The sequence below is a fragment of the Poecile atricapillus genome, chromosome 3 (genome assembly GCF_030490865.1).
Source record: "Poecile atricapillus isolate bPoeAtr1 chromosome 3, bPoeAtr1.hap1, whole genome shotgun sequence".
In the NCBI taxonomy this organism is placed as follows: Eukaryota; Metazoa; Chordata; class Aves; order Passeriformes; family Paridae; genus Poecile; species Poecile atricapillus.
Window position 1 is genome coordinate 63,310,222 of NC_081251.1, and position 72,089 is coordinate 63,382,310.

Sequence of the window (72,089 nt, forward strand, 5' to 3'; positions counted from 1 at the left end):
CCAAATGGAGAGTGTCCAGCTGCTCAGAGGGGAATGATTTCCAAGTACAGGGTGCCCAAAAGACTGACAAAGGCTCTCATTTGTAATACAGCCAGGATTACTGGCAGATTTGGAGGACTCCTTTGTGGGTCTTATAATTTGCAGACAAGGATCAAGGATCTCACCCCAAAGAATAATATATCCAATAATAAACCCAGAAGTAATAAAAAATTATTTGAGTCATCAAGCTGTAAGTAATCATGCAAGGGGGAGAAAGAGATGCTAAGTGTAATTTTAACATTTTTACAGTATATTACTCACATTGGCTTTAGTTCCATCATCCATTCTTCACCAAAGGTTTACTTTTTTTTGTTTTTAGTTGGGATGGAAATTACTTCATTGAAAAACATCTAAAACATTTTCAGTGCATCTATGGAATAGACACATTTTCTCAGATCACAGACTGACCTGCAGAGTTAAAAGGAGTAACACTAAAAATACAATTATATTGGTCAGCAGCTCCAAATACCTAGAGGGAGCATAGCTGACTTAGGCAGTACTATTTTTAAATAGCCACTTTACACAGGAGAACAGCAGTTCAAACATAAAGACGATGGGGTCATAGCAATGCAAAGAGTGAACAATTAAAATCTCTCAGAACTCTTTGAGGAGGAGTTTGTGTGGGTAAGAAATGAGCATATATCGACCAAGAAGCCAAGGATCTGTATCCAAAGGAGTGGTGCTTGCAGGAGGAGCAAAGGGTGCCCAAAGTCGGGTGAACTGACAGTATCCCCACACTCTAGGTGCAGGACTCCCATTAATAGTTAACAGCAACAATACACAGGGAACAAGGTGAGAACAACTCCTTATACAAGAGTTCAAGAAAGCAATTAAATCTGAATTCCCAAAGAACAATTTTGGCAAGCTTACAATTAGTTCTGATGTGAATATCCTCCTTCCCCTGTGTGTTTACAGTTACAGACACACAGCAGAGGCAATAACTGCAGCCCTGGTTCCGAAACAGTTTATCTATCATGACTGAGGTATTTATATCTCCCTTGCACACCTGTACACAGTGTTCTGTAAATGGTTTCGCAAATATCATATTCCATATGTTTTATTATACATACGTACTGTATTTAATACAGAGATCCATTACCCTGAGGATAAAGTGGCTTCCGTCATCTGGATATGTTTATTTTTGAAAGCTTTTAGCACTTCCATGGCTGCATGACAAGTTTAGACTATTAGAGTATATCCTAAATGTAAACTGAGATTTGAAATCAAAGTACAACTTCATTTATTCAGTATTTTCTGCTCATTCATTTTTTTCTTGAAAATGTCCACCAACTATTTAATGATCCACAGTGCACTGTAATGTCATAAATGAACTTGTCTTGTGGTTATAATAAATAACATTTCTTAAGATCACATGCAGTCTCTCAGTATTCTTCAGTTGTGTGGTCAAAATGGGACTATAAAATTTCAGTAGTCCGTGTCTAACAAAGTGCTGTTATTATTTACACCATTTTGTGGGTCAGCTTGCTGATTACTGCAGATGTATTTATGTTCATCTGTATGTTTACATATGCATAAATATACATTTAAAAATATATATGTTGGTATATACCAAAAAACACCTTCAGTCTGTAAAGGACCACCCATAAAACTTCTTGTAATTTAAATGCCTGACTACAATTTGGATTTTTTGTTTTTCTTTAGTACTGTATTCATGAGTTTGTAATCTCTGTTGTTTATAAAGCCACAGAACAAGTCACAACTCACTGACAATTCAGTTTCCTTCCTTTTACAAGAAGAGAGTTATGTGAGCTCATTTTGCCAGCAATAAAACAAAAGTGTTTCATCTCATTTTCTACTCAAAATACTGACTTCTTTACTGAACGGTTTTGGTCAAAAGCTCTTCTGCTTTCAAACTTAAAAAGGCCTCTAAACCTATAATCTGCTGAGTAGACAAGTAGGCCTGTTTTTAGAGTAGTACCATGACAGACAAGTCCACATTTTCAAGGAATAAATGTCTGTTTTCTTTAGATGCTGCAGGGGCTGCATGCAACTGGATTGCAGAAGGGATGATGTTTTTCTCCCCAACTCACGTGGCTTTCTCCATAGATTACATAATCACATAGTCAAAAAATTTTTTATAAAAGATAGGGTGCAAATAAGGATAACAGGACCTAAACCCAGTATTAAATAGCATTTAAAATTATTGTGATAACATCCATGCTTCATAACTATCAAAAAGAAAACTAGGACTCTTTGAATTGATGTAGAGCACAAAAGCAAATGATAGATTATTTTCATGCATAAAATGAAAATGATGCTTTCATTAACTAATTCCCTACATACTTACATTGGGTTACAGAAAACAGTTTGAAGTTCAAAATTGTCTTTTTTTAATAAGTACAGTGGAGAAGAAAAAGGCAGATTACATTTCATTTAGGCACACTGTAATTAGGAATGTGTGAATATAATTTTTATTAGTAGTAAAACTAGTGCAGATATATTAAATGGTGGTACATGTATTACTTTATATTTTTCTGCCATATAAGAAACTATTTACCATAAAATAACATAATAAGCTTCAACTTCAGTAAGTATTGTGCATTTAATTTTGATTGAACAACAAAAAGGCTGCCAAAAAAACTCAATATGGGAGATTTTTCTGCCACTTTACTAGGTTTCAAAAAACCCCTCAATATTCAGAATAAGAATTAATATTCAGAACTTCAATCTGTTTTCTGTGAGTTTAAAAAGCTTAAAAACAATTTATCAGTTTTCTGCAGTGATTCACTTAGCCTTGCCCAAGTTCAGCTGGTAATGAAATATTGCAATGACAGAGAAGTTAAAGGGAGTGTAGTTATGAACAATTTGGTAAATATGAGTGGAAAACCCCCAAAACTTCTATCATTACTGATTATATCTATATATCTACATATTTATGTACATATGTGTGTATGTATTTATCTATTTATATATATATATATATATTTTATTTTTTTTTTTGCTTTCAGGGTTCTTACTTGAATTTCCAACAGCAATGTTTGTTGTTAGTACCATCCATTTAAAGAGATGTTTCTAAATAACTATACCATATGGGAATCAAACTGTGAGATACAGCTGGAAAACAATACTGGAAACTTCATTTTAGAAAATAGAAGGAGCTGATGATTTTATATCAACTTACATCTTTACAAAACTGTAAGTCTGCTTTCTTGGAAAATTCTAACTTCTCATCTGCCCATCATATGCTGAATTACTTCACCTTTTCTACTCAAATTTTATCTCTTAGTAGCATTTTCTGACTGAGATATGGGAAGATCTTCCCAAGTCAGGCTGCAGCTGTAACTTTGATATGAGCTGCAGATCACTTTTCTCCAGGAATGCCAAAAGAAGGAGAGAAGGCAGGGATAGGAGGGCCTGTATATCCACTTGTCCAACGCACAGTGGGAAGGAGAACCACAGTTCTGTGGTTACTTTATTTTTGTTGTAGATAGAAAGGAAATGCAGCTTTAAGCCGTGGTACAAAAAACAGAAGGCAAGCAGCCATGCCCCTAATTAGGGGCAATATCTGCTGGAAGAGGTTATGTACACTTTTTTTCTTTGCTTTGCTGTTTGAAACAGGAGGGCGCTCTAGTGAACAAGGAGTGCAAGTGTGGGACTGAGGCAGATTATCCTAAATTTCATCAGTCTTTGAAACCAGGAGTTGGCTGTAGGCTACTTGAATTTTGCAGTCTGTGGAGATTTGTATCAATACCGTGAGAAGTTAAAGCTTAGAAAGCTTCCTGAAGTTAAAGAAACATGTTTCCTTGCATTCAAGGAATATGATACAAGCTCTTACTATGCTAACACCAAGGTTCAGTTCCATTTTCTTCACCAGAAAAATACCAACAAAATAACTAAGGCTTTTCTAAGGGTGGAGGAAGGGAAAATCCATTCACAATACAGTCTTGTAAAAGGTGAAGAGGTCACTCAAGACAGAGATCAAGATGATGTTATTTATAACTAAAAAGATCATCCATAGACAAGAGAAGTATTGAAACAACTGAGCCTGGAGCATTTGCAGGGTACCCTAGAAGTGTGTGAAAGTCATGCTGTTTTCTTAAATAGAAGAGAAAGTATTAGAAAACTGGTAATGTATCTCCATGTATATCAAAGGCCACTGCTTTTAAAAGGTCGTCTCATACAAACCTAAAATTCTTCGGAGGCATTTCCTCTAGACCGTAACCTAAGCTAATAACACAAAGTATTCCTACAAATCTAAGTCGTGTTTCTGTCATTAGCGTGACACATTAGGTGTCCCAGGGCTACTCTGAGCAATAATTGTTCTGTCACTTTGTAACACAGCAGACAAAACAGGGGCATACATAGCCTAGGAACAGTCAATAGTGAACATTTGCTTGACTTATTACACATATAACAAGATGCTTAAACATTCAGTTGTCTGTTTTCCTGTGCAAAGTGCAATTCTACATTGGAGAGAGAAACCATCTTTTGCTTCCGTTTGAACATCCATTAAGATTGCTGTCCACTTCAGGGCTCATAGTTGAAATTGCTGTTCAGAAAAGTGAATGGTCAGAGAAAAAAAAAAGTGATTTTTTAAAAGCATTTATGATATTGGACCTGCTTCTGGGTTGAGAAAAGGAAAATAATAGGTTCTTTTGGTATTTAAAAACAATTAATATTCAGCTCTCACTTGATCTGGCACTGAATTTGTCTTGGATTGCTTGGAAAATTTGCTTCTTCATAATCTTTTTGTTATGGGCCTGTAAAGCAATCCTAATGATCTGGACAAGCCCTGAAGCATCTCTAAGGTTTTATGGAAAAATTAATTGAGGTTTCACTGCCCTTGGAATTTACTACAAGTGGAAGTTAATAGCTCAGGCAAATTCTCTCCCATATGCTAATAAACTACCGTGGCACAGTGGTGCTTCTGTCTTGGCTTCTCCTCAGTTATTATTTCTGTATCATCTCAATTAGCTTCTACAGGTTCTTATTAATGTAATTCCCACCTAATCCCCTTTCCCTTTTTCCCTTTCCTGTGTCAGCAGCATTTCAATACATAATCTTTTGCTTGGTACACTTGTTTTTTCTATGTATTTCAGCACATTCTCTAATAGCCACTTCCCATTCTATTCTACTCAAACACTAAATCCATAATTTGCTAGAGAGCCTTCCCAGAACTTCCACAGCTGGCTTGCTCACTCTCACTTGCTCTCTCTCTCCTCTCTCCCCCTCCATTTCTATGTCACACAGAAAAGATGTTCTAGTATTTCCAGTTTTAAATAATCAAGAACTATCTATTAGGAGTTAGGAACCTCTGGTATGATATCACGTTTGCCACTGTTTTGCTGTGTGATCTCTTTATTTGCCTTGTCTGCCAGGTCTGCAGCTTGGGACAAGACAGGTTGGAGCCATTGTGTCCTCTTGTGTCATCAGCAGCTGAGTTCTGCTGAGCTAATTCATGACAGGAGAAAAGCTATAAAAACATGAAGACTCATGCAAGCCTGAGCTGTTTTCGTGGTCCTGTGCAAGAACCAAATACAAATATACTCAGACTTTATAAATATAAACAATATTTCTCACCCCACCTACTTGCAACAGTAGCAAAACATAATTTGCTTCTCCTATTAGAATTTCATCAGTAGTTTAGAAATAATATGAGCATACATATTCTCCCACATTGCTCTCACTGCACTTCTAGCCTGCCCAATTCCTGCGTGCAGGCAGATGAAGCATTGCTCGGGTTGGGACACATGCAGAAGTTCAGGAGGCAGACCCTTCTAAAGTTCTTCAGGACAAAGAAACAGTATTGTAAAGAGGAATTGGGTGTTTTATCCTCTCTTCCCTCCTTCCCCTGGAGTATGTCATCTAATTTAGGTAAACCTCAAACCAGTGTAAACAGAAAATTCCATTTTATTGTCAGAAACAGTGGTAAATTATGGTTAACATGTTTGTTAAATTAAACAAACCTTTGTGGCACTACTGAAGTCTAAAATGCCTGAAGGTTGGTTCCAATACTGTTAGTATAGCGTAAACTGAAACATGTTTTCTACAGAAATAAGCCGCTTCTCCTAAAGAGAAAATCCTCTACATTTTCCTAAAAGAAACAAGCTTATTTTTCTGTGTCTTGTGCAGTATGTCTTTAAGAAACTTCTCAGTATTGAGGCTATAACATTTTATTTCCACAGGGAAGTTAACTGCTCCTTTAAAGTAAGTATTTTGAGAGAAGGAGAAACAAGAGCAATAATTTTCTACTTGATCCTGCATTTTCTACCAAATAAAATATTTACTCCTGTGAATAGTCCTAGGAATTTTAGATTTCACTTCCATATGAATTTTTGTTTACTTTCATCATTTTTCTTTTTTTCTTTTTTAATAAAAAAACCATTTCAGTCTGACCACTGGCATCACTGACCGGTATATTTACTGCCAGGTCTTTGTAAAATAGTCAATAAACAGAAGTTTGGTACCTGATACAATTGAAATGGCTAATAAAAGTTAATAAAAGTTACAAAAATTAGTTGCTTATTAAATTTGGTTTAGATTTTGGCTATAACATAATAATAATAGTGTGACTTTCTCATAATAATAATATTTACCACAGGGAGTGGATTCTGATATTTATGTTCCAGCTGGTCACCCTAGAATTTGGTTCAGTGTGCTTATTCATCAATAACTGTTTTATATTTCTTGACGCTGTCATAACAATACATGTTAGACCCAGCTTACTCTCTCAAGTTTTGCTCTGACCTTCCCACATATCTTTCTTTTTCCTTTTTTTTTTTTTACCTACATTTTACTTCACACAAAAGCAAAAAAGGCAATAGCAATTATTGTCTGAAATTAGTACCTAAAAAGGCAACAGTAATTACAAAAAAAGGCAGCATTTTGAAAAATGACAACTATAAATGCTTAAATTTTGGCTCAGGTTTTCTGTATGAATACAGGCTGTGTGATTTCTTCCAGTTAAAGCTTTGTTTTAGTATCTTCTTCTACAATATGTGGTGAAGAAATTATTGCACATTTCTTTTTAGACAGCTTCTGACACACTTTCACTATGCCTTTACATTTTCCTGAATAGTCAAAAGACAATGATCATGGTCTCATCTTTAAAACAAGCACTGCATCAAATACAATAAATAATAACCCTTTCCAATTGCGAGGTAAGCTTTTGGAAACTAACACCTGAACATGAGTTCAGTATGTAGGTCTAGGAGGCTAATAATTTCAAAATGCTGTTCGGATTTTGAAATAATTTAGTGCTTCCTTCCTCCTTCCTAAAATCAATCTAGGATTCCACTTTCAATGTAATTCCAAATAACTTTTAAATATTTCTTTAAAAAGTATCTTAAGCTATCTAAAAATATGCTGAATGTTAAGAAAAAATCTTGAAAATTTCAAGCATCTTATTAAATTTAACTCAGAAACAGTGACACAATTAATAAACATTAGCAAATTCAAAAGCTTTGGTAACACCTAGAGATAAAATAGGCTAGGAAATAGCCATTTAAAATATTTGATGGGCTAGTCATTTTTGAGAACAATGATTATAGAAACAATCCTGGGATGAAACACTGTGGGAAAGATTTGTGGTTTTCTGTAATTAGAAAAGAAATGCTCCCAGTTCTAGTGTGCTGAGCTAAAAGGGAAAAAAAAGAAGAAGAAGAAGGAAAAAAGATCTCAGTATTAAATAACAGAGAAATAATGGTGACCAATGAGACAGAGAGTGTATCATCATTAAACTCAAGCTATGGTCATAATAAGATTTCCTTGCAAAGATACTTTTGAAAAAAAAAAAATCGTACAACATACAGATTTCCTGCCACAAAAAAAAGAAAAAAAAAAAAAAGAAAACCAAACCAAGAAAAAAACCACAAAAAGAGAATTCTTTCTTTCTCATGATAAAGGCAAAATACACTGTCTTTTGAATGACAACATTTGAAATCTTCAAATGCTCTAAGTACTGCCTACTGTAGGAGTTTAAATGAAATGCCTAAGGCAAATCAATATTCTCCTGCCTTATTCTGTTATACTTAGGTCTTTTGTGATTTGGCAAAGTTTAATATTGCTGTATCTGAGCCAGTGATGAAATCTGAAAATTTATATGGCTAAGACGCTCCTACAAATGTGATTACCTGCACTTAAAAATAAAACCAAAAATACTAACTGATAATAATTCAAAAACATTTTGTTGTCAGGCTTTAACAGAGAAATCCACATTCCCTTATTTATTATGAAAAAGACCTTATGAAACTTAGAAAGGAAAGCTCTCCTGCTTGTAAACATCTATTCCAAATTTAACCACAGGTACGTCCACCTTCGTATTTCTGTCAATACATGCATTATTGATTGCATTCATTACTAAGCAACATCTCATATCTTCAGTACAAAATAGATTCCTTTAAATTTTCATGAAACACAAATATTTCAGCTGCTGCTTTGGATAAAAATACAACTAGATCATTTTAAACATCCCTGTGTCTGGTTTAGCAACTTGATTCATAGTTTTGGGTTCTTTTGTCTTTTGAAAATAGCAGAAAGGAGAAAGATTACTTTAATAGGGGCTGTAAAGAGAATCAGCTGCTAAGTATGGAAGTTTAATTCCTTTCTGCTCTTCAGTCTGCTTCTGTGTATATCTGCTGCTGTGCACTTGGAGAAGGCTGCTGACATCTCCAGGGCTAAAGGGGTTGCCAGATAGCAATGTTGTTCCTGGAGCAGGTTGTCACAGAGCAACAGGCTGAGACAATTATGGTGAGTAAAAGTAAAAACAGTGAATTAACAGATGCAGACTGTTGCTCTGTTTGGGTGGGGGATTTCCCAGTGATATTTGACAATCAGATGACCAGTTACAGCAGATAATAGGGAAATGGAGCATGACTTCAGTAGAGGCAATTGAGACTGCAAAGAAGAATAGAACAGCATCTGCTTCATAGGGCATAAAGATCCTGAAATCCTGGTTACAAGGCCTAGTAGAGAGGGAGTAGGGTTGAGGATGCGCCATATATTAGGAAAGGGTTGATCTGCAGAGAGGTCTGTAAAGGAGGTTCAACCAAAACTCCTGTAACTCTCAGACAGTAGGGCTTGAAGCAAGAATGTAACGAAGATGGATTTTGCCTTCTCATTAACAACTGAACTCACACGGAAGTTGACTATTTTCATTCACAGCTTAGGCTGGCAGGACTCAGTAGAACAATGAGCTGCTAAAAATGGATTCCTTCTTACAGCCAGACCGAATCAACATAAATTCAGAGAAAAAAGTGTTGGTCCTGTTCATAGGAGCCATGATTAGTTTAGAGAGTACCCTGGTTTCCCAGTGCCTTGGGATAGAGTTAATTTTCTTCCTGGTATCTGGTACAGTGCTGTGTTTTGGATTTAAAATGAGAATAATGTTAACACACTGCTCTTTTATTTGTTGCTGAGTGGTGCTTACACTAAGTCAAGGACTTTTCAGCTCCTGCCTCATGGTTCCCAGCCAGCCAGGGGCTTGGGAGTGGCACAAGAACCTGGAGGGATCACAGTCAGGGCAGCTGACCCTAACTGGCCACAGGGCTATCCCCTACTGATGTCTTAAGTTTTAGCTTTCATGTTTTTCAGATTCTGTGCTGCCTAGGTGTGTAACTCTGACTTTCATATTAAGTGCCAGTAAGTTCTCTTCACAAGGTGAGTAGACAAAACAATTCCTTTTCTAGCTTGATACCAAGGACAATCATTACAAGTTTCAGGCCCAAAATCATAAATAACAGAGAACTGAAGAGAGCAACAAGGAGGATGGGATTTCATAACCTGAAGTAACTGGACAATTAACCCCAATCTGCAAATGGACCAAAACTCATAAAAATGTGACACTGGTCATGACTAGTTGTCCATTTTGTACTGATTTTGGGACCACCTTGGGTGTAGCCCTGGCCAGCCTCTTGTTCTGCCCAAGGTGTATCCTTTTAAGGCCTTTTAACAAACACCTACTTTATTCTCTTAGCTCAGCCTAGTCTCTGTTCCAGGTCAACCTTCTCAAGGCATCAATACTATATGGCATCATGATCAGCATATAAAGTAGGAGGAAAGCTGGCTGGACACTGCTGCTCAGGAAGAGGTTGAACATTGGTTGTTTGGTGATGTTTTTCATTTGCATTGCTTGTTTTTCTCGGTTTCGATTTCTCTTTCATTTTGTTATTTTCGTTTTCTCTATGATATTTTATTATTATCATTATCATTTTCATTAGTTTAGTTTAGTTTCATTTAGTTTAATTATTAAACTGTTCTTGTCTCAACCCCCAAATTTTATTACTTTTACCTTTCATATTCTCTTCCCTATCATGCTGGGAAGAATTGGGGATGGGCAGTGAGCAAACAACTGGGTAGTTCTTAGTTGCTGGCAGAGGTTAAACCATAACAGGGGTATTCATTTCCTGCAGCAACCAAGGTGAGAACTACTCTATCCTATGAACAAACTTCTGTACTATACCTGTCAAGAACTTCAGCCAACTGATGTGAGTAAACTCTTTACAGGCAACTTTATACCAATTTTTACTTCATTCATTATGTCTTCCAAATTTCAAGAACCTGAAGACTTCAGAATTTTTTCTCCAGAGACTCTACTGAATGGGAAAAACTGAACTGCAAACATTCAGGAAAATATATATTCTAGATAAAAAGAAGATTTGGAAAGGGCCAAAGTAGCTAAAACACCTTATGCTTTCTGGATCTATGCAGGAGTTCTCTACATAGAAAGGGAGATTAAAAGATCAGAAAATAATGACTGCATTTATCAATCAATGCTTCAGTGCTACATAGACATGAGTGATCCCATGAGATCTTTTGGAGCTGGTACTGATTCATTTTTTACAGATCTCTTATCCGTTGAGAAGCAAAGTCCAAATGACGCTCCCCCTCCAAAGCAAGAATTTGGATAAACACAGATATTTGTTTTCAAAGCAGCTGTCATTGTGTTAATGAGAAGTTTTTATGGTTTATTGTGGCCCTTCCAACAGCTGGTTTAATTGCCTGTTTCTACCTATTCCTCTCACAAAATCTTAGTATTAATCATTTATTGTTTCAAAGAACACAAACATGGAACAATATCTGTCTTCATTTGCTCCAACTACACATTATGTTCCTCTTTCGGGTATACTTGTCAACAAGATTTTTCTAACAAAAATAAATTTAAGCTGTATTAACAGTGGGAAAAGAGCTTGAGAGGCTCCAAAGCTCTGAAGTTTTGTAGACATCATAAGTAGGAACATGGATACTTTTGTTTTTTCAAAATGCTGATGCAAGTTGAAGCCAATCCTTAAAATCTTTAAAATGCATTGTACAGTTTGCACTTTCTTCTGATTTCACTTCTCACTCACTGTTTCATTATTTTTTTCATGTTTTACTCATCATTCATTAAAAAAAAAAAAAAAGATAAATCATAAAAAAATTAAAAAACCAAAACAGGATCAAACCTAAGAACATTCACTTCATAATGAGAAAAAAAAATAAGATTCTTGAATCTTGTGTGGTTGTGGTTTCTGCTGCAGCTGCTTGCCCCATTCCTGCCTCAGACAAAGTAATCTGTAGGCACTTAACATCCAGGGTTTACAGCCTGGCAGAGCAAGAAAAGATTAATTTGATGCCAGGTTTTCCTTCATAAATGTGATTATAAACTACTGGTCTGCAGGTACTCCTGCACAAACAGAGCAGCGGAGCCATGCCTGCCCTGGGAAGGGGGAACTTGCAAAGGTTGAGTAAGGCCCATAGAGAGGGGAAAGAGCCACTGCTGCTGTTACAAGGTTGGCCAAGTCCTCTCATGAAACAGACTCCTGCCTTGTACCAACCATTGCACCCAACACGACCTAGCAGCATCTATCACAAACCATCTGGATTTCAGGGATAACTGAGGAAGAGAGCTACAAACTTAACTGCACACACCCACGGTTCTTTGTGGTGGTATATTTTCTGAGCCTTCAAAAATATAAACAATTACACATGCAAATTGTAATTCTATCATCTATCTAGAATGATGACCTTTCTGATGTCAAAATGCAAACAACCCTGAAGGTTCACCTTATTATGATATTAATTTCTTCTAAAAAAAAAAAAGTCTTGAATCATTAAAACATGGACACATTCAGAATTCAACTGTAATATCTGAAATTTTTTCTCAGATCCATATTTCAGGTTTTTTATACTTCATTTTTTAAGTCAATCTTCAGATTTTTAATGCATTTTAAAAACCTAAAGGAAGCAACAAGCGTTTTAAATATTTTTTGCTCAAATAAGGTCTTTGATTGGATAGTATCATTTTTAGCCACTGTATGAGCAGTAAAAGTATGCAAGATGTAAAAAAAAGTAGTTACTCTGAAAAAGTAAAGCATTGAAAGGAAAGAATGTGAGGAAGTTCAACTGTGGAGATATGAAACTGAACTCTGTACAAGAACAAGAATATTTTTTCCAGATTTTGTTTCAAAAAAGAACTAGATTTATGAAGATTAAAGTCTTAAATTTTTAAAGCTTTTTCTAAAAGGAGTTTATACTTTTTGAGATAAGAGCCAGTCAGCTTGTATGTTCCCAGCTGTAACTTCCCAGGCTACATTTGAAAACATTTCCCTTTGTAGATACAGGATTAAAACCTGTATCCTTTGCAGATCAATAAAATAATCCCATCTATTTCTATGAGTTGCAGGAATGGCTATAATGCTAACTTTTTTTCCACATTTGTTAGCTTTTATTGCACATGGCATTTTGCTTTGCATTACACTTTCTCTCACAGACTGTACCCAACAATACGTAAAGGAATCCCAGACTTGTCAAGATAAAAGAGATTCATACTGCACTAATCTTTTAATTCCTCCTTTTTCCAAGCCCAGAGTTTGAGATTCTTTCATCATCATCATTTTTATTCATGCCTGAAACTATACATGTTTCTACTGTTGAATTATGGTTCCTCACCACAATGTTTTTTTCCACTGAAGCCTAGGAGCTTCCATGGGGCTATGCTCTGGATTTGTGATGAAAACAGTTTTGATAACAGATGTTTTAATTAATGCTGAGAAGTGTTTACACAGCATTGTGTCCTTTTTTGCTTCTCACTGTCCCACCAGTGAGGAGCCTGGGGGTACACAAGGATTTGGGAGACCACACAGCTGGGACAGATGATCCCAATAGACCAAAGAGCTGTCCCAGACCATATGGCATCATCCTCAGCATATGAAGCTGGGGGAAGAAGAAAGCAGAGAAGACATTTAGAGTTATGACATTTATCTTCCCATATAATTGTTAAGCATGATAGGGCCCTGGTTTCCTGAAGCTGGCTGAACACCTGCCTGCCCATGGGAAATGGTGAATTAATTCCATGTTTTGCTTTCCTTGCAGAAGCAAAGAAAGGACTTGCTTTACCTATTAAATTGTCTTTATCTAAACCCATGATTTTTTTCACTTTCACCCTTCAGAGTCTCTTCCCTATCCCACTGAATGTGAGTGAGCAGCTGGGTGAGGTTTGAATTCCTACCAGAGTTAAACCATGACAGAGACACTATCCATAGTTGAATCCAGCCGCATTATGGGGCCACCTCTGAAGCCACATTTTTCACAAGAAATATAATCCCACTTTACATCTGATAAAACAGATGTTATTTGGATTGAGCACTGTGCTGGTATGTTGAAACATATCAAGCCACAGAAAACTAATCTGATGTTAATTTTCAAAATCTGTAAAGAGAATGGAAGAAAAAGCATTCTAAATATTTTAGAATAATAACAGAAAATCAATATTAATTAGTAGAACAAATTTATTTCTAGTCAATGTTTTCCTAGCATAGTGTTATCTCTTTTCTATAATATTTTCTTGGGAAAATTCTTAAATTCACCTCCTTTGAATAAGCTTCCTGTTACTCATATATAAAAGATATTTTACTCATAGGATAACCTCTGCATTCTCTACAGGCTTTGTTTCTTTTCTTTCTTAATTCTTTACATCTTTCCTAATCTGCACCTTAATCTGGAACATCACTCTACATCTGGCATGTACTGCTATTTCTTCTCTTGGCTTCTACCTTTAAACAAAAACTCCTTCTTTTCTGGAAGTGTTTAAAGGATTGATCCACCACAGTAAATACACAGTCTCCAGCAGCTATGCATTTTATTAAAATGTTTATATTTTAATTAAAACCATTCTTTGTTTGCTATCTGTGTTAGTCCCACCTACCACATCTTGAAATTCTGAAGAGTCTATGTGCCTGCCCTTGTCTTTTATACTGCTAAGTCACTCTACTATGAAAATAAAATATATCAATAAGTATAAATTAAGTCAAATAGATCTATGTGGTGCTGGAAAAGGATAGACTTAGAGGAAATGTGTAAGTCCAGAGGGTAGATAACAGAGGAGAAATGTGTCCTTAATCAGATTTTGGGACAAATAATAGGTGAAGAAGGACGCACAATCTCTAGTAGCCCTTTCCCTCTCGGACAAATGGAACAACCCTGGCAGCCTCATTCTGCCAAGAACCACAGCATCTGCTTCAGCCAAGCTTCCTGGTATACACTCAGCTCTGGTTTACAAACAATCCTAGAGAGAAGCCGAAAGCTGCATCCTCCTCCTGGACTTTCCTGGATCAGAACTAGAATATCTAGCATCTTCAAGCAGCTCCTGAAACATTAAGTCCACAATGGAAAACGCTTGAAAGATATCTGAGAAAGCTAGGTGGGTTAGTAAAGCAGTAAACACTCACATGTTTAGTTAAACATCTTGGTAGAGAAACACAAGAGTGAATTTAAGGTTCCTTACACCTTTATTTAAGCTATCTGGAGCTGCATACTGATATCCTCTTTCCTATACACATCCATGCTAAACTTGTCTAGAGGAAAACAGAAGAACATAAACAGAAGAACACAATTGTAAAAAAAAATGCAATTACACTTCTGCAAACTATACTGCATGCTTGACTCCAGTTTAAAGCAAAGGTGTCAGTTCTCATTCTTTTACAAATCAGTTCACCAGTTCCTTCTTGGAAGGTAACTGCTTACAGTTCTCACACGGTTGCTCTCCTAGGGGAATCTAATTTCTCACTTTCAACATGCCCAAGGCATCTGCTTTTCCTACTGACAAGACACAATCTTTCTGTCACTGACATCAGAGGAATTATCAGTACATTTGACAACAGTGATGTTCAGCACTGAATATAGCTATTATATCCCCAAAAATAACATGGCAGCTTACTAAAAAAGTTGTGAAAATAAGTACTTGAAAAGCTTTCATTTATGTAAAAAAAAAAAAAAAAATTAAAAATTGTTTTATTTTTACTGCTAACATTTTATAAAGTGGCTTTTTAGGATGGGGAAAAGACCACTCAGTCCCAGCAAAATCTGCCTGGACATACAGACAAGACACTGAAGTAATGATTGGCAGTATTTTACATCAATTATAAATAAACTAATAAATAATTTGAAAGTCTTGCTCAAAGAAAAGTCGATCTGCAGATCAAGAAACAACATTTGGATTTTTTTTCTATTTAGAGAAAGCTTTCATACACTTTTGTACTTGGCTTTTTTTTTAAATTATATTTCACTCTTTGAATGCTGTGCTGGAAGCTTCAACAAGCCTTAGGAACTAGACTTTAGACTTTAGATTATAAGCTATGTAAAAAGTGACATAATCAACTTTGAGCACTACCAAATATCTGCCTATAAGGGTTTTGTGGTTAGAGCCCTTGAGTGTTTACTAGAAACACAAATACCCTGACAATACTACAGAACACAGACCACATGTTTTGTATATATGTGTGTTTACTTATTTTAAAAAAATGCTTTGGAAAGTGAAGGCCAGTTTATGTTAAAGCATATGAGTAAAGGATCTCTAATTCCATTTATTTTCTCTGAAATAGGCTTCCAGGTTCCATTTGTATAATAAAATGCTTAAGTTCTTTTGGAATGTATCTAGTATGGCTAGGTTCAATACTCTAAGAACTAGGAGTAAAGTTTGCAATTTTTTTTTTTTACAAGATACAATTCCATTTTGAAATGTTTAAAAATGGTATGAAAACTTCAGCAAAATTTCTTCTGAGTTTTTTTTGTTGTTTTAGTGAACCTGTTGTCTTTGATCTGTCTTCATGTTCAGGAAATAGTGCGTACCTGATAAGAGTCTGCTGACCTCAACACGTCTTCTCATTCTTTATAGTGAGCACCTGTGCTCTGTTCCTCTAAAGGCTGAAATGGAACTTTCTTGATAAGCTAGCTTTTTTGCCATTTATTATTGACACACATAAAACCAGATAACCTTATACAACTCATGACATAATTCTTCCCAGCATGAGGAAATCAAACTGATATCTTTGGTAAGTTGTCAAGAGTTCTTTAGAAGTGTCCAAACATCTAGCTTGGAAATTCAAGTTATTTTGGAGGGACCAGGCATCCATTTCAATTTTAGTGGGGGAAAATTTTGTAACCCAAAAAACAATTACCATAGCAATGACAGTTTTTTTTATCCTCCTTAAAATCAGAAAATACTGACAGTGGCAGCATAAGATACTGTGGCTGTTTGCATTACAGAAGTGCACTGAAAAGTCACAACAAAAAGATGATAGATACCTCACAGTCTTAGCTGCTTCTTCAGAGTCTGAGTTTACAGTTTAAATAAACAAGGCAGAATGAATCTGGATTGAAGTATCTCTTTGACTCAGAAGAAGGAAGAACAGATCCTTGGGTATGGTTAAATGCTTTCCTTTCTCTGATATTTCTTCATTCTACAGGATAACCCCTAATTTGAAACTTGTCTTTATATTTCCAAAGAAATACCCTTTCCCTTCAATTTTTGGGTATAATATCAATAACCTCAGCTCAGTGGGACAGAGGATGAGATACCACATGCAGAGCAGACAGACTGTTTTACATCAGACATATTGTAAAGACAGAGAACAAGTTAACATTTCTTTTCTGACCTTTTTACATCATATAGTATATATATTTTAAAAAGAACAAAACAAAACAAATAAAAAACAATGTAAGGCCTTGTTTGCATCAATACACATATAAGTTTACTGTCTCTTAAAATACTGTGTCTTGAAAACAACTTCACTGGAAAATAACATCTAAAAAATAGCCTTTTGTTTTTTTGTTGTTTTTTTTTTTCCTCCAGCAGAAGACAGTGTATAGTCCATCTGTTTTATAAGAATGTTTTATAGTTTGTTTACTGCACAAGACTTGTACAGCAAGTCAATACAATGCAGACTATCAGTAGGAAAGAGGCAAGTACATATTCATACTTGAAACAATGGCATCATGCATCAATTGTGTCCAGAATCATTCAATTATGGTCCTGAAGAAATGGAAGATTAAATTCACTATCTAATATCTCTGTCACAATTCTTTCATAAAAGGTGCTGGGGGAATTTTTTTATTTGGTATAGACATTTGAAACATGAACAATAAATAATATTTTCACAAGCAAACAAAAATGTGTACTGGTCACTAGCAGTATATGTCTTCTCTGGCCACTGGAAGTATAAGCAGTTAGAATTGTACTGTTTAAAATATGACTTTAATTTTTCAAGGATTCCATCATATAACAGAATCTAATATAAACATATGTCAGAGGAATAGGGTAAAGTTCCCCAGGCTCCATTTCATGCCTATGACTTTTCCTTTAATTTTGTAGATTTTTAATTTTTGTAGATTATTATCTACAGACTTACATACAGTTACAGAATTGAAGGTTAGAATGCCAAAGGTTTGTCTGTAATGTCTTTATAATATGCCTAAAATTTTAGATATCACAGTATGGAGACTTCAGAGGCAGATAAAGATTAAAAAAGTTCTAAAACTGCATGTGAAATATTTTTTTCTTCACTTTATTTTGTTAATAAAAATATTTATTAACAATTGCAGAATATGATTTATCCTATTGGCTGACATGGGGAAAAATCCACTGTCCTCCTAACATTCCTGCAAAAGAAATAAAAAAGTCTGTCTAAGGGATAAATGACCTATCACTCCTCAGAAAGATTAAAGTTTTTAAACACTCTGATAAAAAGAAAGTGAGCACAAAGGAATTAAATCAATTCAAACTTTACCTTTGGGCACATGGAAATTCCCAAATAACACACCTGCCATATTTTAACACAGACTGTTGAAAACTTGCCAGCGTGTATTTTTTTCCCCCAAAATTCTTCCAAATTTCCATTTCCCCCAGACACTCTTTCTCCCTGTCACTCACACACATACACACACACAAAGGAATCAGAAATTCCATCTCATGCTTTGCTCTGACAAGCCAGAGAGTCCCCCAAACTTTTGATTTTATTTAGAGGTACTCCCATGAATGGTAGGGATGCTTTGATAGAATAGCCAGTTTAAGACCCAGTTTAATTTATTCTGCTGATTAGCAACAGCAGAGAAAAAACTTACTAGTTAGTGGCACTAAACTGTATTATACAAGTAGTTCAGTTGAAGTCAACAAAATGTGGAAGGAATTAGATGTTCCTCAGTTGGTCAAAAAAAGTCAAATATTGAAAGTAATTATTAACCAATCTGATGTTATGTTGAAATGAATATCAAGTGGAGTTTCTGTATGGAGTCCACCCTTCACTACACAATATTTGGATTGGCCCCTCTGTGGGATACGGCAGAACACACACTAAACCAATTTTTAATTTGAAGCTGGAAGACAATAAATTCTTTGGAAGGTACATAAAAAGACAGCTCCATAGGTAGTAGCTAGTATTAATAAAATCTTAATTACTTGATGACTAAAATGAACAAAAAAATCCTTTCCAACAGAGGCAGTAAGTAACTGAAGAGTAAAGGTGAAAGATTAACAATGTGTTCAAATACAAAAGGCAAGGAGGAGAGTGAGACATATAACAGAAGGATGGGAGTTTGTGCTGGGTGACAAAGTACTTGTGGGTCAAACATACAGCACTTTCACAATCAAAAAAGTTAGTGAAAGGGAAGCAAATGCTATAAGATATTAAGTTGTATTAAGAGTAATAAATTTAAACCCAAATGAGTTAATTACCCTGTTCCACTTGGTGTTTATAAAGCATCAGTTTGAGTCCTACATTCAATTTTAAGCATCACATTTGAAAAATGACAGGCAAATTAGGGAGTTCAGAGAGAAATAAAAAATGATTAAACATTTAGGAAACAGGTCCCACAAGACACCATCTAGGAAAAAAATGCTGAGAGGAGACATAACTGACAAAAAAGGCTAGGGGAAGTAACAAAAGGGACAGTGAGCAATAAGACTTGCATAGTCTGAGGGACAAATAGTAGGTGTACTGGAAAGCTACAACAAGGAAACTGTGCTTTCGATGAACATAAAATCTTTGTAAGAAAGGTCTAGACTTTAGGGAGAATGTTTGGTCACCTTCACTGGAGATCTTCAAGGTCAGATAGACTACATGGGTCCTCAAGGTCTTGGGATAGTGTAGTCTTGCTACATTGTAGGGAGTGGACTTTTTAGCTTAAGACATCCATTGTGAGCCAAGTCTTTCATCTCTTTATATGGATGTGGATGTGCAAATACACACCAGAATACTACATAGCTATATATGGAGGAGTATATGTGATGGATAATCATTCTGTTATGACACATATGCACCATCCAATATCTCATAAGTGAATACACAATAAATGTCATAACAGGGACTGGTCATTTTTTATACAGAATGGATTTTGGATTTTCTCTTTTCACTCTTCTCCAGACTGAAACACCTTTTACTTAACAACTGTGCAGTGCAGAAAGTGCTTAGAGAGTGAAGATCAGGGATATATAAAAAACGGTTTAAGTTTCACTGACTTCCAAGCTCTACTAACAAATGGCATATCTAGACACAGGCTCTGAACTAGAATTTTGCATTTGAACAACCTTTGTAGATCTCTCTCTTACTTTTTTTTTTTTTTTTTTTTTTTTTTTGTAGACTCCATCTATATTAAAATTCATGGCAGAACTGCACTTAAAAGGCTATAACTCTTAGAGGGTTCAGAATGAGCCTTCCAAAAAGGCTTGCTTTATGGATGACTGAAAGGATAGGAATGCCACAGCCACCTCCCCTATGGCTGCTTTAGTCTAGTTACTTTTTTTTATTTTTCCATTGAGAGGAAAAAGTCCACTTACATTTAAGGATATTCTTTGCTTTGAGTCTGTTGCTGGCAAATGGGTTGGTTATCTACCTTATTCTTAGTCAAGGCAAGCGGTATCTCCATGTATGCAATTGTGCTGCTAATAAGAATTCTCACTGGCTGGAATAAAAATAAGGTTCAGTGGTGTCTGCCTTGGAGCTTTACTCCAAAACCACCACCTCAAAACCACTGGTTACTGCATTCTTGGAAAGCACAAAGTGTGAAGGATCATTTTACAAATACCAGATATCAAACTCTTTTCCATGAAAGTTTGCTATTATGTGAAATAATTGAGGTGACCCAGTATGGTAGTGGTCTATACCACTTATGTATGCACAAGTCTGTGGGGCCATATGGGATCCACCCAAGAGGACTGATGGAGCTGGTAGAAGTGCTCACCAAGCCACTCCACCACTTATCATAAGTCCTGGCTCACCGTGGAGGTCCCAGGTGATTTCCTGTAGGTTAGCAAGTATAATGCCCATCTACAAGAAGGGCCATAAGGAGGATCTGGGGAACTACAAGCCACAGGCAGGGGCTTGACCAGCCAAATGTCCTTCTAGGAAAAGGTGACCTGCCTAGTGGATGAGGAAAAGGCTTTGAAAGCCATCTACCTAGAGTTCAGTATCCTGGACTGTATCAGAAGTACTGTGGTCAGTGGAACTAGGCCAGTGATCTTTCTCCTGTACTTAGCCTTGGTGAGGCTGCACCTTGAATCCTGTGTCCAGTTTTGGGCCCCTCACTACAAGAAAGACATTGAGCTGCCGGAGTGAGTGTGTGCCAGTGACAGGACAAGAGGAAACAGCTTCAAGTTGCACCAGCGGGGGTTTAGACTGGATATTAGGAAAACATTTCTTCACAGAAAGGGTTGTCAGGGACTAGAACAGACTGCCCAGGAAAGTTGTGAAATCACCACCCCTGGAGGTATTTAAAAGATGTGTAAGTGTAGCACTTAGGGGCATAATTTAGTGGTGGACTTAGCAGCACTACTTTTATGGCTGGACTCTATGATCTTGAACAATTCCAACCTAAATTGAATCTGTTGATCAGATGAACAATATTTGCTTCACTCTAGCTATTTATACTGCTTGATAAGTAGATACTATAAAAAGGATATTCCTAAACCCATAAATAGGTATTGAAACACTGAAAAAAACTGAGAATTCCAGCAGTGTAATCTTTATTCATGAAAATAAACTAGGCAGGAGAAATGGTCCGGAAATAGAGTGAACAAAATTGTTAAATGGTTTCATGTTCTTTACTTCGTATTTCCTTTTGCAGGTGTGGCTTTCTTTTCCTGTTCCATAAGAATCTCATTTTCAGAAGAGGAAGGAAATAAAAATGACAGCCAGACAACCAGATATACTGGATATCTAAATTAAGATACTGAGTTTTCTTTTGTTGCTTTGTTAGCAAAAAACCCATCTCCTTCTTCCTCCAGTGCTGAAGTCTGTGTACAGTTTCTAGTCTGAATAATATCATCACCTTCATACTGTAGCCACTGTGGCAAATCTAATTAAGTATTTCCTCATTTTATGTAGGACGGAGCAACAGAAAGCTACTGCCTTCAGAAGTGTAGTGGTGTGAACAGCTGTAACGTACACTGTAAAATACTGCCTTCAGGAATTTTCATTTTACTGGAAATTCTCACTGTTACTTCATGTGTGAAACACTGCAAGTCCCCTTTAATTCAATAAAATTGTGAAACGCTATCATTTGATAAAAATCCTAAATTAAAACTGTCAGCATAACACTGTAAAAGAGCTAGTAAAGTTATTCTATTGTGCAATACTTGCCGGTGTCATCTCACTAAGGGGGAATGGAGGCAAGTTATAAGTAAATTTTCCCTTTGCAATTGAAATCATGTTAGGTCTTCTGTTGCTAGAAGACCCTGAGCATCTCTAGTAGGGCTATGATCCCTTTTCTCCATGCATTGTAGTGCATAGGCCAGAGACTGTAGAAATTAAATACTATGATGGTACAATCATGGGCTAATGAAATGGTTGGTTGGATTTTTTTTTACATTTTACTGATTTCCAAACAAACTACTTAATTCTTAGATTTCCCCTTTTTCAAATAATTCAGTGTGAATCCAAAAGTCTGTTTATTGTTTTTTTGTCTGCAGTTATGTTGCAGCAAACTCTGCTAACTTTAACTCTCACTAGATATCAAGGATAGCCCTTGTAAGTATTCTTACCTACAAGAAAATTCCTGCTCTACCTCATTGCTGTCATCAACAACCCTCCCAGAACCTCACCTTCATGTACAAAAGTAGCAAACAAATCCCTGTAGGGCTGTTGCAGCAGCTTAAAGACAGGACATTTTCCTGATGATGCAGTGTCTTTCTCCTCTTTCCTTCTGGCTACTGTGTGATCTTGAGTTACAGCCATGGCTTCCATCAGCCCATGGAAGGGTCCCACATCTGTTGGTATGACACAGCAGTCTGACAGCACTTCCTCAAGTTGCCTTTGACTCCTGATCACACAGGTAAATTTTGCTGTATGCAGATGTTTACAAAATGTTCCGCTAATTGAGACATCTAATGGCTACAAACAAAGCATAACCCTCCTTCTATGCCCCTGTCACTACTGAGAAAGATGCCTTTACATTTTTCCTTTCCCTGCAGAAATCTTTGCATGGGTTTGGAGATAATAAAGGTGCAGCCTTTAAATGAAGTGTGCAAAGTCTAAATACATTGTTGTGAATTAAGTCACAGTAAATTAAACACTGATTATACAAATGAAGATAAAAAGTGGAGCTCGCGCATGGCATTCACAATGCAGTGTAAAACACAGGGCAGGGACTGCTTCTTGCCATGGCAACCTCATCCCAGGATTTCTCCTCAGCCTCCTACATGAAAAAGCTGCACCACTGCTGTTGTGCATTGTCTCACTGATCTAAGGAAAGGGACAGTTCCCACCCATCTGGAGAGGAAACCAGCACTGGGGACTGCAAGAAGGAAACTGATACTTATCCCAGAAACAGGGAAACTGTCCAGATTTACATGCCTTGTCCAACACCATAAATTTTATGCAGAGTTTGTGAAGAACTTTTTGCTTTTCACATAATCCTTTCAGAGAGCGGCAAGTGTGCTAGTGATCTATGGTGAAGAGAGGCTAGAGAATTTTAATTTCAAATCAGTCTCAAATTTTCTCTGAATATAATGTCTCTCTTAATGCTAGAAATTAACAAAATGCTTAACAATTTGTTGAAGTGCACTATGATGTATTGACAACTAGAAATAAATCTCATTAAAAAAGACTAAAAATATGTAATTGAAGGAAAAGCAAGCATATATATATGCACTAAATATGTAATATGTATAAATATGTAAATATGTTTTAATATGTGCTTATGTAGTGTGTGTAACATGTTTAAATTTATATTTAATATAAATTTGATATATACTTTATATATTAAATTTATATTTAATATATAAATACATCCATATAGGCAGCTTACACTTTAAATCCAAAAATATCCTGACCATGCAGAAAAGCAAACATATTAAGCTCATATTTGACTTATGTTTCCAGAGATATTTATTCTGTTGATGCCATGTGTTATAACTACACTAGAAACCATTCATGCTCATTCTTTCTAGCTGTACTTCTGTTAAAACATATAGAATGAGAGAGAATGTGCTGCAAAATTCAGAACTGGGGCACAAAAACCATTATTCTTTAGTTAGATTAGATAAATTAGAACATTGCATTCCTGATGCCACGGTGTTCCAACTCCAAAATTTATGAGTAATTTCATTATGCCTATAAAGAAATAAAATTTGGCGACATTGGATGAGTCGGAAAAGATGAAAAGAGGATAATTATGAAGCCTTACCACATGCCATAGAATATTTACCTCCTCACAAGACAAATGGAGTCTTTGGGGCAATAAAGTAATAAAGACCCTGTGTGAGAAAATCAGTAGAATGAAACTGCCCTGGAGATTAAACAAAGCATGTACTTATTATTTTGCTTAAATCACATGATTAAAAAAAATAAATTACTTACTATTACACTATTACATACCCAAGATAGAAGAGTTGTAGTATTGCAAAAAGTGCTGATGAATAAGTTGAAAATTAGAATTTTTGAACTTCTTTGTATTTTTTTTTTTTTAATTTAAAATTAGAGTATTGAATTCACTTGGCTGGCCATACACCAGCTGCGTATAATAATTGTGTTTCTGTTTGCTTCAGAAGCAAGGTTTACGGTCACTTGAAAAAAACAAAATATCATCATCTTATGTATATGTAAATGACAGCTTGGTTTTCACAAATACTCTAATATATGGGGCTTACAAATAAAATGTAAGAAGTCTGCCATGATTTGAAAGCTTACTGTTCTGAGGGGTTTTTCTGAGACATTAATTATCACCACATTCCAGCAGGAACCACAACCCCAAAATTTTTCCTGGTCATAGCACATTCTGCTGTAGACAGCCAAATATAACACAATAGTGTTTTTTTGCTTTTCTTAAGAAAGCATCATCTCTCCTTGAAAACTAAATTTCCTTTAATTGTTCCTTAATCAATATGTATTCTTTCCAGTCACTGGGAAACTGTCTTTACAAAATTAAATTTCTTTTTTTTTTAACTAGAAAAACATATTAACCCACCTGAAAAGCACACACAAGCTTGATTGCTGCTTCATGCAGCATGGTATGAAATTTAAAAACCAAGTTTCTGCAGGAGATGGCCGTTTCAGAAAAAGTAAAGAATGCAGGCTGCAAAGAGGTTCTTTCAGGATATTTGCACTTTTTATTTAGTGTAAAAACATTATTTTGGTTTCTTTTCTTCACTTGTATTTATTCAATTTATTCAATTTATTCTATTTAGAACAAAGACCAGCAGTGAGGAGTCTACGCTGTAAATGCACATGACGACTGGACAGTGGTTCCATTTCTTTTGGCAAAGAGTTCCATTTGGAAGAGAAATCAACAACAAAAAAGTGATTCTAAAAATAAGCCAAACATAAAGAAACCTGTGCCTTAATCTACTTCATTGTTTGGTAAATTATCTGATACAACTGGAAAAGAAAGACATCAAGAAGTGTTTGTTGATGTTACTATGGCTAGTAATCTCTTACTCCGGGATGTAAGCTTTTTTCCTCTTGTCTATTAGTGTCTGAATTAATTCTTTCACTGTACATCTCCATTTCATCTTTGATTGACTGCTCTGGTTACATCAGTGGCTCACATGGTAAGCTTAATGGATGCATTTTCCGTTTAAAAATACCTAACAAGTGTTATGTACCAGCTAACCGAATATGAGAATAAATAGTTCAAAAAGTTATTTAACACTACATATTATGGGTTTTTTTCCTATTGTTGTTTTTCTCCTACTATACAGTAACACTAGATACAATTGTCTTGTACAATCTGATATATAAATGCTGTTATTTCATTTCAGGCTGTTTGATGAATCTCTCTTCTTTAAAATTATCTAATTTTTATAATTTTAAAACTCTTTAAGTTATTTACTTCATTCTGAAGAAAGATAAGTAGTACTTCAAGGTAGGTGTGTACAAATCTGATTCCAGTTGATTTGAAAAGTCAAAAGAAGAGAAAAACTTTCCATAAAGAGTGGTTTTCTTGCTTAGGAGCACAATAAATTCATATACAGATAAAAGAGCAAAGAAATGCCTCTGTCTCTACTGGTTTCTTTTGGCTAAACTTTCTTCCTTGAGTGGTCTCAAGCTAATCAGTGCCTGAATTATGATCTAGGTAATCAATATTTTTATTCAGTAAACTTTTTTTGGAGTTAATAAATGTATGAAATAATTATTTCATTAGCAAAAGTAATGAAAACAAGTGATATGGGGTAACCGACAAAAATCTTCCTATTATTATTACACAAGAAAATTAATATCTGACCTTTTCTCAGATCAGAAATTTTCAACCTCACAGTATAGCATAGTTCACTTAAACAGAAATAATCAGCTGCAAATATTGTATGTGTAACAGCTATGTGGATAAGAGTTCTGTAAAAGATTCTGGGCCTTAGGGTTGATTACAAGCTGAATGAGTAAATAATGTCATCCCAAGCAATCACACCAAGGATATACATAGGAGGAGATAGGCAGCATTGTACATGAAGTAATTGTATTGCTTTGACTTGAATAAAATATCTACTAAAATTTCATCTTACACTTCAGACAATTCACTTCTAAGAAAAATGCTGAGCTACTGAATAGGCTGCAACAGAGACAGATCCAAATGATTAGAGATCCTCAAAAGATTGTCCACAAGGTAAAATTGAAGAAAAAAGGGTTGGATAGCCTAGAAAAAAAATCTTAAAAAGAGGAAGAAAGATGAAAAAGCTCTTGTTTATTGCAGAAATGAATGAACATATACTAAAAATAAGAGTCCACTGGTAAGGCCAGATAACCACTTTAGTAGACGTGCTAGACAGATTGCAACATCGCTTTCAAAAACCTAAGCAAATATTTACACTGGACATGGGAAAAGAAGATTGTTTCCTCACCTGGAGAGGTAATATAGGTAACTTCCTGTCACCCAGCTCTATTTTTTCAGTCATGAATAAGACATAATTTCAAGGAGGAAGAAACTAAAAACTTATGAATGGCAGTTGTTACAGATAAAAAACCCCACCACTTGACTGTTTAATTAAATGATGTCACTGCTTTTTAGAAATATTAATAAAAAGAACATCACAATGTAATGTGGCAGATATAAATCTACCCATTGTACAAATGAATGAACTTAATGCAAAGTGATTACATGATGTTTCTCTAGGGATCCTTTCCTCATTTTCATTTGTGTTTACCCTACTCATATGTCAATTCAAGATTCACATTGTTGATTTTATTTAAATGGAAAGCTGTACTAGTGTATCTGTCATGTGAATACATATGATCCTGTGTATGCTGTATATCATACATACAGTTTCTGTGTACAGTATCAGTGATGACATCATACCCAGACTAAACAAAAGGTTCTTTAAGTTGTCTCTCCTAAGGAAAAAAATAAATATGTTAATGAGATTTCTTGTGGATCCCCCAATTTTTTTTTTTGTGATCCACAAAAGTGTTTAAATATTTATGAATGCATTAAGCTAAAGAGATTTCCTCTGCTTATTTTGACCTATCTCTCCAAATAATGTGTCTGCTTAAATCATGACTCTACGATCAAAAGTTTGATTTACACTCAGATTCTAAGCTGGATACTAAGATAAACCTTTACTGGCACTTTCTACAGTTGTTGCAATAGGCTTTCATGGCCCAAAAGAGATTTCTGGCTGTGAAGGGTTTTCATTGACTTTATTTTGGCTAACATACCTTTTACTTAGCAAAAATAAAACTGAACAAGGTATAACATTTTTAGCCCCAGATGAGTATATTTCCTAAAAGACAGGAACTCTTAACATTTCAACATCAACAAAAAATCTTTCAACGTGTATCTTCAAGATTTATGGTAGAATTCCATATGTTACATCTTGATTGGAAAGATTTTATCTGTGACCTTTTTTCACTACAAGATTTATAGCATTTGATATTCATCACTGCAGATTAAATCTCAGTTGTTCTTTTGCTGTAATAATAAAATCCTCTTAAAACTACTTTCTTGTTATTAAAATGCCCATTGTTTACAAATAAACAACATGATTACCCCTTAGTGTGGTTTCTGATTGGTAAAAAATATTGTAATGTTATAAATTTTCTATTTTATTAGGACAATTCCCTGGAGACAAAGACTTTTCCTGCATAGCAAAATAAGTCAACAATTTACAGTAATACTTTGTGGGGGAAAAAAAGAGGATTTTCCCCCTCTACATAAGTTATGCATCAAAAAAAATTGTATAATTATGAGTTTGTTACTGTCTCTAAGAAGCATTCCTAGTTCCAATTACATCTGTACAATGCCACTCTTGAAAAAAAACAATCTGAACTCTACTAACCTGTCACTTTCAGCTGAGGTCACAAGACCTGAGAGCGGAAATCTGGCCTCAACCTCAGGTTTTCTAACAAACTGGATTTCACAAAACTTCTTCACTTTTTAATGAGGCATCTCAGAATTCTACCTGGTTTTAGTACTCTCTGCTATTTTCCATGCTACATTTGGAAGGCATACCTTCCAAAGTACAGCAAACTGTTGTTGGGAAGCAATTGCTTCTCACAGCAGCAAGGTCCAGCCCGCCAGCACTATTTTCTTTCTCTGGAAGGCCTGCCTCCAAGGTTTAAGCTCCTACTAAATTCTGAGGTGGGAAAACTGAAACTCTAGTGATAAAATATTTATTTTGATGGGGAAGAGGGTCCTTGATGAATGCCATATTCCTGTGATTGCTGAGCTCGGCGTGGACCCACCATGGGACATTTCCTGGCACACGATGGCCCGTGTGATGCCCGGGGAGCAGGACCAGCTGCCAGGCTCTGCAGTGAGATGCTGCCCCTTGGAGGGTTTCTGGCTCCAGCTCCTTCTGATCTCAGCAGGTCCTTGGCACCTGAGCCCGATGTCCTTGGGGAGAGGAGCACAGCTTTCATCACTGCCTGCTGTGGGCATTTGCATGCGTGTGCCGTGGCAGGGCATGTGCGGGTGGGGACCAGACACTGCTGCTGACTAGCACAGTTACCTGGGACAAAACAGAGCTGCTCCCCAAACCCTCTGCTCCCTGGTTTTGTTCTCAGCAATGTCTGATCATTCTCCAGCTATTCATGAAAACTTCCCTTTGAGCTACTTTATCCTCCACTGGTTAATTCCAACGGCAAAAGTTAAGTTGTGCCTCCAGCCGGCAAAATAGTTCTTCCTGTTTCCTGCACATCTCCCTTTAATGTGAAAAGGCATTTCACTGATTGTAGGACAATAGCACAGATTCTGTTTCCACCTGAATTAGTTGCAAAACAATCTACCCACTTTGCATGTTTCACAGGCTTGGAATTCCAAGAAGGAAAAGGTCTGTGCCTCTTATAGTATGATTTATTTTCAAAGGCATTGCAAACTGCTAATGGCCTCTGGTCCATACAGTTGGCTGCACATACAAAGAAAGGTTGAGAAGAAAACAGTTCTAATCTGTGTAATGCATGTGGGATCATCTTACGCAGTTAAAAAAAAAAAAAAAAGCTAACATAAACCACCAAAACAACAACAACAAACAACATCCCCCCAAAAAACCCCAAAACCACCCACATACTGAGATTAGCTGGCAATGAAAAAAGTGTTGAAAAACCCAAATAAATGGACAGAAATGATTCATTTATTCAGTAAATCAGAGGTGCTATTGCGTCAGATATATACAGCCATACAGTTTATAAAGAAATAGTTTATACATTTCTTTATAAATACAGTTTATAAAGAAATAGTATCTTTAAGATGTGCTTAGCCTTCTAATCACCAATTTAGTTGTTCAAGAGGAAAAGGAGATCACAGGATTTCAGGGTCACAGGAGAAAGACAGATCTTAAATTGCAGGGGCTTTGGTGTGCAAGTAGCAGAAGACATTTCATACTACCTCCAAATATCTTAAGGGTTTTTAGTAGCTTGGGGAAGAAGGGGTTATCAGAAATTTTTTAAATAAATTCTCTTCCAGGATAATCCTGTAGTAGCACAGGAGATGGAGAACATGACTGCAGACTCAAGAACAATCTGCAGTCAGCATTAATTGCAAAAATGATCATAATGCTGCCATCTGTTTCAGTGGAACCCATTAAGAGTTTGTGGTACTTTGAATACGTAAGCCTCTTTGTGCTCCTGGAAAGTTACTGCAGCAAAACTCAGTTTTTACACAAAAAATGAGTTCAACTTTAGCAGCTACAGCTCAATGAATACTTCTCCTATTCCCACATCTTCCCCTGTCCCTTTTTTTTAAAGCTTTTTAAAATTCATTGGAGTTGTATAAGGTATTAGGACATTAAGTCTTCCAATTGCTTCTCACTATTAAGAGACTCATTTACAGTCTCCATTATGACATAACATACCTTTTTATTCCTTCCATATGAAGTCACTGGTAATGTTTACCTCTAAGAAATCTAACTTAAGTGCTCTGAAATACCCCATGGAAGATTGACTCTCACGCTTGCTGTCACTAAGAAGGAATAATTTGGAGAGAACAACTTTCCTACTTAGATGCCTCGTATAAATGTTTAAAGTTAGGGCAAGTCACAAGCTGTATAATAACAGTGTAGGATTAAAAGGTGACACAGAGAAGAGATTTAAATATTAGTGGTGCCCTGCCAATAGAGGGAAATTTAGAAATCCTATTATATCCTTTACAATTCTAACAAGCAGCAATGCAGAAAAACAACATTCTATTGTCTGAATCTCCAGAGTTAATACTCTCTTGTCAAATTTGCATTAGGGTATTATCACGCACTGAACTACAGATAGACTTATCCCAGCTGTTTATCTAGATGATGACCATGTATTTTTAGAATGTAAAAGAAATCCAAATTTGGATGGTGGAATTATTAAATTTTTTACCTTTTATTTTTTCTCTGAAGTGTAAGGTGTCCCATCTTATTCCTCAACACTCTGAAGCCAAGGGAAAAAGATACACAGTTAGATTCTTAGCATCACTCCTTTCATGGTCTTTTGATGCTGAGATATATTTCAACTGGATACAGAATGTATTTTTATCAGTTTAGTTCTGTGAAATTTGAAATTTAGGACCTGAGCATCAACTTTTTCTGGGTTTCATTTTGCTTGTGCTTTGGCTCAGTAAAAATGATATTTATACCTTTCCAAATCAGTCTCTTCCTACTCATTCCTCCAAAATTAATGTATGAACCACAGAGCTATGTGCTCTTCATCTACAAATTCTGCTTTGAGAAAGCTTGTTAGAAAGGAGGGGAATTGAGGAAAGAAGAAAATTATATTCAAGAACTCGGGCTAGCACAGATTTCTTCTTCTCTTAAGTTGTTCATTTAAATATGGTTATTTCCATTTAGAAACAAAACCCTTTTGTTCTGCCACTTCCTCAGAACCTTCCAGAACAGACAGGAATTAGCTAACCATCTCCAAAAGAATTTGAAACTCAAAGATGTGAAATAATTATGCTTGGGGGAAAAAAACAAACAAGCAAGCCACACACACACACACACAAAACCCCCTAAAAACCCAGCTACAACAACAACAAAAAACCCAAACACGAAACAGCACACCAAACTCTAAGAATGATAATTAAGAGTCTGAAGTACAAAAGGGTAATGCACTCTCCTCTTCCCCAGTAGGGAAGTTCATTAGCAGTGGAATTGTGTCATTTGCCCATCTGTTCATAATTGCACTCACCACAGGAAATAAGTGACGGAAGTGACGTTACCCGGGTGCAGCAGGCAGCCCAGCGCATCACACGCACCTTCGGCTCCACGTGGGCACCTGCTCCAGCTCCAGCTCCAGCTCAGCCTCCTCTCCAGCCTTCTCCATGGCCCAGGAGATGCCTGGATGATTTAGACCTGATTGCCTGAGCAGGGCTGGCCTAGATCGTATCTCTGAGACGGGGGACAGAAATTAAATTTTAGAAAGGTGACACATGTTCTGGATAGGACTAAAGCCACCTTGAGGGGGCAATCGTCCTTCCACTGGTTGGAGGCACACATACCTTGTGTGTGTACATCCCAAACACTGGGTGCTTAGCAGCTGCTGCAGTATCAATGAGCGATTGAAACAGGCCCTCATTAGAATTGCGCTGAGCTTATTGCTTGTGCCAGTCTCATTATTATTGGTGACTAAACTGGCAGATTGTCAGGATGCCTCATGGCGAGATGAGCTTTTGCAGCTCTTTGTTTGTAGTTATTATAAACAATGAAGTGAAAGCAATCCCCTGGGCATAGTCATGTCTCAGATGTTTTTTGCAAGCAGCAATCAGCTTGCAGAAGCAGCAATGGTAAACAACTTCTTATTTTAAGAAGCGATATTAATTAAAGCACGAGGCATGGTTCTGAAAGAGAACTTGTTAATTATTTAATGTCACCTGCACTATCAAGCCCACCAGTTGGAAATTGTTTCGTTTTGCCTCAGATGGGCTCTGCCTGTCATCTGAACCAGCGGAAAATAGTGTGTGGTGCCAGGTGCCAAAAAAATAGTCAGGGTGCATCTGGGAGTCATATCACATTTTAATGTACAATCCAGGTTTATTACTTCTAAAGAATTTTGAAAGTGAATAGCATGCCACATTACACAGTCTGTCTAAATGCTAAACTTAATTGTGAACATTACATTCCTCATAAGAATAAGGAGAATATTAAGTGGGCTTAAACTGTAGATATTCATGGTTATTGAAATTCCTGGCTAACTACTGATATCACTGCATACCAGTAGATGGTTTGGAAACTCTGCCCAGCTGTTAAATCAAATACTGTGCATCAAGGGTTTGACATCTGCTAAAACATACTAAAATTAAGGAGAATTTTTTTTTTTTTTTTTTACTTTTAGCAAAGCTTCTACTTCCATTTCTGCAGCACAAGAAAACGCGTTCTCATTTGGGTGCTAAGTTCAGCACAAGCAGAAGGTCATTGGTACTGCTCAAAGGCATTTCTAGTTTTTATAGAGAAAGAAAGTTCCAAAATATGAGTTTTTGTAATGAAAATGTTCTTGCTAAGTGCTGAAAAAGTGAACACAATTTTCAAATATGGAAAAAGTGAAAAAGTGCCTTCTTTTTTTATGTCAATAGAAATTTAGACTTCTTTCAAATGAATACCAATCAGTGACACATTTTTTCGTCAAATTGGCAGAGGCTATGCTGTTGCATTTCAGAGAACAGTATCTGATATTTATGTCTATTCCTAGCACTATGTAGGAATATTGTGTATATTGTGTATACCATAATATGTAAATAGAAATTCATGTGAGAAAGGACCTGGCAGAACAGGCCTGCACAACTAAGAATCATCCCTGAGCTGAATTTCATTAAACAACAATGGCAAAGCTAGTGTTTCAAGGGTCATTAATCTCTGCTGGAAAATTTGACTGAATTGCCATCTCAGCCTTCTTGGTACACATACCTAAATTCTGGCCTGCAACAAACATCAATACAATAGAAGACAAAAGTCCAGGTTTTCAACTCCTGTGCAGAGGATGTGACACTCTGTGTATTAAAATAACCAGTGTTCTGAGGACAATTTTTGACAGCAGACTCAAAAAAACCAAAATAATAGGAGAAAAACAGACAAGCATAACAAAGTAAAAGCATCAACAGCTTCAGTAAAAAGGAATGGAAATTAGGGAGTAAGCATGCAAGAAAGGACAAGAACATTGATTCACTGCTTGCTGATTTGAAAAGCAGGATTGTATTTCTTTTCCTGCATACACCATGCAAGGAAAACCTTGAAGCCCTGAGGACACAATCTCAACCAAAAGATCTGCAGTATTAATGAATTGCAGTTCTGATAAACTGTAAGATCCATCAAAGACTGAGAAGAATACAAAGCTTACCAGAGATGTTAATTAATTATGTGATAGGTAGAGATAAGACAACAGGAGATCTATATCCCAAGTTGATCTAACCTAAAAGTTGACAGGGCGTAGCAGGAAGGATGTTAGCCCCAGGAAGGAGCATATACCAAGGACAAGAAATTAACATAGTTAGATCTGGCACTTCCTCACAGAGAAGAAGTAGAGATTACTTCCCTAATAGTAAGTAAACACTCTTAAAATGGAGCACAAAGGAATTTAAAAGTATTATTTCAAATTAATCTGATTGTGGGCTGTTTGTTTCTTTAAGAAACAGTTATGATTTGTGTGAACGAAATGCTGCAGTAAGTTACAATTCTATTATCACCTTGCAACACACTAAATTGATTGCACAATAATGTTTCTATTTTTTCCCCACTCTCTCAGCCATACTCAAAGGTGTCTTAACAGCCAATAAAGTAGCAACAGCAGCAGCCACTGCTAGACAACATTTTTGAATGGGATTAATTTCACTTTCAGTGGAGAAAAAGAACATCTTTCTAGCCAGGATAAAGTATCTGGAAAACTAGCAATTTTAGTTCAGGCACATTTTCTTTTTCCAGAGGAAAAGAGCTGGGGTCAGTAGAAAGTGGGTTAAAGATGTTTTTTTCCAAGTGCCTGTTTCAATATTAACATGAATTCCACTTTAAGCAATGTCCAACCTGAGCTAAAAAAAGGTAAATGAAACAAAACAACAAAAATCCCCCAAACTATCAAATTTGATCTTCTACAAGACAGCCAAATTTACAGCTCCTTATTTTTGTAATCATTCATGAGCCAAACCATACTCTGTTACAGAACATGAATTTGCTCAGACAGTCAAACTAGGTCATGAAACCAGATTTTACTTCAGACATGGAAGTTATTTTTCATACATTGTAAAAGCAAAAGAGTTTCAAGCATCCAGATATCTGTCAAAAGAGAAGTTAATTCTTTATTTGCCCAAACACTCCACATCTCAAACTCCATTTGGTAAAATAATGTGTGTTAACAGTTTAAGTTTTCATTTAGAAAATATTTTTTGTCACTCATGAACAGTGGAAATACTTGGAATATTTTTTTTTTTTAATTGCTAAAAGAACTAAATTATTGGAGATGTTTGTCAATATGAAATGTTTTCTTTCAGTGAATGATACCATACCTCTGGTGAAACTCATTGTGAGGAATATGTGAGTTGCACTACGCATCTATCTCAAAGGATGCTACAAGATTATGGACTTTTCTTCCATCTTCCCTGTCACCTTCTGCTGGCATTTACCCTCCTCAGCATTTCAAAGATGGGCAGCCAGGATGCACTGCCTGAGGGCTCACAGAGGTGCCAGCTGATGAGTGAGGTATTTCTGAGATAAACCGTGACTCCCTTAGGTGAAAAATACAGTAAAGGCAGCATTCTAGGCACTGAGCAGTAGGGAGGCTTACATAATATTATGATTACAGCTCCAAATGGCCTTAGCGCAGCCCTAAAATGCAGAACATCTCTTTTGCTAACTTGCTGTTTCCACAATATTCAAGACACTAAGCATTTTTACTCTAAGAAAGTACAGGCTTCCTTTCATTATTACCAGAGAATGGTCATAATGTTGTGAATGTTTCCCATTTCAAAGGAAGAGAAGTTCCAACAATATTTTTGTTATTACATTTGGTAAATTAGTCAGCAGCATGGGAATGCATCTTATACAGCTTTAAAGTGGAAAATTATTTAATGAACAAATACTTTGCAACTCAGGCAATAATAATATCCATTTTCCATTTGCACTCAGGAAATTTACAAATCTAGAAATGTCAATGTATTGAAGAGGAAACAAAACAAATAGAACCAGAAACGTTATAAAATGATCAAAAAATTGCTAAGGGAAGTATGAGATAGCAATAGTGACCATCTACTATCTAAATGATCACATGCCTTACCTAAATACTGAATTTGGTACCTCTGTGGTTCCTTCAAAGGACTTTATATTTTCACAAGTGCAATAATTATTTCTGTATTTAAGACCATTGATTTAAAAAGCAATTTAAATATGGTGAAAGTTTCACCACTGAGATGTCACATAGGCTTTCTTTTGCAATGTCAACTTTCTGGAAAAACATACAGAAAAGGCAAAAAACCCAACCAACAAAATTTAGCATTGTATCTTTGCTTTTCTTTGTCAAGAGTCTAACCTGTCATCTTCCCACAGAGACAGACTTGAAATTGGAGAAAGATTTAGGAACATTTTAGGGATACAGCTTTGTACTGAGTTGCCTTGATCATCAGAATAATCAGGATCATGCATGTGTTCTCAGTTTTGGTTTTGTTTTCTTTAATTTTGTCACCAGCTTTGGCTCCAGGTGGTGTCCTTTCTGCTAAGAGTGCAGAGATACCCTGAAGATCCTCCAGCTGTGGGGTTTATTTTCACTTTTACTTCTAGCTGGTTTAGGTCCTGTTACATATTTTTTACATTTTTCTGCTTCAGTGACACCACAGTTACTTCAGAGGAAAAGCTCCTGCATTTTAAAGGGGATTTAGAGACTTCAGAACATAGTTGACATAGGAACTAAGATCAGCTAACCCAGGCACTGAGGTTTTCAGTTCTTCTTACTTCCAAGCAAGAATGTAAAGTGAAATTCTCGGGAAATTTAAATAGAATTTCATTGGAAGTGAAACAGTTGTTCAGTTAATTAAACACTAATGTAGCAGGTAAAACAACATCTAAACCTGAGATGCCATTTCCATCATAACTCCTTTGAAGTTCCAAACAGACCAGAATTTCACTTTTTGTCTCTGCTGTTGGTAAGGGACTTTCTTTGACTTTTCTGGCATTCCAGCCTTGCATGACAGCTGACGTGGTTTTCATATGGTTCCTGACTGTCTTATCTTGGACAAGACAACAATATCTGAGGAAACATGTGTATGTCCTTTAGCCCATGGGCTGTTTACCTGTTTATAATGGCATATTGTTTTATCTCCAGCTTCTGTATGACTTTCCAGAACATTTTTCAGTACTGATATGAGCTTTGATGGCCTGTGTGGAATTTCTGTTGTCAGAGGTCCATGTGACATGGAATCTTGCCTTTTTGAATTTACTTTTGCTGTTGCTTTTAACTGTGCTGAGGCCTGCACAATTGAAAAGTCGTGGATGTGAATAGCTAAGTCTTCTGCAGTATTAGTCACAGAGTCAGATACCACAGAATTTTCTGAGTTATAAGGTATCCACCAGGATCATCAAGTCCAGTTCTTAAGTGAATGGCTGATATGGGGATCAAACCCACAACCCTGATGTTATCAGTGTCTCCTCAGACACTTCTGCTGTTCATTATTTTTATGCTGAACAGAAAAAAATAGGTTTGAGACAGCCTTTATGAGAGACATAATTTAGTCCTCCACCTCATAAATCTTCACTCTAAATATCCACGTTCTAAAGGAACATGGAAAGGCGAGTTGCAGTAGTTAAGCATTGCCATGTAACGTTATCCTCACTTGTTTCACCTTTTCCATCAGTCTATTTCTTCAGTGCTGGCTCTACTCACCTGTTATTTGGTCTGAATTCTCCCAAAGTGTACTGTGGATCATTTTCTGAGGACAGCATACCATCAATTTTCTGATCACATCCCTTGCCAAGTTGTCTTCCCAGAAATAAAAGTAGCAATTAATTGTGATTATCCTGTTACTACAATGAACAGACCTCATTCTAACACTGCTGTAAGTTCACCCTGTCTTTTGCACACTTAACATTTGTGCACAGAGTGCACACAATCATAAAATAGTATTTTCCATATCTGCTTCTCACAGCCTGAGTTATCCCAAATCATCAGCTTCTTCTTAGAAGAGAGCCATCAAGTCATCTGGCCAGACTGTATCGGGTCCCTTTTCCTGAAACAGAAAGGGATGGTGACATGCTGATAGACTCTTCTTCCAATTCTTAGAAAATAACAGTGTTGTACTCTGAAAGGTGTGCTCTGCTGTGTCTGCTTTCAGCAGCAGCTTCTCAGAAAATTTCTTCCCTTTTTAACACCATAGCACAAGAGTGTCAGTATATTTCAGAAATATGAAGACGAATACAAGAATGGTTTGTTCAACAAGTCCTCTTCCAAAGGGTTCTTTGTACCTGTTGAACTTCATATGCAACCTTCCTTGCAACCAAAGGTGTCACACAATTCCACACCATAAAACCCAACATCTTTTCTAAGCTAAATTATAAAATTTTCTTTTCAGATAAGGCTGCATACTCAGTGTGGTGCTGGATGTACAGCATTACTGGTTTTGGGTTTCTTTCAGAGATATTATGACCTGGTTTTAACTCCTCTGTTGCCTGTATTCCACCTCAGGATCTAGTCTCAAACACTCATCTAGGAGCTATTACAAAGTACCATCTTTGTATTCTTGGTCCTGGACTAACTTTTCTTTGGTTTTAGTCAAATGATATGAAAGAAGAAATAAAGGTTTCTGCTCTGTAAAATTAGGTAGTTGTCCTCTGTTAAAATTTGTTTCTGTAGCTTGTGTTTCAGTGTTAGCCTTCTCAAAACTAGCTGTTTAAATAGTAGATTCAAATTTACACAAACTCTCTTGTCAGCTGAAAGCTCTTCTTATCCCTTCTAATGTGTGCTAATTTTAAAAGGTGGAGTTTGTGTGGGTTACTAGGGAATTTTTCTGCATGAGCTGCTTCAGGACAAATGGGTGGGAGTGCTAATTTAACATCAATGTCCCCATCAAAAGTCTTTACTCTGTTAGAATACAGGGGTCTGCAGTTCATGTTCTCCTTCTGTCACACATTATTGCCAAAGGTTTCTATTTTGCTCCTAATTGGTGTGCTTCAAACTCCAAAGATAATTTATAACTTTTTTAATCTCTTGGTAGTCTGTATCCTCACCCCACATCTAGTCTTAGATTTTCATTGCAAAGCATTTTGTTAAATGTATTTTACATCTAAAAGGATTATTAGTATTTCCAGGATTGCATTGCAGCTTTCTCTGCAACTCAGCTCAAATAAAATATTTTGACTATATATATGAAAATATTGCAGAGTTGTAAATATGGCCAAGGAAAACTCATATTCTCATGTACAAGTGTATTGTCTGTTTGGCATATGGAAAATACTTTTTTTTCCATGCAGACATAAAAACTTCACGTGCAAATGTAAGAAGTTAATAACATTTTTTAGTTCATGTTCATTACTGTTTGTAAATTTCATTCTGACTTCTTAGGGTGGATTTGTGCCCTTGAGTCTGAGAATGTTCTTTGTTCTTGCTAACTGGAAGTATTTTGTGTGGTTAAATACATTTCTGTGATTTAAATATCCTTCAGGGTAAATTTTTGAAAAGGAAAAAGAATACTTTGTCACATTCCCAAGTTATAGGTTAGTGGTAGATTACTCAGTTCAATAACGTAACAACTGTTTTGTCATTTCTTTCTCATCTTACAATCAGATTGTTTAATTAAAAAACCCTTCTTGCTCTAAACCAAAGTACTTAAAATAGATGTGTCTGTTATTATAGTGTTTCTGGTGTCATTATCTGTCCTACCTTTTCACTGACCATTTATAAAATAGAATGAAACCTTCACTTCCATGTTTTCAAGCTTACAGTTCACGCTGAGGTCTGAAATCCTTATAGGAGTCTGGAAATATAAACCTGGCCCACATCCACTAGAGCTACACCTGTCTACCCTCACCCATAAACACTCACTAGTCTTCTGATGTTTGTATCTTCAGCCTGGCCAACAGCAACATATTTTATTTAATATGTAAAGTAAATAATACAGGCAGACTCCAGGAATCAGTATGGTGGGAGAGAGTGTAAACTCACCAACGTAAGCACTTCTGCTGTCACCGCCTTTCCAGTTTTCAGCATACAGACTTATTCATTTGCTCTTCCAATTCTTCTGAATATTCTCTCTATAACTCTTTTCCCCAAGTTTTTGCAGGTATGGAGATCTTCCTTGAGATATTGTGGTTTTGGCGAGTGTTTTGGTTTTGTTTGTTTGCTTTTGTTTGGTTTTGGGTTTTGTGTTGTCTTTGTTTTGGTTTGTTGCTTTTTTTAGAGGGAATAACACTGGGAAAATGCACGGGATATCACCTAGGTCCAGCATAAACTCATGCCAGTTCCCTTCAAAGAAGGTGGTGAGAAAAATGTGGAAGAAAAATAAGAATTCTAGAAATAAATGTTTCATAGTTCCAGGAGACAGTACCAACCTTAAAATGGCTCCACATTTCCAGCATTCCTTGGTTCATCTTTTGCTTAATGAAGCATTCTGTGAAACATTCCATAGTTTTGGTCACTTAGAGAACAATTGAATCTGTGTTACAATGGAATGAAGTACTAAGTCATGAGATTGATGAATGTAATGCTGACATACTTACTGAGAAGTCACAACATACCACACTGCTAATATATAATAATAGCACATTCATTAGGAATCATCAGTTCTATACAGTGCTTCACTGTATTAACATTTCCATCCTGTGAGAGGAGAATAAATAATTTGTATTATATTGCAAATGTAAGTTTGTCAACTGCAAATCACAATGTCTTTTTTCTTTCACAATATTATACAAAATGACTCCTGTCTCTGGCGGAGCATCATGATTAAGATACAGAAACAGCAAATAAAAAGCTATACCTTCTCTTTCCAATGTTGACTTTGATGCTGATTTTGACATTAGATGTTTATTAAAACAGCCCTTGAATTGTGCAAATTCTATGCTAATGCCATCTGTAACATTATTTGTTAAAAAAAAAAACCAAATCCATAATTTTCCAAGATGAGCTGCGCAGTGTTTCAGCAATGCTTTTAATGTTACTGGATTTTTTTTCTTTCTAATAATTAGATGTTGCCAACACAAGAAAAAAAATTATTGAGTGTATCCACAGATAATTTCAAGACATAAACGGATCACCAGCTGGAATCATGAAGAAATTTATCCCTATAGTATATTATTACAAAATTGGGTACATAACACTGGTTTTATTACCTCCTCCAAAGATTTTGGCCCTGACCTCTGGTAGAGATAGGGCCAACTGGATGGACCTACTGGCTTCTTCTGCTGTAGCATTTGCTTTGTGCATCTGCTTGTGAGTTATGGGATGCAAAAGTAAAATGTCTAGCAAAATGGCCATCACTCTGCCCTCTAACACACGTTTGCTAATGGTGCAGGACCTATTGACCAAGTCTTCCTGTTATTCAGAGCCAGTTATTTCCTCCAGTTCAGAAAAAAATGCAACAATCTGATCTCCTAGTGTGCTTCTAGACCTTTAAGTGCTATTAGATAAAAATAGAGGGTGTGGACTTCTAATTTAGTGCTTTATATGTTGTCTCATTTTTTTTAATTTTTTTTTTTTTTTTTTTTTTTTTTTTTTTTTTGTTATAAGAAATTAGTAGGCTAAGTGTAAAAATGAGTGAGGAAGGAAGGGTGGAGTTGATATGACATAGACGTCCCACACAAATGCACCAGTTCAGATGTGAGATTCCAAAACAGAGTATTGGACTCAAATTAAGCAATATTTGGAATACAGAACTCCTACAAGACATTCTGCAGGTTGCCTGAGTTCACATTCACAAAGGATTTTCTAAGACTAAAACTGTGGTTCCTTGTTATCTATGAAATGAGTTTATAATACAAAGGATTCAGAGCCAATTTGCAAAGTTTGGCCATTTCTTTTTTATGTCAAAGTCCAATGTTCAGATCAGCATGGAATTCCCAGAAGCCTTTTTATGTAAGAAGTAACGAACATCTCTGCGTAGAGGGTATGTTTGGGCAGGGCAGTTCACTGCTGTGTAAAAATCTCTGAGCTGGTTAGGGTTTTAGGAGAAATAAAGGACTATTACAGTGCATCTCTGAAAGGATGATTAATCTGCACTTTGCTATACTGATATCTAAATTAGTGTATTCATATATTGCCTGTCATCCAGAAACAACACTAGGAATTATGGCCTAGAACTATAATAAAATTGTGTTTTGACACAATGTAAAGTGACAGTCCTTATGTCAGAATATAGGCTATTTCCACTTAGAAGATATCTTTGTTCTGTACGTGGAATTAAGACTTCAATACTCTTCTTTTTTTTCTTTTTTTTTGTACAACTTTAAGCAGGTTTAAAAATTTGTGTAGGAAGTCTTGCTTTCATTGTTTAGTTAGTTTTCTTTGTCTTGTTCTTTTTTTATGTGAAGATATAAAAAAAAATGTGAAAAAGGTTATTGCTCTGTTCTGAGGGTTTCAGAAATTCCATTCTGATGTGCTGTACTTGGGAGAAGTTTTAATTAACTCTGGTCTTGAAGGTCCTCTGTATTGTCTTATTCAGACTTCCCTTGACACCATAGCATTTGCTGCCCCAGGTAGTTTATACTTCAGAATAAGGGATACTTTTGTTTTTACTGCTGTAGAGGAGCACAGTGTGAATTTTTAACGGGACCAACTTGCTGTCTCTCTTTTCTTACTCTGGGTTTCAGGGAGAGAAGGTGACAGAAGTAAAAAACATGTTCAGAAGAAAAATAGAGTAGCCATCAATCAAGTAATATCTGCAGCTATCTCCTAAGGGTAAAACTAGTGTGGTTCTGTTATATCTCATTTCAGTAAGGGCTGGCATAAAAAGAGGCTAAAAAGAGACTAGAAGACAGGAGAGAGAGAGAGAGGGAGAGAAAGAGGGAGAGAGATTTAATCAGACTGACTGACAAAGTTAATATATATTCTCTATGAAAGAGGAGTCTCCAGGGTCATGGTTTCAGTGTTGAACAAGAACTCCAGAAAGTTTAGAGAGCTGGATTGAGTCAGAATTGATTTTTCTCTGTTTACTACATTCCCCAGGTGAAAAGTTAATGAACCAAGGCTAAAACATAAAAAAAAGGATAGGTTACTTGGAAGGGTGTGATAAAAATATCATCCAGGTAAATCAGGGATGAACTTTCATGCTCCAGAGTAGGCACTTCACTAACCACAAATAAAGAGACAGGAAACCTGTTCTGACAAAGCAGAGCATGCTCTGTGATGATATGCTATTCCAACCAGAAAGTACCTGGCAGTCTCAAACAGCGTAAGTGCATACAGAAACCTCTTGCCTGTAGAAGAGCAGGTGTTTGACTGTAGCCTTTTGATAAACCCATGGAGCCCAAGGTAAAGGAGTTAGCATCACAACCACCCTTTCTGTGGAGAAATGCCAGGAGTTAGTAGGCTGGTCTGTTAATTGGGATTGAATGTGGGGGGACTCTGGCTAGCCCTGTTTCACAAGTAGGATTTAATGTTACCTCCCACCACTGTCCTTTGTGACTGCCCCCAGCCCAGACACTAAATGAAAACACACTCATGGTGTGATTGGAAATTCGTATTTTCTCCTCTCAGTATTAAACAGGGAGCAAGGTTTGGATGTACCCTCCTTTGAATCCCAATTATGGAGCCTTCTCTTGTTCTTTTTCCAAAAAAAAAAAAAAAAAAAAAAGAAACAAGTCTAGCTGCCTGCTTTTACTCTCCCACCCTTTTGTCAGAAAACATCTAGAGCAACTTTTTATCCTAGTCTTTTTTGGGTGCAGCAAGAGTGAAGAAATCAGTAGTGTTTGGTTAGAACTGAAACAGGTCATCTGGGATGCTGAAGATAAGCACCAAAAAGTTGCTGACAAGAGCATATAAATATTTTTCCAAGTTTCATTTTTTTTTCTACAGAATTCTACTAGGTATGGAAGAGCACATCACTGGAAAAAAAATTTCAGAAGCAGAGTCAACACAAGAGAACATGAACAGTTCAGGCTCTGTCCCAGCTCATGTTGGATTATATTAATGGATTAAGGGATTAAAAAGAGACATAGCCTCCATAATCTGGTGGTTAATACATTTATGCTTGGTATTAAGTTCGGAGTATTGAGATTTTAGTGTGTGTTTGACTATGGTTTATCTGGCTGTCTCTCAAATTTTTCTGAAAAACTTCAGCAGATTTACTTCCACAGCAGTGCTGCACTGAAAGTATTTCTTCTCCTGAAAATCCTAAAATTATTCTTTGGATTAAAAAGATGCTCCCTTTTGAATTTAGGCAAAAGTGCAATACTAAATTTTTACCTCAAACTTTGAGAGAAGAGATATTGAAAGTAAATCTTAGGTCTTTCTACTGCTACCTCTGGTATTCATATTCCTTTGACTTTTCACTGGCTGGTGCAGTTTACTTAAAACGGCTTTAGGATATCAGTCAAAACTTCAGGAATTGCTTACAGGAAAAATGATGAAGCTTCTCAGAATAGGATAGAACAAGTTGAAACACTGGGGCTCTAATGTGTTGTCCTTTCCCATATGAAATACAATAGGTGAGCACCATAGTTTGGCCATTAGAAGCCCAGGGTAGGAACTAAAAAGTATATTGGAACTTGTAATGAGATATTAAATGTGCCAGTTCCCTGACCTCTCAGATTACAGAGCAATGGTAAAAAATCACATTGAGCCAGCTGTCTGCATCAGGATTTTCTGCCTTTGATGGAAAGCAGGCAAAAGTTAGACCTACAGTAAATATTCTGACCTTCTAGAAAAGCACAAAGGTCTCCCATCCCTTGTTTTTTTTCTGAATTTCAGTTTGTTTTGTGTTTTAATGTCATTCAAAGTGATATCTGCAAACTCACCCACAAAGGCTTGCAATGGAAAGCTCATCTGCTGGTAGATATGTCTAACCACTCATGTAACACACACACGTAACACACAAGATACTCAGAGAATACCAGCCTTTTTTAAACTAACCAAACACAATTTTTTAAAGTAATTTTTAAGTCTGTATTGTGACAGTTTGTTTTATGATGTCATGCCTGGGCAATTGCAGAGCCATAATTGCACAGCTATGACTCATTGAAAACCAATCAGTGCAGTCAGTTTCCTAATGCTATTTTGTACTATAACATTGTTATTGTAAAGGCAGGAATTCTTTAATCATCAAATTGAATGACTGCCAAGAGCTCATTTTATTGACCATTAAACATGCTTCTGTTTAGAAGAAATGCTACAACATCACTGTTGCCAATAGCAGATTTTTTCTGCAGTGTTTTTTCATAGGACGATCTGTAACCAAATGATAGGTCAAAACATTTATATATGTTTTATATATCTTTTTATAATCTTTATTATCTGTAATTTTTATAATCTGTAAATGTATAATTTATAGATTAATATATTTTACAAATGTAAATGTATAAGACATTCAAAACTGAAGCTCCTAATCCAAACTGTATTAAGTTCTCAAGTAAAGCTTTTTTTTTGGAAAAGATATTGTATCAGACCCCAATCAAGGAAACAAAACGTACATATTTTCATTGAGAAACACTAGAATTTCCCAAAGATTAATATTTCAAATTTTTAAAGTTATATCTTCACCTGAAAACCACTGCTGAACATCTTTTGATGTTTGGCGCCACTTGCCAATTAAAATACAATTTTAAATAAGGCCCTAGATTTAGAAAACTAAACTGAAACTGGTAAATCTGATGCTGAATTGTCAGAACAATTTTTGATGATGATATTACATTTTCCTCTCACTGTCAGAGGATTCCATAGAAGGCACAGCGTGATGTTGCTTTATTCAAAGAATAGTTTTTCATCCAGTTGGATAGAGATATCTTCTTGGCAGATGCTTCAATGATCTGAAAATTGAGATGAAGTAAAAATATATAGAAAGCTATGCTCAGTTTAGTGGCAAAACAGTGGGTTCATTCCCAATTTTTGAGAAATCTGTAAAAACCTTATGCCAGCACCTAAATATTTCTATGGCTGCAGATTCTGAAAACACTTGTGGACCCATTCAGCAAAAATTACCCTATTTAGAAAAATGCATTCTCTTTGGACAGTATGAACTTGAAAAAAATTGCAATTATATTACCTTTTATCTTTAAACACGCAGCAAGTCTAGAGTCTATAGGAATAATCTCACTGCATTGACCTCTCAGTACCAACTAATGATTTCCTACTGTTTGCTCTTTTCCTTTTTAAGTTTACCAAGGAAAGTGTGCAGAGAGTAAAATTAAAACAAAACCTTTTCCTAAGGCAGTAAAAATATTGAAAACTCCTTTGCAGCTCCATAAACATCTGCAGAATCATTATGATATTTGTCACTAAATAACCAATTCAATCAATGATAAAGAAAGAGGAAACAGTGCAGCCCAGTAATGTACTTTAAAAAGGATGTGCTTATACAGCAAAATAAATTTGATTAGGTAAGTCTGTCAATAAGCAGAGGTTTTGTCCTCTCACAAGTTAGCAAGCTGATATACCCTTTATAACTGTCATGAAAAATAAAATAGGTATTATTAGCAGTAAGGAAACACAAGACTTATCAAGAAAAGAAGAAAACAGCATTTGCATGCTGGAAAACAAGGGGAAGGAGAGAGCAAGACACGGCAAAAGAAAGACTGTTCCTGTGGCATAGCTGTACTAACAAATGCATCCATAGTTTAATGCAGGTTTGTCACACAATGACAATCCAAGGGAAGGGTCCAGAGTTTTCCAGTGAGTAAAGCAGCCTTTTGGAATGAAAGTAGCAGTTTGTTATCAAGTTGGTTAATAGATTTGGCCAGTTCCTTGCATATGATGTATTACTAGTATTTTTGGACCAGCAATTAGATGATGCTGGAAGTGGCTTTTTGTTTGGTTGCTCTTTAGTGAATATAGACACCTCCATGGAAGACTACCTGGTGCCTTAGACCACTTCTCTTTCTTCTTTCCCCATGAAATAAGGCATAAAAAGGATGCTTTGGATTTCTGTAAATAAGCCAGTACTGGCTTCTAAATCATGTAAAGGCTGTCCTAAAAGCCAAAACCAGTTTCCTTTTAAAATGAATTCAAAAGGATTCATCTCTCCTAGGTGAGCATATGCTGTGTCTGGGTATCCCAGCATTTTGCACCCTAGCAGACACCTGTCACTAGAGTGCCTGAGTGCAGATGAAGAGTTTGGTCACCAGATATAAGTTATAGAGCACACCAGTTTATCTAAAGCATTTAAAGAATACATTCAAGCCAGTTTAATTGTGATATATGGTATCCAGTTTCCTGAAATTTCACCCATGTGAACTGGGGAAAACACAATTCCAGATACAGATATATTAAAAAGCAATTGTGTCACATCAGTGGCTATACCACAGGGTGCATCACTGAGTTAGGACTAATAAAACTTTCTGTCTATCCCTTTAGTATTGCTGATGTGATCATGTTCTCTCCTTGCCTTGTAAGCCCACAGACAGCTGTCAGTTGCACACAAATGAAACTGCAGATATTCTCTGAAATATCCAAAGGAACATTTGGAAATATTGTCACATTCCTGAGTGGAGCAGAGGCTGGATTCTCTGCTTCTTGCAGCATTTGCCACTGCTAACCTTTCAGGAAGGGGACCAGTAAAAGAATGAGATACTGCCAACATTCTTAGAATAAAGATTTTTATTAGTACACAAACAATCTGGCAACTAAAACATGGCAGTAAGACAAGAATTTGTGACAGACTTGTTTTAAAGAACAATCGTTGCTCTCCTAAAAGAATTGAGTAAGGGGGCTGGTTTATGTTTTTCTAGCTGCTGTTGTAGTTGCAACAGTTTGTCTGAAGGTTTTATTGCAAGTAGTGATTGAGCAGAAGGAAAGAGAATGACAGCCAAGTGATAGACAGTAGACAACTGAGTCAAAATTAAATAAATAGATGAGGAACAACTACTCAGAGATTTCAGCATCCAAGCAACCCCAGTCATAGAAACCAGAGAACAGCAAATTTCAGCAGAAAGGTACTTTTTTCTTCCCACTTTAAAAGACAGTCTTCAGAAAAGAAAACAGACATGACTATGAGGAGCCTGAGCACACCCATGGGCACACTTGCCTTGACCAGCTCAGCCAGCCTCTCTCAGGCCTGTGACCTGAGGGGCTCCATTCAGGCTCAGATCAAAGCAGCCACACCTGTCCTGAGATGTGTTCCCTGCTGTTCCTGACTTGCTTTGTGGTTTCCCAGTCTGATCTTGGGCCAGGTTTGTGACCTATCATTTGTCTGATGATTACAGGGTGCTAGACCCTGTCCCTGACTAAACTTTGGCAAGGACTCTGCCTGTGTTGGGGGTCACCCCCAGCTCCCAGCTCAGGCCTCCTAATGAGTCTGTCCCACTCTCACTGCTCTTGGTAACTGCTGAGGCAGAAGAGGATGAAAGGAGAGTAAGTCCCATCTTCTTTTTTTTCCTTGCCACCAAAAAACCTCTTGCTGCAGCAGCTGTGTGTATGGCAGAACATATTTGTGTCTACAGTACTGTGTGGTAGAGTTTGTGGTAGACAATGGCCAGAGGAAACAAAGAACTACATCTGGAAACAATGATGAGTATCCGTGTGGACCTTAGGACATCATGAACAGAGCACAGAAAACTTCAGACCTTGAAGGTGTGTCCTGGCACGAAGGCAGGAAGAAACCAGTTAGTAAGTGCTTTCAAAAAAGGGAAGACAGTGGGATATAGGAGCAACTGCCCAAAAATTAGAACAAATCTGATTTTATAAATGAGCACTTTCAAGACAACAAAAACTCCTCATGACTAATGGGGCCAGAAGGAAGGCTGCAGAGAAGCACTTCAGACTGACTTCAACAGCAAGAAAATGCTGAGACCTGCAGCTGAAAACTGTGATTAACACTAACAGGTCCATCCACAGAGCAAATCCAGGAAGGAAAGTTGTGAAAATTATGTACATGCATGCAAACAGGGGTCTGAAAAGATGCAGAAATACACTAGTCAAACATCAAAATGGGTAAACATCATCATAAACATTGTCACCCTATTCCTATTGATGACTGGAAGATCCAAGTCAAGATCAGAAGTCAAATTTATTGAGTATACAAGGTGTCTATATAGTGTTCTACTTGTATGGTACTTACACAAGCTTCTATTTTTGGTAACAATTTCCCATTGGATATACATTATTCATGACATCAGTTACCTGGTAATCAATACAAACTTTCACAACAAATCTCTTGGTCACTTCTGCCCCAGGGAGTAGTTATCTGTGTCTGTCTCTCCCATGGTTTCTGTTTGATTAAGCTTAAGATACTAGGCTCCTTTATCAGTTCCATTGTGCTCTCTGTTTTATTCCCCAAATATTCCTAACAGGATTAATTAGAGCTGGCAGTATCCAGAAAGATTATATGCTTCCTATAAATCCAATTCCCTTGGAAAGACAGGTTCCAACACTGTTCTCCCAGAGTGGCTGGTTACATTTGCAACTGGTGTCATCCAACCATCACATGACATTTCTAAGAGAATGAGGTGAGGCTGTCTTTATTTGCTTCATGTAGATCTTATATCAATGTTTTAATTTTACTTTTTAGTCTTGTATCGAGTTAAAATTATGTACTCTGTTCTGCACATTCAGATAAATATTTTTAGAAGTTGCTATCCTCACACTGAATTCATTGAGATCCAAGGAGAAATAGATAACAAGAAGGGGCCTGTCAACAAACTTTACAACAAATCAAAATACAAGCCCACAAAAATGCCAGCTCCAGCACAGCATCTCAGAGCACCCACAGTGTAGATGGTTTCCTATTAGAGGAATTGCATGGTCTAGTTTCAAAAGCTTACACTGCAAGGACTGAGTAAAAGATTCTGTTAACCACCATAACAAACAGAAAAAGCTCTCTATGATGTAGAAATTAATCTGAAATTTTTAAGAAGTTTGTGACAACACTACCAAAAAATAAGTAGGGCTGTCATATTCCCTATTATTTTTTTTCCAAATTCTATCCATAAAAGGTTTAAAATTAACAAAAATTTGCATTTAAGAGAGAAGATCTAAAATTACTGATTTGTTAATTCAGTTTTCCTAATTATAGCAAACCACTTCAAGACATAATCTGGTGATTTTTAATAAAAACCTACAGGCTATTTAAAAATATATGGAAGACCTTCATCTGGTCACAGTTGCAAAGTTATGTAAACACAAATGGCCACATAATGCTGCACACAAGCTGGGAGAGTCATCATCCATACATCCAATTTTAACATGAAAATACTGTTTAAGGTGCATTTTAGGACAGACCAGATTAAAACCAGAAATGAGGCTTTCTGAATGACTGCAAAGCAGCATTTAAAAAGCCAGTGTGTCCTGCACACATCCTTCACATCCACAAAGTGAAGCTGGACTTTCTCTTTGCCAGTAATGTCAGCTGTTGCCATCTTGTTCCTCCTCTGTAGCTTCCCCACAGAGTGCGTGGCAAGAATGAGGATTTTCTCTTCTGTGGTATGCCATTATAAAGTTTCAGACTTCACTGATCACCCAAAGGCTGTTTTGTCCCTAACCTGCTGTTCTGCAGCCAGGACTGCCTGTCCGGATGCTTTTCAGCAGGGTAAGCAGCATCTCTGCCTGCCAGAAAAGTCACCATTGAAAATGGGCCTTACATCTGTGCCTGCTGCTCGTGGCTGGCGCTCAGAAGCCATTAGTAATGGCTCTGCTATGAAGCTGGAGAAAACCAACACTTTCTTGCTTGGTGTCTCAAAGGTCTGTTCTGATCTTTGCTCATATTAATTAAAATATGTTTTAGCTACATTTAAAACCTTGCAAAATAAGCACACTTGACACCAAACATACATAAGCAGCTAAGATGGTAAACGGTGAATATTAACAATGCTGTCTGAGCTGGTTTTTGGGAGAGACAAAGGAATTTTTAGAAGACTTCCAGCAGTCTTTAAGGCTTATATATACTTTGTAACAGCAATTTTCTTTTAACATTTTTACTTATACTGTATCTATGCTCAGCCTGGCACACAATTTCATGGGAATAGAAAATCAGAGCAGAAAGGAATGCTCAACTATCTGTGTTAACAAAGGGACAATAGGTAAGTCAAGAATTAGTAGTGAAGGTAATATCATAGACTTCTGTTTTCACGCTGTTTCTGCACCCTGCTGAACTTCATCAGCTCCTGTCCCCTTTCTTGGAAGTCCTTTGTAGCTCATCATCACATTCCAGGGCAGAGCTCAAACTAAATGCCATGTTTTTAATGATGTTTAATATTTACGTACTGAATCTCTTTTCAGTACAGCAGACTTAATTCAGGGAGATTCCTTTTGCCTTCTCCCTCTCACCCAATACTCTGCTTCTCCAAGCAAACAACCTCAATCTGTTTTTCTAAATCTACTCGGGCAGCTGAGAAGCTTAAACCTTCTTTTTGTCATCCTAGGGAAGTGTCAAATGACTTCTGGGTTAGAAAAATCAGAAGGGGAAAATATGAAAAACTCTGTGTGGCAACTAAGATCTGAAGCCTTTAGTCTGAAAAACAATTACTCAAAGATAATTGTCCTGTCTGTTTTTATATAAACCTCTGTCATTCTGAATGTCTTTTAAAGTTTTGGGTAATCACACATTTGTCCATTGTATAGATGAAACTGCAAAATTTGATTTAATGATTTCTTCTCCTTTTATTTAGACAGGAGAAAAACTGGAGAAAAAAACCCCAAACCTACCTTGTATTTTAATTACCTGAGCCCGTTAGGTAAAACTCAGACAATTAACCTTTTAAACCATTTATAGACACAACAGAGTTTCTGACACATTTTTTTATTATATTGATGTTGCTAAAAGAGTAATTCTATATTTACAGATATCTTTTACATCATGATTTTCTTCTAAAAAGCTCAGTAAACAAATATTCCATCCTCAAAGCCCTAAAAAAATGAACATAGTTACACATCATATTAAAAGCCTCTTAAAAAACAGAGCATGTATACATATAAATTAGGGAAAATCACGATGAGACATGGCAGGAGAAGAGAAATACTACCCTGAGAGTAGAGGCCTCCATTATGTTCTTCAGAGAGCAGATCAATGCGTTTTTGATACAAACACAATGCTAAGTTACAAAGGCATAAGTCCTGCAATTGACTTTGCACAGACAGATTCAGCTTCCCTCTTGAAGCATCATTGACTTCAATTGACTCCCACATGGAGTCAGTTGCAGAATCAGAGTCTTTGGCAATGACCATGCCATAAGGGACTGGGTCCTTCCCCATTAAACTCAGTGTGAGATTTTTCAGCTGATTTTAAATCTGAGTCTAAACGCAGATAGATAAGAAATTATAAGTAGTTTGAATGCATTTCTGAATTAAAAGACTTTCTTTCAGCCATTGCATATAAACATTTAGCACAGCAGCATACTTCCTTTCAAAATTCATTCATCTATGTGAGGGGAAAGTAAATAAAAAGGAATGCAAGAAAAGCTTATATCCTAACTGCTTGAGTTGACCTAGAAAAGGGGAAAGGTTTTATTTTTCCTGAACTTTGATAGCATTAAAGCTCTTCTATTATTGTGGTTATGTGCACTGCATTACACCTTTTAATGTCCACTCATTTTCATTGATAGTTTTGTACATTTACAGTATAACTAAATGTTAATTAAAGTCAGTCAATGCAACTGAAACAATTATAGGTTCTTTTTTGGATTTAACTGTTCCACCACTGAACAGTTGCAATTAAATTAAATCAAATTTTCTGTTTACATAGGCTATATTTCTTGGCACTATCATTTTTATGGCTTTATAGTGGAGAGAAAAATCCAATATAATACTCAAATTTTGTCACATATTTTCATCTTATGCCACTTTCACAGCAAGGAACACTGATGACAATACTTTAATTAATGGACTTTTCTGCATTTATCTTATCTTCCAGGCATTGATATCTGCTCTCAGTAAACCTGGGTCTCATGAGAAGATCCATTTCAAAAGCTTATTAACACCAATTCTTTCATTTGATACAGCAAAACAGATAACTTTTTGAAAGCTAAGAACAATAACAGAGATGCAAAAAATTATAGTAAATATTTCTGTCTTTTGGTAATGCAAATTAATTTTTAATTTTTATATTTGTAAATTGACAAATTTTTAAGACACCTGAGGCAAGAATATTACCTTTACCTACATTTACTCCAAGGAATAAATACGAGATACATCAATAAATAAAAGAGACTACAATGAAAGTGGAATATCCATACTGACTATTTTTCGATTACTGTATTCCAGAAATCTTCCTCTTTTACCCTTAGACTGGTCTTAAAGAGAAGTAATGAATTTTTCTTTCAGTAGATAGGCCAAAATGTAAAATTAATGCATCTATATACTAGCAGACACCTTTAAAACAGTATTTGAAGGCATTGTCTACAATGGACAATTGCCAGAGATGAAGTGCTGTAATTCATACAAGAATGTAACTGACCCTGCCTGACACAGAAATTGCCCAAACCTTCCAATGCCCTAATTTTACTTCTCTTCCTTTTGCAAAATACTTGTACTTAAATTTCTCATGCTAAACTTCTATCCAGGCTAACTATTTTGGAAGATGTTCCCAACCCAGTGAGCCATTTTGTTTGAATATTGAAATGGGTGTTATCTTTCATAAAATCCAGGTATTCATTTTTCAGCTCTGGATAACATTGCTAATTTTCTAAAATGTGATTTTGTTCAAAAGTACTTTAAGAAGTTTTTGTCCTACCTTAGAAAATCCATGCAGATTTGGTCAGTTCTGATGTTTCTGGTAAATTTCAGGTTTATATGTTCTTATTGGAGGCGTTTTCAATTTTAGCCACTGTATACACCTCAGACAAAATTATTCCTCTTTAGCTTTATCAGGTCCCTGATGCTACTGAGATTGTGTATGCCTGATACTAACAGAAACCACACAAATTTCCTCAAGTAATATGCTCCTGGATTTCAACAAAACATTGTCTGCAATAGCCACTCTCAGCTGCAAGGACTAGTGCAAGACCATCATCAAGGGGAAATCTGAGAGCTTTTTTACCTCCAGACTAGAACTATTTCTCTCAGTAGGACCCAAACCAGAAAAAAATAGAACTCTGAAAGCAGGAAAAGGAAATTGTTCAATAGGCTTTGTGGAAATTTGCTGAGCTCACACAAGGACTCAGACCCCAGAGGGAAAGTGGAGCCAGGCAGAGAGAGAGGAAAGGAGGAGACCAAAACAAGAACCCATGTGCACCCACAGGGAAGTTGTATCGCATGCAACAACAACATAACAACTCTTGTAGAAAAGTTATGAAATTGGTAAAAACTGACTTTTTATGAACCTGAACCTAGAGCACTAACCTCTGTTGAGCTTGAGTCATTCTCTCATTTCATCAAATAAACTGTTTTCATTAAATTTATAAGAGTGTAACACCTCCAAGAGCCTTTTCTGGTGAGGTTCAGTTGAGATGAGTCCTGCTATTCTGAACAGGGCAATAATGTTGTGAACAAATAAATCCCATCTCCTCCTAAGTTGTATGAGGTTTACTAAACCCAACCAGGCAGATGAGGACAAAATTAATGATGCATTGGGCCCCTGGATTCCAGTACTTCCTAAAATTTAAGTTCTTGATTTTTCAATTTGAATAATGATTAATGCAGTTGTTGTTTATGCTGCATTTGTAATCCACCATCATTGTGAATTTTGAATGCATTAGCCAGATTAAAATGAACACTTATTGTCAGTGGCACAAATCAAACTTCTCCAGCTACTAATCTCAGATGGAACAGACAAAGACCAGACTTCTGAACTCATCCCTCACGGTTTGCAGTGGGAGGCATTATTTGTTTGCTGCCTTTATTACACGCAATATACTCTTGGAGAGGCAGGTTGCAAATATATGTTCTATGTCAACCACATGAAAAATATTTGTTGTGTATTTTTACTTGCAATTGAACTCTCTGGAGGATAAGAGCTATGAGATCAAGCAAACTGAAAGAAGTCATAAAGATGGTGCCACACATCAACACCCTGGTAATACACGAATTTTGTCAGAGCTGGGTGCAACTGCAATATCAGTGGGGAGAAGGGAGGCTGAAGGGTGGCACAGCTGGTGCACACAATTCAAAATATGGTCCACAGAGCCTGGGCTAGTGAAGGTTATTTCTTTATGCCCTGTCATATAAATTTGCCTTGTTTTTGTGTTTCTGTCTCTGAGAATAGGACTAGGGAACTCAGTGAACTCCTTTAGATTGGGGTAAAAAGTATTTCTTAAAAGATGCTTCAGGGAAAATTAAAAAGAGATTTGCCCGCAACTCTAAAGCTGCAAGTTGGACTAAGAAAACTAAAGATGTCTTATTTTAAAAAGGTGAGACTTCTTATATTTTGCCACAAAATAAACTTGGCTTGGAGTGGTAAAATATGTACATTATAATGATTTTGCAAACCATTTTAAGATATATATATAAAGATAGTGCTAAAGGGATAACTATATCGTTATATAAATGTAAACTGTTCTAGATGAAGTTCAAGTGGAAGAAAAATTGGAGTATGACTTTAAATGATTTATGGAGACAATTTTCATTAAATATCTGTTCTTTATAATAGTGGACAGCTGTAGTCCACCTCCAATACTATTAGCTTTGACTATTTATCAGCATCTAGACTACAATCAACAAATCAACAAAAATAACTAGAGATTATTGATGTGAATATCAAGGCATTAGAATCAGAGCAGATGTTTTCCCATTTTGTTAGGGATTCTGCATTCATATTTTAAGGGCAGCTGTGTTTATTTTTTTGTAAAATAAACATGAGAAGTTAAAAATATAATTGCAACTTTGAAGAACTCTTACTACTACTTCAAGACATTGTGCTTCTACTGAAAGAGTAGACCTATTACTATACAAAAATATTGGAGAAGAATACTTCGGGGATTGTATAAATTCCACATTTATCCCCTCCTCAAGAACACACAAATGTCAAGTGTCAGCTACCCTATTCCCATCCATTTGCTCTTGGGGTTCAGAGTAGAATGGACTTCAGAAAAGGACAGTTAGGAAATGGGTATTGACAAAGTGCAATTTTAGCCTAGTATAGCTAATCTCTTTAGGCTCTGTCTATAGTCAGCAGAGTAAGATAGTCTCCTATAGAGGATGATTCAGAGTAGAAACCTAATTTAGCTTGTCTGACTCACCCTCCTCAGAATGAATCAGCAGGCACTCTTGACCAACATTATGCCTGAAAATTGAAAATGCCTTTCCTCTACCTGAGCACATATGACGCAGTATTCTCAAACAGAAAGAAATTTTTATCCTCTACAGTACTTACTGTAACTCATTTTAAATCATCTTTTCCTCTGGAAAGCACTAGAAAGGAAAAAAAAATATCAAGAAATAAACAGAAAAACAAAACAAAACATGAGACAGTTAAATAGCTGGTCAAAGGAGCCTAGGTCCTTCTGGCCACAGCTAATGTAGGAAAAATATCATCAAGTATAAACTTGTTATCACTGTAAGTTATAGGGTCTATTGAATTGAACAGGTAACATCCTTTACCAACAATGTACTTTTGTGGGGAAAAGTTCTAGGGTCCTTTGTGGAGTTAGGCAGTGCTTGATATGACATAGCTTGGCTAGAAGATAAAGCTAGTTAAGAATGTTAATTTCAAGAGTTAAAAAAAAGTTGTATAAAACAGCTTGGCAGGAGCAAAGGTAACAGAGGTAAAAAAAAAATACCCACAGGTATATGGGTATATATGACAGAGGAAAAAAAACCCCAGACTTTCCTTACCATCATGCTCTTACCTTTTTTTTTTTTCAGCAGAAAGAAGGGAAAGAGGTATTCATGAAGGATGTGAAAAGGTAAGAGTTACTAAGGATGATATTACACATTTTAAGGCTTTAATGATTCTCAGTTTCATCAACCAACTATGAAAACTGCATCTTAATTAGAAATGGTGACCTTGGGAAAACTCAGCTGGGTAGACAGATTTGTCTGAAAGAAAAAAATTATACTCTGAGTTGGCTAAAGTTTCAATAACAGAAAAAAAAAAACTTATCTGGGAACTCATATCTGCAGTGTTCAAATGTATATCATTATATGTTCAAAAGAGAAATTCCCTTTAAATATTTAATATTAATAACATATATAAACATTTTTATTTCCCAGATTTTTATTCTCTTATGTTTTAAAGAGACATTAACATTTGTACACAAAATTTCCTTCAGAATCATTTTAAAGAGTGCTGCAAGTCAGTCCATACAACAGCATTAGAAATACTGATGCTGGGGCACATTTACATAAGTGTCTTACCAAATAACTATAGTTCTAATTGTCCATATTACTGAGATTGTGAAGCATTTTACACCTGTAGAGTAGTGGTAATATTCTGTTATGCTCACTATATCTGAAGCAGCTTTGGTTGCTGCATTCTGGCAAGCAGGAGCCTGAAGGTTGGAGGTAGACAACACTCAGAACTCTAAGTATTTTTGCACTTTGTGCTTCGCTCTTCAGCAACCTGAGTACAATTCCCTGGCAGCAGCAACTGCAAGCTAGACATACTTGGAATGAGCACCCCTTGGAAAAGGAGGCACAGTTATCTCAACATTTTTTAAAATGTTACCTTCTGTTTTTCAAATATTTCAAATCTTTAATATCCAGAAGTCATTTCAAATCATTTCAACACACATTTGTACATACATCAGCCACCTGTTATGGGTGCTGCTCTCTTCTCCACTCCATTCTCTGTCACTGCCACAGTATCATCCTCCAGGCAATGTGCTCAGTGTGAAACATGAACGATACCTTCTGGATTTATCTTATGGGGAGAGGGGAAGCACTGTAGGTCTCCACTGCTGAATCACAACATTTGTATTTATGCCTCCTAGCATCTCATCAGGTGATGACAGTGCATTTTTGCATCATGTAGTCACATTCTGATGCACATCATCACACCACAACATTGCATTTCAATGCAAATTCACCTCAGGAGACCTGAAATAAAAGAGTGGTGTTTCTCGATATCCTGACACCTAGGAAACTGAAAAACTTAATAAAAAGTGCTTTAAAAATTCGGACTCCGCTGAAAGTATTATCGAGTTCATTCTTCTTACAGCCAATATTATTTTATGTAGTGAGCAATTCAGCCAACAGCTAAGTATGGAAATTCACTACTAGTCAGGGAATAATATTTTTTTTTGCCTTTTTTGGCTCACTAGATTTCATAAGCGTAACAAAATAAAACAGACTAACAAGCAAACAGCAGTCAGTTTAAACACTCTGAATGACTTGCTTACCACAGATCCATTATCTAAATAATGGTTTAATCTTTGTCCTACTTCAATGGGAGTTTTGGCATAAAATCATGGTAGAGGCTTATTCCAAGTGTTTTGTATTGTTGAACAGATTCCTAATCAAATTATGCTTGTTCCCAAAGGGTTACCTTTGCAGAGGTGGTATAGACTATTCCCAGTGCTGACAGAGAAGGGATGTCTCTGTTAGAAGACAGACAAGACGCCAATGACCCTGGAAATGCATTAGTAAGCCCCAACAAAGTATCTAGCCATGTGTTAAAAGATGAAGGAAAGCTACATCCATGCTCACTGTACAGTATTTCCTTAAATGGCTGTATTAAGCTGGTTTTCATACCAGATTTGGACAGGAAGGTGAGACGGGAAGAACTTCACTGAGATCCTGGACAGTTCACAGAAGGCTTTATATAACCAAAAGCCCTTGAAACTGCAGAGATATTGTTTTATTCATAAAAGCAGCCCCATTGTAAGCTATGCACACTGCACCTTACAAATGCAGAAATTATTTCTGGTTCGGTCATAGACATCCTCTATACAAATGTCACTCACTCCTCTCTGTACCTCATAGCACTGCTGTAACCCAGTGTAAGGGAAAAAAAGGCAGTGAGGGATGTGTTCTTTTCCTGTCTTAGTGTCTTCTTTCTTCTATAAAAAGAGGTTTATGGCAATTTCTTCCAAATAGAATCATTTGACACTGGGAAAGTAACCACAACTCTGTGCTAAATGGTTCTGTAACCTGGGGTTAATTAAGGGCTCTGTGACAGAAATGACCTTCAAGCATGGATACTGACCAGACCTGTAGATCTTTAAATTTCTCTGCTGCTAAGCACATCCAACCACACATTCAAGTTTAGCAGATGTTTCATTTTTTCTTGCAAACATTTAAAAGGACTATTTTCCTGCAGTTTCAAGGACTGCAGAAGCACATAGTACTACATACATCAGCAAATATAGCTACTGTTTACAGCCAGACAACAAAGGGAGTTGAAAGGTTTGAAAGATTTGTACATGCAAAGGAATTTAAAAATTCTATCAGACTTACTTATGAACTTACTCATCATAAGGCCTAAAATAAATTTGTCTCATTCAATTTTTTAACAAATAAACAAGTAAATAAACACACAGAAACTGACAAATAAACAAACAAAAACCCAAACCTCTTGAGAGTCAGATTGTTGGAAAATAAATCTGCTTCCCAGTGACCAGTCCTGTTATGAAATCTTACCAGTAAGTGAGGCAAAAAACAAGCAGGAGGAAAGGTATTTTACTTTAAAGTTTTACCCAACCTGTTTACAGCTCTGGAAAAAAAAGCTGTATCACTTGGAATGCCTTCTCACTTATTCTTTGGATTACACAGCTTTTGACATATGTTAAGGTCTATTTCTTCTCCATGGGATGTTGTATGAAAGTGTCAAAAACAGGTATTCAGGCACTGAGATTTTCATTAAAAATCTGTCATGCCCATATGTGCTTAAAATTAGAACAAAAAATAGAGTATAAATTCTACAGTTGAGAAAAAGTATGAAAGAAAGGAAAGGCAGAAAACAAATCTTCCCACTGCTTTGTTTGGTTTTCCTTTTAAGTGATATGATCACCAAAACAAGCTCCTTTGGAGACACTGTGTATCAGCACAGAGGTGGTCACCATTTACAACCAAATTATACATACAGAGATGACACACTGCACTGACACTTGCTGACATCAGTGCAGACAGGGCATTGCCCAACTTAACTAACATTACCTACTGGAGAAGCCATAAATACTCTTTTGGAAAGCCATAATCTTCAATTTTTCTATTTTTCTGGAATCAGGAGTTGAAGATGGGATTCAGCAAACATATCTTGCTCTTACAACACCACCAATTCAAGAGCAATCATTCTGGAACTCATTCATTGAGTCTCTTGTCTCTTCTCAGAAACACCCCCTCTTCCAAAGTTCCCACTGGGAGTATCTCTGGTTTATAAATTGTGTCAGGGATTATTTTTTCCCTAAGTACCACAATTTAAATTGGCAGCTGCTCTTCTGATCCTATTCCAGACAAAGATTACACATTCGAAAAAAAAAAAAAATCTAACTTCCACATCTAAAGGGTGGAATTTGCTTTATTAGCAACTCAAAAAACCAAACCAAACCAAACCAAACCACATGATATTGGATCTAAATGCTCTCTCCTGAAGATGCTAGCATCTCCAAGTTGCACCTAGTTATTGATCTGTCCACTGACCAGAAAGTCAGATCTCCTTAACATCCTAGGTCATTAAAGTGAGATGAGCTAGCAACACTTACATGGCATGCTGATCACAGAATCACAGAACAAGCTGTGTTGGAAGGAACCCATCAGGAATATCGAGTCCAACCCCTGTCCCTGAACAACACCATCCCCAAGAGTCACACCATGTGCCTGAGAGTGTTGTCCAAATGCTCCTTGAACTCTCTCAGGGTCAGTGTTGTAACCATTTGCCTGGAGAGCCTGCTCTAGTGCCCAGCCATCCTCTGAGGAAAAACCTTTCCCTGATATCCACCCTAAAGCTCCCTGACTCAGCTTCAGGCCATTCCCTTGGGTCCCGTCACTGATCACCACAGAGAAGAGATCAATGTCTGCCCTGCTCTTCCCTTGTGAAGAAGCTGTTACTGCAATGAGGTCTCCCCTCAGTCGCCTCCAGGCTAAATAAGACAAGTGACCTCAGCTGCTCTTCACACAGCTTCCCCCCAAGGCCCTTCACGAGCTTCATTGCCCTCCTTTAGACACTCCTAACCATTCAATGTCTTGCTGGCATTGTGTCACCCAGAACTGCCCCCAGCACTGGAGGTGAGGCTGCCCCAGCTCAGAGCAGAGCAGGACAATCCCCTCCCTTGCCTGGCTGTGATGCTGTGCCTGATGCCCCCCAGGACAGGGTTGGCCCTCCTGGCTGCCAGGGCACTGCTGACTCATGTTCAGCTTTCTGTTGATCAGGACCCCCAGGTCCCTTTCTGTGGCTCTCCAGCCTCTCATTCCCCAGGCTGTCTGTACATCCAGGGTTGCCCTGGAAAGCATCTGGCATTTTCCCTTGTTGAACTTCATATGGTTGGTGATTGCCCAGTCCTCTGATTTGTTGAGGTCCCACTGGTTTTTACTAGGCAAGTGGGTTAGAAGAAAGCACCCTTCTACGCTTACATGAGGTTATGGTCACTGCCAGTCTGTTCGGGACATCTCCCATCACAACTCTGGACCTAATGAAGTCACAGCACTGTCTGGAATTCTGCAATTATTAAAATGCTCTGCCCAGGAGGAACACAGAGAACTGTTGGTAATGTAGGTCATTCAGGGAAGCCACATTTCCATTCCCAATTACTTTTAAATGGGAAAAGAACGGGTATAATTAGCTGACATAGTAAAATGACCAATACTTTCTCTTCTCCCACCACTCCCCCAGACAACAACCTCCCCAGCAGTCAAATACACATTTTTATTTCATGAGACTATTTGCAAGATCACTAGCCTTCCTCCTGAGATGGTTAGTACATGTGGCTTCATTTTAATTTGTTAACATGTGCACATTAAAATCTCCATCACCCTGGAACTCTGCTGCAAATATGCCTCACTTATTTTCAAGTTTATTTGTATACTATTCATCATCTGTTATGCTTCTGAAATCTGTGCACATGTTGCAAATAATATAATGCCTGTATTACAGCAAAACAGCAAAGAAATATTGGGTCATATGTCCAGTAGTTCCCATTTCTTAGACAGTGAGGAGAGAATACAGATATGAGCGCCACAGTCAGCATTGTGCTTTTATTCACTGCAGCTTTCTTTTTTTAGACTTTACTGCAGTTCCTGTAAGGAGATGTGTGACTTTCCCACCTCATGTTCATTTGTACATATTGAGAAAAAGCAGTCAGTGACAGCTCTGTAACCAAAACATGCAAGTTTAATTAAAAAAATAAAGTTTTGTACTGCCATCCACAAAAGAAATGCATTTTTTTTCTACACCAAACCATTTTTTATGATGACAAGCAATGACTGGACAGTGGCTGAGATTTGAACACTGCAGCAGTATCAATCAATCACGCATCAGATAAACACATTTCAAAATGTGTATTAAATACAGGCTTGAGCTCATGCACACTGATGTATGGTATTTCATTCTCAATGTGTCCTTTTCCTACCAGCAGAGACTTACTTCTTTGTTCTTCAACTGTGTTGCTTGAGCTGCTTCCTTTCTGCAAAATAATTTTTGAATTTCAGAATAATTTCTTTTAAAATTATTTTTGAAAGTTGAAGTTTAGGTCAAATGCAAATATGAACATAGTTTTATCCTGCATGCATAATTTGTAGTCTGTGTGGAACTGACTCATCTGTCCTCTGTATCTGGCACTCATATGATGAGCTCTCCTGCTAAGCGTGACCTATTCATCCTTCAAATAAACATCCACAGAGGAAGAAAAACAATATGTACAGTTCCAAATAAAGAACAACATATTGTGCTTGATGTGATCCACTCATGTCAGTTCTGTCAGCAGTCTTTTGAATTAAGAGACTCTTATCCAGAAAACATTCAGAGATACTGGGTAGTATCTTGAGCAAATCAAAATGCTGACATATCTAAATTTAACTGTTTATGATACATGGGCAGTTAAAACAATGTCTTGGCTCAGCAATCTTAAGCACAATGCTTTGAATAGCTAAGAAATAGTTTGCAGAAAGTTTTTTTGGTTGGAGGAGTTATGGTCTACTGGCAAACCAAAGGGTATTACTGCCTTGACTGACTGAAACATTTATTCCTTAAGAATATTTTCACAAATTGCTTTACATATATGATCAATAAAATGTTGCAAAACTTACAGATAATTCCTTATCTGCCAGAATTTACTGTTTGACCAATATGTTCCCTTCTGTCCATATTCAGGATTTTTTTTACTTGGTTTGCAGCAGAAACCTTGTTATATTCAGTGAAAGAGTAAAATTATGGATATTCAAATACTATCTGCACATAACATGGGACAATACATTTAGGTGTTTGAAAGAAGCATCCAGGTATCTAATCTATAGAAGTCTGACCATAGCCACAAACAAAGGGATCTGGTGTGGCTGAGTGCCACACACCACACAAATTTTTCAAAATTTGTTAAAAGATTGAGCACTTCTAATCAGAAAAATAGAAAACATTACAATAGCTTGTATAGATAGTCTGTGGATGATTCTAAGAGAACTTTTTAGTTGAAATCTAGGAATTCAAAAATCAAGTTTTTGTAGAATAAAAAATACTACCTGTAGAAAATACTGATCCCAAGAAATATCCTCTTACAATCTGTGTTTCTGACTTACAGATACAGGTTATTAAAAGGGATATCAAGTTTCTTTACTTTTGGCTGTGATGTGCCGCCATTTCAAGGTAAATAGATTTCCATATCTTTTTCCTTTACAAACAATCCCTGAATCTAGTGGTCAGGGTTGTTTCATTTTATCTCATGTTTTACAACCCTTCAACACAGCTGCCTGCCTGAAATCACTGGCTGCATTCACACAAACCCACAGTCTTCTGATTTTACCTTCCCTACATGGTGAAACCTTCACAGAGGTGTCACTAAGAGCATAATGAAAATATAAGGGACTGTACAGGCATCCCGACAGACCTAATCTGGCCAGCAGCACCTGCATTACTAACACTGTTGAATGTAATATCTAAATCAAAACCAAAACACAGCCCTGGCTTAATTCCCAGTTCTAGGGAGTGTTTATAGAACTGGCTACTGGGAGGTGGAGGGTGGAATAAAACCACTTTTTCTCTTCGGTTAGAAAGCAGAGAAAATTTGAGCTGGAAATTAGTAGGAAAAGGAATATAGGACCCTATAATGTCATTTTTATTTAATCATTTTATAGGGTACAACTGGCAGGCTCATGTTTTGCCAGGTTGTTTTTTGTCACTTAGCACATTGTGAAAGTCTGTTTTACAGACAGACGCTGTCATATAAAATAGGTTACTACTGTGGAAATTTAGACAAACAGACTTAACGCTGCAATTAATTCAATCTTAAATTTTTTTGTGCTTTTCCTGAGTTTCCTCTGCATAAAACCCTCAGCAGTTGTTGTAGCATTGCTGGAGTTTTCACGTGTTTCACTTTGTTTTGGGATCTCTAGTATCACATCCCACTTCCCAGTCTCACTGAAACAGTTTCCTCTGAGATTGCTTCTATCGCTCCATCCATTTGATTTTTTTAAAAAAGCAGAATATAGTGTGATTTAGATGACTGATGAGAAAAAGGGTCACAGAAAAGGGCTGATAATATCTCTTTTTTTTTAATAAGGCTGGCAAAGGATAAAGAACAGAATAATAAGTAGTAAAAATTTAATCTCTGCAGTGTGTTTGGAAATGAAATATTTTCTCTTTTCAGAAATCAAGAGTGGCTGTTGATTCAAATATGAAGAACATTATAGGAATGCCACTTAAATTGTTATTTCCAATTCTGTGTTTGAAGTGTAATTATGTCAATGCTTGTGTTGTCACTATGGTAGAGAAACCTCTCATGAAGCCTGCAAAGAAAGGTAAGATGGAAGCCAAAAAGAACATTTTCTTATTGTAACTGGTCTACTCTATTGAGGCTGTTTAACAGGGCATTGCCTGCACAGCCCACACCAGAAAATAGCTCAGGCAAGGTAATGTCTACTGCATTGACCGTATTACCAGCTATTCCAAATGTACTGTCTTATGAAGGAATCCAAAGTGAGAATATTAAAGGCACAGTCAGGAAGACAACTGACTTAAGCAAAATATTCAACAAATTTATAAAGCTAAACCAGAAGCAGGTCTTTCATAAACGTTACATGTAAACTGTTGGTGTCATCTTCAAGATGCCTACAATAAGACAGCTGTAGCTAAAATTTTGTTGGAATCTAGGAGCAAGATAGTGTCAGGAGTTTTCTGAGCAAAGGGAAGAGAACTTTTTGTCAATGACCCCCTAAGGAGAATTCTGTTACATAGAAGCAAAGTATAATGAAAATAATTATTCAAACATAGCAGCATCAAATACAAAGCAAAATAACTGGTTGATGTATCAGAGGCACAATCAGCTAGTGTTGGGCTATGGCTTTTGGGGAAAACTGCCTGGTTCCTGCACAGTTCTATGGTATCAGCTCAAGTAAAGTTCAGATCTTTTCTCTCCTGACATTCCCAATGGCTATTCACAAAATGTTGTCTCACTGATTAGGATGGACCACACTCAAACTGGACTTTAGATGTCCCAACCTCTGATTCTTCTCAGAAATACCTGCAGCTGGAGACATCTGCAGACTCCATGGGGTTTTTAAGTTCATGTTTGATGTATATACACATCGTTGAGATATCTGAAATCTTCAGCAGTTAGTTGCCTATCAGACTCAGACTCTAAGTATGACAGCCAGTGCTGAGCCAAGCACAGGATTCTGAGGATCTAATTTTAGTATCTTTATGAACAAATTTTTAAAAATATAAAAATGTTTCTTTTCCAAGTTTTTACCCTACACAGGTCTTCTTGACTTGTCTGATACTCTCTCTGCAGAAGTTTAATACAGTGGCAGGCTCCAGAAGTGTATGTGTGTGCTTACTAATACAGCCAAGGAAGACTGGATGATTTATGGGCTTGAGGACACTGTTCACCTAGAAATAATCCCCTGGGTAATTTTATCTTTCTCTCTTCCTCTATAGTTCTTCTATAAAGAGCTCTTTCTTCTCTCTTCTGATTTTGGATGTGAGGTAACTAAAGTCTGCTCTCCAAGGTGAGATTTTGTGTAGTCCCCATGGCAGCTATATGTTAAACAATAAAGTTAGGAAGCTTTATCTTCTCAGGGATGAGGGCAGGAGATCTTTGTAAATATTGCTGAGAATTTCCTTCATTTTGCCAAATAATCTTTTATAGTCCCATCTTTGCTACTCCTTCATTCCCTTCTGCGTGTATAAAATCTTTGACACAGCTGCACTTAGGTGCATTATTATATGTTTATTGCTACAATATTGCAGTAGCCCCTTCTCCTCATTCAGTTTATGGTCTCAACCTGCATTTTTCAGTCATCTAGTTACAAACAGTGTTCAAAGTACCTTCCAAGACTGTTTTTCTGCTGTTTACATAAACATTAGAAGCTGGAATTATTTCAGGTACCGGGGCATTGAGAGCCTTTTTCATCTATTGCAAGCAGATCCTTAGTGCCAACTTTACCTCACCCTGCCGATTTCTCCCTACTTATAGGGTGTGAAGCACATCCTGGAAGAGGCAGAGCATGACACTGAATGCTGAAATAGACCTTTACTGAATCCAGCAGACAGCAGTTAGAAATGTAGCTCAGGAACCAGCAAGTGTAGGTGACAATCAGATGCTGGAAAAGGAAGTGAAACAGATGAACCATGTGCATGACAGGAGATGGGAAAAAAAGAAGGCCTCTTTTCCACAAACTCTAAATATGCCTGTTAGTCTGGATGAGTAACTTGGTAAAGAAATATTGTATTTAGCTGCAGTAAATATTTACAAACATCACACTATTGCTATTGCTTTATCTAGCCTACAAAAGACATAATCGGCATCTGCACACCTGCAGTTGTAATGCTATCATTCTCAGAAGTATCTGGCAAAACGATAAATACACTTTTACTTTTGTCTTCTACAAAGAAATGTAAACCAGCTGCAAGGGAATTTGAAAACTGAATTTAAAAGTGTTTATGCTTTATAGAACAATCTACTTCCTTCATGTAAGTGACTGCTAACTTTATTCAGTATGCCTGAAAGGGACACATGCTATACAAGCAATGGATTAGGTTATGATAGTCTTCAATGTTTAAGTAAAGTGCTGACAGCTATTTCAGAGGACTGCCTGCTCTGAACTTTCTTACCCCAGGATTACAGATAGACACCATGAGCACAGCAGGGTAAAGGGAGACTCCTATGGTGAAAATATCCATACAGATAGACCTGTTTCCTGAACCTCATTCTGTTTGCTCATTTTTTATTCTAATTAATTCACCAATTAATTCCCAGCAGTGTCTCAGCTTCTCATGCATAAGACTCAGCTTCTGCATCAGCGGTCTGCAGCTAAACACCTGCAGATGGCAGCTTGAGAAAAATATTGATTTTCAATTACTGGGTTTTGTTTAATTCAGCACTCGATTCATAACCATTCCTTCCTCATCAGCATAGGACCACAAGAAGCTTGTCTGTTCTATATAGTCAGGAACAAGCCAGTGAGGCAATTCATAGGGGCAGCTTGCTCCCTAAATAAGCAGGAGGAGAAAAGATGCAAGGATGCACACACAGCTGTGGAGAATGCTACAGTCCTGTTCCTCCACAAACCACTCTCCTGAGTGCAAAGCAAAAACAAAGGGGTGGATCAGCTGTGTTATGCACCCCAACCTGGAAATTCTGAAAGGAATATGCCTCTGCTGGTAGTTCTTCACAGTGCTCCTCCCTGGCATGATGCAGTTCACTTATGTCTAGAGTGACAAAAAATATCAGGGACAACATGATAACGTTTATTTTTTCAGGTGATTTCATAGTAGCTCTAGTAGGTAGATTTCATAAGTAGCTCTTATATAGGGAAGGGTTTCTGTTCTATAAATTTAAAAAAAAAAAAGAAAATATAGGAAAAACACCTCATTGGTGAAGAAGTAAAGGAAACTGCAACACATAAACACTTAAAGAAGCAAGGTGGATATGCTTTTATCAAAGAGAAAAGGTACAGTTGGGAACTCTGACTTCTCTAGTGGATACTTGTACCATCAAATAAAGGAATAATAGCAATCAGTTTATTATGTACACAACCACATGTGGCATATGATGAAAATCTTGTCAAGAAAAAAAAAAAAAAATGGAAAAGAAAAAGATAGGTTCTTATACCTTTACACTGCCAATGAGCTTTCCTTCTAAATTTATTATTGGTGTATGTACTGCTATGTTCCATGATATAATTCAGATATCTACATGGCCATTCTCTTAATAAGCTTTTACAGAGTATGATTAATCTGAGTTCAAATGTGATGCCTTATCTCCCATGTGTAAAACCTCATCTCTACCAACCAAGCAGCATGGAAAATCAAATTCCACAAAAATGGGAAATCTCAGATTTTAGCACTGGATCTCCTCACTGAGTAGTGCATAGTATACTTCCCTGATGCCATAGTATATGTAGGCCTTGATGTTTTTAATGAAATACTGCAATATAGCCCGTGAAAAAAATCAGTGTAAATTGTTCAGCTCTAAAAATTAATATAGTCTGGAGTACTGAGTGTAGAGATACAGGATTGCACTGATACATAAGATTCAATACATACCACTATGAAATCTTGCCAGAAACAATACCAGCTTGAACAAAGACAAAACAAAGAATCAAAATAGAAGTCCTAAAAAGAGCATGCACACTAATATGATAGCAACACCAGAATTTTCATTTGCTTATCACAGTGGTGATATATCAAATCCAGTATTTAATCTGTGGTCTTTCAAAAAAAAGAAAAAAAAGGTGAGATATCAAGAGGAGGATTAATGTGCCTATAAGATAAATATCTTCACAATGCAAACCAGATTTCCACTTTGAAACTTAGGGATCATGCTTTATCTTTAAAAGAAAAGAAAGTGTGATCATAGGATCATTCTTATGAGAAGTGAAACCACAGAAGTTCTCATTATGTATTTAAATGCATAATCATTCTTTGAATTCCACTGAGCATGGTGGCACCCTGTGGCAGTGAATTCTAGATTCATTCTATGTTGACTTACTCTACACGTTAATAAAATCAGTTGATAAATAAAGAAATCAATACTTCTCTTCGTGTAAGAACATTATGAAGATCTGAGGGTTAGCCCTGAAAACTCAGTAACTTGGCTGATATTCAGAAGAGCAAACTTAAGACAGGACAGATGTATAAATGTTGATAATGATCTTTAGATATTGGTTCCCTTTAAATATTTTTACATTTTAACATATTTTAAAATAATTAGCCTATTTATCTGTAGATCGAAAGGGATTTCTGCTTCCAGTTTATATCTCTGTTTGACATTAAGTCTTCCCTTTCTAATAAATTTTCATTCACACAATTTTAATGCCTCAGATGAATCACAATCAAATGTATTTCCATGTAAATGTGCCTTGGTCTTTCCATTGAATCAGGCCTCTCAGATTTTCTCAGTGTGTATTTTAACAAATTTAAACAACCCTGCCTGTCAAACTCCTTCCACCCCCACAATTATTTTTCTCCTTGTTCTACTAAATAATCAATATCTGCAAGAAGGGTTAGTACCAAACCACTAAGTTCAAAACAGAGTGAACAACAGATCAATAAAACATGAACTTTTCTCCCACTTACAGGTTTAACAAAACATTTATTTCAATAAATACATTTACAGCCAATATTATTAGACGGCTGTTTCTAAGGTCAGAAAGGTTGCTAGTTTGAAAAAGATCCAACAGCTCATTTTTTAACTATGTATGAGAAGATCCAAGTGCCAAAAGAGTGACACTTCATCTGAGTAACAAACTTCTCCCACAAAGTCTGATTTCCTCTCACACTGCACCAAAAAAATATTATGAAAAGCACTCCCTGATTTAAACTACAGGCACAAACATGATATGTGAATAGGTTCTTCCACAGCACCAATTTCATACAACAGATATATATATATCTCAGCAGATATTCCCGCATCTTCTCACTTGGAAACAGAGAAGTTGCAGTGCCTCTAACCTTGGCAAGCCCAACTAAAACAGACAAAACCTGTCCCCGGAGGGATGGTCTCAGGTCTCTCCAAAAGTTCAGTGTGTTTACATAAATTTAGGTACCAAAGGCAGGTTACAGAGACCTAGGAAAATTAAAAAGAAATTAAAGACTCAGCTCCAATACTACAGAACTGTGTTTTCACTGATGAAGAGAAAGGTCAAGCATGTATCTGAGCATGAACTTGGGATCCCTATTCTTACTCACGTTTCTGGGGTGTGTGGAGCCACCCAAAAATCTCAAAAAACGTTATGCCTAGGAAAAGACAACCTCAGGATACCTTCAGGCAGCCAAATCTATTCCTAGCTCTTAACTACCTGTCTAGAGATGGACTAGAAGCATGTTAAGGCTCTGTTCCTTACAGTGTTGCTGACCAGAAACACTATCAATGCCAACCAGGTCATGCAAGCGGATACAGTGGTCAGCAGTATAAATAGTTACATGATTTGATCTTCAGAACAAGCTTATGGTGACAAAATTATGCCCAGAGGTTTATTTCATATAGTTACTGACCCCACAAAAGTAGGTTTTAACAGCTGTAAGCAGCTCACTCACTGTCCAAGGGTAGGTTTGAGTAGAAACTGAACACATTCACCAGTGACTGGAAGGCCATGGATTGTAAACTTTGCCTCAGTGTCCCTTGTAGTAAAACTCCAATTCCAATGTTTACCTGTTTCACAGGGGGTCATGAAAATAAGTGTAGGAGTATTTGATTGCTGTAAATAGAAGTAGTTGGATCAGTGCATAGTAACATTACTGTATTCCCTCAGTGGTATGAGAACCATCACTATAACAATTTGCATTCCAAAGGAAAAAACACCTTTTGAAGATTTACTTGCATTCCAGAAGATTAATTCTGCCTAACAAAAATCAAAGAAAAAACAACAGAGCTGCTGAGCACACCTTTCCACTAGGCTCCGTTTCTTCCCTTTAGAGGCTTTAATTTTTCTTCCTTTTTTAATTTTTATTGTTATTTTAGGCAGTAGGTAGGGCTGAGTCTGTGGGATAGGTCCTCTTTTCATTCTCATTTATAGAGTCTTACCAATAACAAGAGATTTATCAATTCATGAAAGCAGAAATTGAAAACAAGCGATCTCTTCATATCCAGGAGTCACTCTCTTGGCCAGCTTTCACTCTCTATCACCTGCAAATAGGGGTAGCTTCAAACAGCAGCACAGACATAGCCTTTTCTTTGCCTTAACCCAGACAAAGCCACTGTTCTCGATTTCAGAATAAAAGCTGCACACAGCAAAACCTCTCCTTCAGAACACCAAAAGCTGCTTCCACATTTTTCACCATCCACTAAAAATGTTCTCACGTGGCTGTGCTCATAGTCCTCTGCTGAAATAAACAGAATGATTCCAGCAGAAGCTGATAATTGAACAGGGATTTCCCTTATGAAGATAGATCATCAGATCAGAGAATTGGCACGGGATTAATTTAAGCACTGAGACTGACACACACATCATCCACTAAAGACGGGTACAGGAATGTCTCTCTGATTTCTCTCTTGTGTATGAGAGATGAGTATAACCTCTTTGCCTGAGTAGGAGACTGGACTCCACTCTAAGAAAAATAAAAGAAAATGGTAAGAGGTGAAATAAATACACTGTTCCAACCACAAGAATTACAGGTTGCTTATGTGATCACCCTTAAAGACTGATCTCTCCAGGGCTCCTGATCATAGTCCTGGAGGACTCCTTCACTCAGCAGAGCTCCTAGGGAGTTACTCCTGCAATAAATTGTGCTTGCAGGTTTAATCTGTATCTTACAGCTTCTCATTGTGCTATTTTGTTTCTTTAATGTTATTTTAAAGGTGTGTTTCACAGCCTGTGTATTCCTTCCAGCAGATAAACCCATCTGCCTCCTAGCTTCCAACCCTGGCCTCCTGTTCTCCAGGACTGCCTCCATCACTTGTTTCCCTTTCTCTACTATACGTCACTCTCAGTCTCCCAATGTCAAACCTCATCCTGATGCCAGCTATTCTCCAAGAATCATAATTTTTATCCCCCCTTATCTAGGAATATTGCCTCCAAATTTAATACTATTTAATGCAAATTTAATGCCACAGCTATTTTCATTCTCTTTTTAAATTATAACTTTTTCCCTGTGCCATTTCACAGCTTTGCTTTTGAAGCATTCAATTCCTACCACAAAATCAATGCATGTATTAATTACAGCTTAGCCTTAAACATACTACGTCTTCAAAAGGTGAATGAGATGCTTTTTCTAGTTAAAAATACGTATACTGTAGGAGACTGTCAAAATCTCTCAAAAATCTTGGCTAATAACATTTGCTCATCTTCTGGGAGAAACTAGCTGTTAACTGCTGCACTGTGTCTGTTTCTGTTTTCCTATATTGTGTAGATGCCTATATCATGTTCATCAGTGTGTTTACATTTGCTCCTTGCTATGCAATTTTGTAATTATAGTGGAATAGATATCACCATTTTCCTGCTGTAAGATATTTTTTTTTTTGCAATTGATTAAAAAATTGTTAAATTTTAGCAACTGCAGCTGCCTTCAAAAAGGCTACTTTTTTCCTCATGTTATCATTTCAACCATGATCTGGCAAACAGTTATTTGACAATTCCACCCAAACTATGTAACTTGCAATGTAGAGTGTAGGGGTGAAGCAGAGCCTCTCCTCCAGTTCTGGTTGGCCGAAACTCAAGGGTTGCCATTTCCTTGAAAAGAAGAATTGAGAACATCTCTCTTGTGCCAGGAGTTCAATACTGTACCTGCTGCCCCTGGGCAATGGGAAGAAAGTTGGAAGTTCTCTACTATAATTTGGAAAAAGAGGGATCTGAATAAGGCAGAAAGGCATGTGAACTGAAAGAAGGAAATGAGAATTATGAAAAAACTTGAGGCAAAAAAACCATCACCATATAGAGCAGGTC